The 72,089-nt window shown below is 38.3% G+C and overlaps 2 protein-coding genes across 8 annotated transcripts in view; one reads left to right on the top strand and one right to left on the bottom strand.

The window, feature by feature from the left end:
* Positions 1 to 4,697: 4,697 nt before the first annotated feature.
* On the bottom strand, positions 4,698 to 37,960 carry st6gal1 (ST6 beta-galactosamide alpha-2,6-sialyltranferase 1). The gene is made up of 9 exons (XM_084386645.1): positions 37,636 to 37,960; positions 36,539 to 36,601; positions 27,855 to 28,061; positions 26,600 to 26,968; positions 20,079 to 20,337; positions 12,817 to 12,914; positions 12,630 to 12,731; positions 10,383 to 10,557; positions 4,698 to 5,995 (listed from the first exon to the last, which is right to left on the bottom strand). The coding sequence occupies exons 1-9, from the start codon at positions 37,645 to 37,647 to the stop codon at positions 5,718 to 5,720; spliced, it is 1,563 nt and encodes a 520-aa protein (XP_084242771.1). The 5' UTR covers positions 37,648 to 37,960; the 3' UTR covers positions 4,698 to 5,717.
* Positions 37,961 to 49,714: 11,754 nt separating this feature from the next.
* Positions 49,715 to 72,089, top strand: part of rap1gap2b (RAP1 GTPase activating protein 2b) — a 37,628-nt gene continuing 15,253 nt past the window's right edge. For 3 of the 7 annotated variants that reach the window (XM_084388218.1, XM_084388221.1, XM_084388219.1), the window contains exons 1-2: positions 49,715 to 49,986; positions 54,269 to 54,304. In XM_084388218.1, the coding sequence (XP_084244344.1) occupies positions 49,943 to 49,986; positions 54,269 to 54,304 (80 nt within the window). In that variant the 5' untranslated portion in view covers positions 49,715 to 49,942. Of the gene's footprint in view, positions 49,987 to 54,268; positions 54,305 to 59,033; positions 59,188 to 72,089 lie in introns of those variants that run through there. The other 4 variants (XM_084388220.1, XM_084388223.1, XM_084388222.1 and 1 more) reach the window with 2 other exon arrangements.

Raw genomic sequence — 72,089 nt, forward strand, 5'->3', positions numbered from 1 at the left:
CTTAGATACATTTTGAAAAATAAAACTTGTGATTTGCTTAAATATCTGATTACGAAACACAATTTTGGCTGTTTATAGCATTATCTCTTTTAATGTGATAAAAACGCTAAATAATAATTTTGACTATGTATTGGAATGTAATTTACGGTGGTGTAAGGTGCTGGAAAAAGCTTTAAAATGGACCTTGAAAGTGCTTGAAAGTGCTTAGATTTGACCTTGGAAAAGGTGTACGAACCCTGAAGTAAAAGGGCTGAATGCGCAATCTCACTGGCTGATGATAAATCTTTAAAGCCCGTTTTCTCAAAATGACTTTTCTCTCATACTCCAAGTCTGAAATCTCCACTTCAGTAGCACCTATATACACCAAACTTTCCAGTCTTGTACCTAGTTATATTATGAAGACATTTGCAGAGGGATTTGTAAATATATTATTCCTAGCCTGATTTATATAACATTTTATTCCAAAAAACATGGCGAAAATAATTTTTTTAAGGCTATTGACAGTTTTTTCTGATTTACAGGATAACAAAAGCAGATATCCATAAATCCCTCTGTATTTTTTTTCCCATCTAACATGTGAACACAATGAAAAAATAATTTTTAACATGAATTTATCCAATACTCAGATTTAGCGCATATTTAATTAGATATTGCCTAATTTGCATATTTAAACATTAAATTACAGAAAACTTGTAATACATTTTTTTTCTCATCTTAATGTAGGTAATCAACTGGGAAAGTTTCATGGTGATATCTGCTAGTTAAAATTTTTACCCTATTCACCTGTAGTGTCTCGCCTTAAAGCAGTGCTTGACTACGGTATCAAGCGTTTTTGATACAAATGGCAGAATTGCCTATTTTATAAATTGCTTCTTGTTTTAAGAAACAAGTTTGTCAGTTAATAGGATTTATCACATTACATTAGAGACTTTACCACGTTACTGTACAGTTTTGCATATACAGCATATAATTGAAACAATAACAGTGACAAAGTTATGGTGGCACATTATTTATACATAGGAAGAAAAATACTATGGAAGTCAATGGGATGACAGAATGTACATTTTTAAGTGAACTATTCCTTTAACGTAGAAATATAAGTTTATCCTTGCCTTTTTAGAGCACACAATGTTCCACTTGTTCACCCAGTAATAGCCTAAAGTTGTAAGCCAGATTTATCTAAATCTGTATCTGTTCCAGTAACTTAAAATAGCAAATGAGGTGAAATGGCTCTTTCCAGTCTGCTGTAATTGAAGGACATTATTAGATGTCATCCAAGTAACATAATATCCAAAAAACACAATGATTCTGTTCAGTCATGCTTCATTTTTACAACCATCATCACAGTCCATAAAGTCCCACGGTTCATGTGAATTACTTTTATGTGTACAACAACTTTGGCATTTGAATATTAACAAAGAGTAAATCGATTTAAAGAATTTCTTAATGCCGACAGAATGCTTAAAGGGATGATTCTTGAAAATTAAAATAAATTTGTCATTGCATTAGAGAAATAAAAAAATAAAACATATATACATTTGACAGTTGTTCACATGTGCATAGCCTAGATTAGTTTGATTAATTTGAATTGGTTTACCCATGCAAGACATGACAAAGTAGTTCATTTACGAGAGACACATCTGAATTATACTTGAAGTCTGCAGACATTTTATAAATGAACAATTATTTGTTATCCATTAAAAAATACATTCTATGCTAACTAATTTCATTTCTAAATATATTTATAATACTAATCTGCTGTATGCTACTGTGGTGGCAAATAATTTTACTTCATGTGATGTATGTGCTTGCGTGACAACATACAACTGATCTTAGTGGAACATTACATTATCATGTATGTTACGTGTGCATATTTGGTCTGGAGAATGAGAGATAATTTTTGTCTCCTTATATAGATCTTCTTTCTCAAGTAACTAACATGAAAACAGCAGAGTGAGGTGTGAGTGATGTACAAAAAAGGCAGGCCGCACCTGGCGAGTTTTCCCTTCGCAGCTTTCGCAAAACTCTGATGTCTTTATGTGAATGGCCTTCTTGCAAGGATAAAGTACTTCAAAGACAAGTGGGCTTGGTTTTCGTTGCAGTCTCATCACTAAATAATTAATTTCCATAACACTACAAATTACATATAAAGATTCCTCTATCAGAAAAAAACTAAGAACAATATAAATAAGGTTTAAAAGGAAGAAAAAAAGCATGATTTCACATTTTAACAATTCAATTCACAATACAAGTTTACAATTCAGAAGCGTAGAAAGTTATGATATTTTGATTTTGAAAGCAAATGGGGTCAATTTCATGTTAACTGAAAGGAAAAAATAAAGCCTGTTTAGATAGAAAGTCCGTTTCTAAATTAATAATATATGAATATTACGTCCTGTCCCCACATCATTCAGGATTCATACTAGCATCTATCACTAGATGCAGTATTTATGTTTCGGTATTTACATAATGTAATCTGTGTGTTTGAGTAAATAGAAATGGATGAGATACATTGACACATCCTGGATAAACATTATAAAAACGATACTACTAAAAATAAATGCCCTTTTCCTCCTCAAAATGCAGAAGTATATCTGCTTTTGTGTTTTAAGGGCTTAAATTGAAATTGAATCTGTATAAAACAGGACAAACATGCACGTTCTCTGTTTTCCTTCTCACCAAGTTCATAAATACAACTAAATACAAGTTTATCACAGGTATGATAGTGCAATTTCAGTAAAGCATGCAAGGACATTCTCCACGGCCCTACGGCTGGTTACAGAGTGCCATGAGAGGAAAGGCGTCACAGTGTAAATACTGAATGCATACAGATCTCCAGGCCTTGAAATACAGCTTTCATTAAATACATTGATTAAAAGCATTATTTTGCTAATAGTATGTGTGTATTGGCAAATCATTTTACAATATTGCATGAATGATGTGCTAGGATTGCAGTTGCATAAATCGAAAAGCTGCACATTATGACCGCGGCAGGCTGGCTTTGGACATAGAGCTTTCCGCGCTACACTTTTATGGACAGAATCTTGGATACTTTCTAACAAAGAGCTTTATTTTGTCTAATAATCTGGATGTAGATTTACTGTGTTTGTAAAATGCCTGGATGTTCATCAGCAGTGTTGGGGAAAGTTAATTTTAAAAGTAATGTTACAATATTGCATTACTCCCTATAAAAGTATCTAATTGATTTACTTTGATGAAAAGCAATTGGTTGTGTTAATTTTGCGTTACTTTTTCTCACTTGGGCTGGGCTTGCTTGTTTTTTAACAAATTTTTTTTTTAAAGGCCTTTTCACACCTGTACAGTAGAGGGCACAGCTCCAACAAACCTTTAAGCTGTGCTGCCATTCTGGAGTAGTTCAATGCTTCAGCAATAAAAACAAAGTAAATTAAACACAAATATAATTATCTAAAGTCATTGTATGTCAGCAGCAAAGACACTGGTTAATACATTTATTTGTGTTATTTCACATTTAATTATTGCAGGTTTGTGTAATATTCTGAGTTTGCATTTCACTGTTTTTATTCATTTTGAGGAATAATGAATCTGTTTTTGAGCAAAAACTCACATTAAGTCTAGAACTACAATAACCATTAGGGATGCACCAATACCACTTTTTCAGAACAAGTCCGATGCCGATACTTTCATTTTTGGTACTTGCCGATACCGATACCTGTATTTTCCCTGAATTTGCATATTGGGTAGAGAAACCAAAAGAATATGAATCATATTAGTTGGCTTAATTTTTTAGTAAATATATATTTCCTTTAGTTATTATCATGCTTAAGCATGTAAAAAATGTATGAGCTTATGTTACTTTCACTGTTCTATTGCTCTATCATATTTTATCTATCATTTAATTGTACAGCACATATTTAGAGCAGCTCCAGCAGGGCTCAGTGCTGAGGATTGGGTCAGTGGTACAAATGTTTAGACACCAGTGAAATATCACAATTCTAATTTTTAAAATTACAATTTTGATACTACAGCAAAAACTACTAGCTTAATTAATGTCAATTTGAAACATTATTAAAGACAAGTAAGCAATCAGTAATAAAATTACAACAAATAATCAAATTACAAATAGCACAACTAAATACAGTAGAACAAAGAAAGGCTGCAAATGAAATAAAAGCTGTTTTTTGTTTTGTTTTTCAGGTAGGTCGAACAGTAGTTTACAGGTACATGATTTGAAATAAAGTAATCAAATGTGAAATAATACTGCATATTAATCACTGTATAAATTAAATATAGATGAATCTTTATAAAGTTACAAAAGTAATTCAGTCAATAGCAGTGAGTGATTACTTTGTATTTTGTAGTTTGATTAACAGTAAAAAAAAAAAAAAAACACAGCTGCAAGTTTATTAGGTTTATTGTTCACGTTCATTAAGATAAAACCACCTATGTTAACCAGGATACTCGCCAAGACGGATATCATTTTGTGTGAATTTGTCCGTTCAAGCACAAGATGTGAAAGAAAAGGCAATTCAATTTGTGCGCTGTCTGTGTAAGCTTGAAATTTCTTGACCTGCAAATGTCCTGTAACATAAATCACATAACAGTTCATATTTTACTTGCATTTACGATTTAGTTTTAAGCGAAATTATGCATGTTAATTGAGTGAACGATCAGCAATCAAGAGCATGCAACAGAAGTGCGCTCTCTCTCTCTCGTCAGTTAACAGTAGTAATACATGCCTCGTTTTACCTTTTCCATTTACATATCCGACCGAACTACAAACTTTCCGCTGATGTCTGTGAAAAAGGTATGCGCTCGACAAGCTTGCGTGTCTGTGCTGCTGCACTCTCAATCTACTGTGCGTTTTTCGCTAATCAGCTCGTGCACCCACAGCTATGTAGGCGTTACTATATTTTGTTTAATATTCCACTAATTAGATACATTTACTTCATAGACAGCCTTCTCTTTTATCCCCATTATACTCTCTGTTGTCAGTGTTTCTTTGTCTTGACACAAACACTGTACACACGCTGCATGGTATCGGTTGTTTGTATCGGAGCATTTTTATGAGTACAAGCATGAGTACACAAGTGCAGTATCGGGCCCGATACTGGTATTGGTGCATCCCTAATAACCATCATGTTCACACAGCGCACACAACGCCTCTGCACGTACTCCCAATTTCTCTCAACATGGGGACAGGAAAGGTGGGAAAACGAAGTAACTTCCGTTACTTAATTGAAAATGTAACTCGGATGTTTTGTTGCAATTTTAAAAGTAATTAGTTACTTCACTAGTTACTTGAAAAAAAGTAATCTGATTACGTAACTCCCGCTATTTGTAATACATTTCCCCCAACACTGTTCATCAGTTCTTTTTACATCAGTGCTTTAATGTGTCACATTAGGCAGTGTTTAAGTCAGTGGCAGAGGCAGATATGTGGTGTTAAGATCTTTTTTCTCTTAATTAACACCAAACAGCATGAATTTACCCCTATGGGACTAGTTAGGGATTGATGGACGGTAGTTTACACATACAGAACTTGCTGCTATATTCAGCATTTTGTGTCCATGTGAATTAAGTTCCTAATGTTTAGTGTGTTAGTTTTTCATTCTCCACCAGTAAACCGACTCTTGATCTCAGAGACCAGACTGAATACTTGTTGCAGTTTTAGACTAAATCATGCGCTTTACTGTTACATTCTGAAAGTGTACCGAGAAAATCAGTTCACCCTCAAATTATGTCTTTGACTGAGTGTTGGAAGTGGAGCTATGGGTGCAGTTAAATGTAATGAACCCAGGGAGAGTGACTCTGCCGTATGTATAGATGTCACGGTCAGACCCCTGGTTCATCCTCTTTACCAGGTTCTTCTCGTATAATAATGGGTGGTAGGCACCTAGGGTGCAGGCAGCATCACTGAAGCGCTGGTAGTAGTGGCACAACTCAGTTTTCCGTCGCGAAGGCAGGAACTCGTACACATGTACCACTTCACAGAGGGACATCATTAAAACTGTGCCTATGGAGGTAGAAGGAAAAAATATAGGTACATACAAAATCTAAAAAGAAATATTTCGCAAAACTGCAATGGAAACAGTTTTTGCGCATTTACAGTCACCTGACACAATGACGTATGTTTGGACAGAATACGAGACAGAGTTCTTTATTAAATTCATAAAAGACAAAAGAATTACAGGAATACTGAATTCTAAACCTCAAAGAAATTGCACAACCAAGACCTTGAAGCAGAAATGAGGGAGAAATGCCCAGAAACACCTCATATAGTAGGCTATATGTGCTGCTCACAGTATAAGTGTCTTTCCTTACCATTAATGCTTGGATAGCACGCCTATCTCCTTCGATTAAAGGAACACTCCACCGTTTTTTGAAATAGGGCTTATTCACCTTCTTTCATACATTTAGACAGGTGGGCAAATGCATTTTTGTCTCAGTGCATGCATTGTTTTAGTTTGACAGGGTCGGCGCTAGCTTAGCTTAGCATAATGAATGGAATCCTTTGTTGCCAGCTAGCATGTCCTGAGTAAAAGTGATATAAAAAAAAAACCCCACCTAATTACTTCTTGTGGCCTGCGTATTCACAACAAGTACAAATAGCGATGCAGATTAACACTAGGCGATTTCCTAGGCAGATATTGACTTGGAACTATATTAGGGGGAAGCACAGGCGAAGCACTGCTACTTGGGCGCAGAGATATCACGCCCATGTAGCAGTGCTTCGCCTGTGCTTCCCCCTAATATAGTCCTTAATATATAAGTCAATATCTGCCTAGGAAATCGCCTAGTGTTAATCTGCTTCGCTATTTATACTCGTTGAGAATACGCAGGCCACAAGAAGTAATTAGGTGGGTTTTTTGTTTTTTTTATATCACTTTTACTCAGGACATGCTAGCTGGCAACAAAGGATTCCATTCATTATGCTAAGCTAAGCTAGCGCCGACCCTGTCAAACTAAAACAATGCATGCACTGAGACAAAAATGCATTTGCCCACCTGTCTAAATGTAGGAAAAAAGGTGAATAAGCCCTATTTCAAAAAACGGTGGAGTGTTCCTTTAATAATAATGGCTAGTGTGGCGGCTTCAATATATAAACCTACCAACATTCGTTGCCATGATTTTTGGAATGACTTCTCGCGAGAGGGAAAAATGATGTTTTAGTCGCATAACATCGGTTAATGGAAACGCCGTCATTTCGAAATAGTTTTTTATCGACATTTAGAAAATAATCGCAAAAGTTTTGCGCAAATCTGTAATGGAATGGAATCTGCCTATTGTCTTGCTTTCTTTGAAGTTGCGGTGAAAAAGTTTTTATTTCACTATATTGAATACGTCAGCTATATTCACTGTTAGATTATTAGATCATTACACTAGCTTCACTCAAAACATAGCATGCTGAGGACATCTGCTGGTTAAAGCTATGTAAATGCAACAAGAACAGCAAAAACATGTTCAATGACGTTGTACACACTTTGAAACTGCAGCGCGCGAGCTTAGAATAAACAGACTGTTATCGTTCCTTGGTGTGGATGCAAATATAGTTATAGTTATCTTTTTAGTTATCGTTGGTGTGAACGGCCCTTTAGGAATGAAACAGTTACCAGTTTGACGATAAACCTTGATAAAAAGTATTACCGTTATATATTTTATTTGATTATGGCGATTTGAAAAACTCAGTGTAAATACTTTTCAGCATTAAGAAAAGTTAGCAATAATCTCACGCAGGCGCATCATGTAGCGTAGGTTTCGTTTTGTGTGAAAGCATGATGGAAAACAGCGCTGAGAGAATTTTTTTCTTGAGAATGTATTGATTAATTTTATGTATCTCTGAGGGGAGCCGACTGTCTTTTCATCGTCCCTCCATGTTATGCCTAATAAAGCAGTGTTTTTTTAAGCGTAACGTTGCTTTGTTTACAGAAGCTACCAGAGAAACAGCTCTTTTCTTTCCTATTCCAGAAGCACAACCTACTCAGAGAATTCATTTATATTTCATTCAAATCTAAACCTATGTAGAACTGTTTATGGAGCAGATAATATATATATTAGGGGTGTAATGGTACATGTATTCATCCCGAACCGTCACGGTACGATGCATACAGTCAGACTACGAATAAAGTCAGTCAAAGGCGATCAACACTACAATCCAGAAGGAGGGAGCGCGCTGTTTGCTAACAGTTTGCTCTGTTGTTAATTGTAACCTTTAATATTATAGTAATGTACAAGAAAGAGCTCCGTAATTATAGTTTACAGCATTAGCTGAGATAGATTTTTTTTATCCTTAAGAAAATGTTAATTATAATTGAATTTATTTAAAGAGAGACACAATTTGTTCAATATACCACTTTAATAAAAAATGAAGAAAAAAGCAATTTTCTGTTTAGTTTACTCCCCCCTGCTGAAATGTAAGGTTTATTATTTTATAAAACTTTTTATTTTATTTTATTTTTTTAAACCAGAACAAATCACCAAAACATATTCCTTGTGTGTGCAAACATACTTGGCAATAAATCTTTATCGGACAACATTATTTTAATGTTTATGCAAACAAAAAGTGCATAGTGCTGCTAATTTTTGGTTTTGTTTTGTTATCGACATAAAACTTGAAATTATTTCAGTGTGTGTATCAGTACTTGAACATTTGCAGAACAATACCATGATAATATTGATAACCATTATCATTTTGGTCACTATAATCATGATATGAAACTTTCATATCGTTTCATCTCTACTTGGAAGGCTGCTTCACAGAGCACGCGTTCTTGCTGTGTTGCCATGCTCATATATTATAACACATTTCATTTTGGGGCTTGTTGTTTGAGCTTGGCTCATAAAGTGTTTATGGTTTATGGAGTTATTAAAGTAGGCAGGTGCGGGTTCAAATGGTTTATATTGAAAACAAGACCAAAATATTGCAACATTTTAGTCTTGTTTTCAATATAAAGCATTTGGATTCATTTTGATTTCTAATAGGCTTGCCTCTTTCTTTTTCACATTTTTCTTTTCTTTTTTTTTTAGCAAGATCTGGCAACATGAATGAGTCAAGCTCATAACTCTTTCCCTGTGGATTTCTTGCACCAAGCAGTAGACACAGAAGAGAGGCACATCTCTTATCTGCATTTAAATAGGTCAGTTACAACTAGTTGTTCAGCATGGTTACGTAAACTGCGTAGCATCTTTTTTTTTTATGTGATTGTCACGACCTGCATTTTTGGGGAGTTAAATCAGTTGTAGAATGCGATTGTCGCTTCCATAAATTACTAAACTGTGTGTACAGAACAGGATTAAACACTAAAAGGTGAATTAACAATTAGCTGCAGTGTGTACATGACCATAGTTTGTGGTTTCTTAAAGGGTAACTAAACCCTAAACCAACTTTTTTTATTTAATGATCTGTAAGAATGAGGCTTTATTAGTGCTGTTCATTGATTCGAGTAACTTTTTTGACATTTGGGTATAAAGTGTTTTAATTTTACAATATATGGTGTAAAAACGTCTGAGTGCTGCCCTCTTAAGGTTGAACGGTGGCTACTGCAGTTGAATTTTCCTATTGGATGTTGCGGTGGCAAGTGACGTAAAAGGTGGCAGGTGACGTAAGCAGGTTCCAGCTCTACCACGCCCCTGGTACGAGCTCACCACGCCCTTGGTATGAGCTAGCGTAGATTTATCTGTATTGTACAGTGGGCAGGAGGGTACTAGGTGTAGTGTTGCTGGTTGCAACAGGACTGCTGGACTGCATAGCTTTCCAGCAGACTTGGAAAATAGGCGCCAGTGTTTGCATGCACTTGGCCTGGAAGACCGTGAGTGTGAAACCTGCATTTAACGCGGGATTGCTTCTCCAACGCAATAGAGGTGGAAATGGGCTTCTCCACACAGCTCGCGCTGAAAAGCGACGCAGTGCAAAACGCGGCTTCTCCTGCATGGACTCCACCACCGCAGCGGCGCCTTGATGTGAGTGATCATATTTAATCAAAATTTATGTTTAGCTAAAGTTATTCCTCTGGGGTCGACAAACGCGTCGGCGCATTTTGCTGGATTTTTTCACATAGCGGCAAAATATGAATATGCCTATAGAGAGCGCGCGCTATTGACATCAACTTGATAAAATCAGAGAATGACGGGCTCTGATAAAGCTCATCAGATGCATGTACTTTACGTCGTCTTGCGACCCTGTGAGCAAACTCCATTTTAGAGTCTGACAGCAGGTCTCAGGTGCACGCCCCCCCCGCTCACGGTTCGTCCCCTCTCTCTCCGCTGGGGTCTGCCCACTTTTCTAGCATTTTTCAAATATTGACAGTGGGTGGAGTCAGGCTCTGACCAGGGGTTTAGTTACCCTTTAAGCATTTATGATAAGACTTCTGTTTTATTTAAAAAAAAAAACTAATAAAACTTACCCAGCAGGCCTGATGAGGGAGGGTTTTTTTGTATAGACTCATCCATATTGTCTTGTATTCGCTGCCACAGCTGCCATTCCATCCGTGGGTGTATAATATAAAATGGCTGTTGAGGGTGTAAGCGTCGATATCGCTGATACTGTTTAAATATTGGGTAATCTGTCTTGTTGAACCACTGAAAGCATAACAAAAGGAGGATTATTACATTTCCCCAAATTTCATTAATGAAAACTGGAATGCTTACAAATATTAGTAAAAAAAAAAATATATATACATTTTAGAGTCAACATGAAACCGTTTGTAGCCCATTTTACTTATGTCATTTGTGATGTAGGATATTCAGTGAGAAGAAAATGTAGGTGTAAACTTGATTAGATCACAGGGATTAAAGTTCTCCGTCGCTACGACGGATTTCCGTTAATTGCAGCGAGTCTACGACGGATTTCCCTCAATTGCAGGGTTCCCGCCTGCCCTTAATGTCTTAAATTCACTTTTCATAATTTTAAGGCCGTAAATAGGCTTCCATTTCTTAAATGGTGTAATAAATGTCTTAATTTTAGTTTGAAAAGGTCTTAAATTCAGGAAAGATGAGGTGTATTCACCCTGTAAAGCACGTTCCTCTCTCCACTCTAAGCATTCTGTAATCACTCCGCTCTGGATTTACTCCGGGTTTTCCATTCCCGCTCCGTGTTCACTCCATTTTAAAAGTTATTCTAATATGTTTATTTTTTTATATCATGAACGTCTGAACACAACATTTATAATACTATATGTAACGGTTTGGAAAGTATTCTACACGTTTAATAAATGGAATTGTCCAAATGTAGTGAACGCACCTATAGAGAGAAATGCACATTTTATACGGATTACATAAGAAAGTAGTCTGTTTCTTTTCTTTTCGTTTTGAATTGTTTTGTTTAAAAGTAGACATTTCAAGCTTTCTATAGATATATTTCTCATGCCTGTGAAATAGCCTATATGCTGAGTTTCGGTTCATTTATGAGACAAGCTCCAGTTCACGAGCAATGCAAGTGATCGCGCCGGTGCCTTGCATGTCCTGATAATATTGTCTGCTATATTTGCCTCTCATTTATTAAATCTATGCAATTAGTTGATGAAACATCGATTAAAATTATGATACAATTTATACAAAACAAAATTCACTTTAAAGAACGGTTTTATACAAAACAAAACTTAATGAAGTTGTCAAAATCATGTCTGACCCACTCCAAATGTCTCCCGATATATTGCGCATCTAATGATCCTATCTTACTCATGCTGTTCACTTTTCATATAATCAACATAGATGAAATAACATTATATTATTTAAACATACACATTAAACTAAATGTGTTTTCTTTCATGGCTACAATACATATAGTAGGCCTACAGTACACAGAAATGTAATGTCGGAGCGGAATCTGAGCGACCGTTTTACCGGTGAACATATAGGGGAGGGTTGCGATTTTCGAATAATAATAGAATAATTCCCAGCGATCATCGAATGTTATTTTTGCTTGAAATGCCCATCCCTACCATAAATGCACTTTTTGTTCTGATGCTGGTGCTATCAGTTTCCCTCTTCTGTTCAGTGTTAACAGGTTGAGTTAGAACATGCGTTATAATTTCTTATTATAATGCTCAGGTTAAAACTGAATTTATTATTATTATTATAGCTAGGTTAAAAACAGATATTATATAGTTTATGATATTAGCTCACTTTGCGCAAAAGCTCTGTTGGCTTTTATTATTTGAGAAATAAATAAAGTTAAAGTTATGCAAATGGTTAATTATTTGTATGCCCTTTACAGGGCATTTCTATACAAAATTATTTGTATAGAAATGCAGTTCAAAATGGCCTTTCTTTAAATCCAAATGTTCTTTGAGTAGGCCTATTTCATTTGTGAAGGTAAAGCATGTACTCTTTATACTCCTAATTACAAGAAGAAAAAACTGCTCTTAAGCTGGGTGTGTGACAGGCTGTGTTCCAGCTGTATGGAGAAATTGTATTGTTGACTTGTGCTAGGAAGAAAGAAGAAAAAAGGTATTTTTTCGCCCCCGCGTGACAGGCGGGGATACTTACCACTATACTAACGAGGAGTGGCTTAGTGGTGACGTGCTTCAATATGTACAAAAATTACACTTCATCAAGCTAGGACTTTGTGGTGAAACCTTCTAATTAAGCAAGTTTCCTCGAATTTTGTGAGTTTGCCAAATGCTTGACAGTGAAATATGCTGAATTTTTACCTCCCGTAGATCAGACGAATAAGGGCCAGGATCCCAGCTCACTAAAATCCCTGCACTGTACAAAGAACTGGAGAGGAAATGGTGGTCTTCAGATGCCATTACCTATGCAATAAACAGAAATTATGGTCTTTTAAGAGATCGTTGCTACATGTTATTTTAACCTTTCCCGAGTTAGCAAACAGTTTACCTGGGAATTGATCAGTCGCACTGTTGTTTTAGAGCCCACATCTTTCTCAAAGCCTGTTGTCGGTGCGGCATTGAACCGTATCACTGCATCATGTGTATCTAGATTTCAGGAATTTTTTTAGTAATAATGCCTCATTCATACATAAAATCATCAATTTTTTTATAATATCAAAGAATGACATATTGCATATATATATATATACTGGGGTGCTCATAACTTTTTTGGTCTGGTTCTCAAGGGAGCACCTGGAGATGCTGCTTGGTAGTCACATTTTACGCGGCACACTTATTCTACAAGCTGTCGTCATCACTTTTCTCTTGACTGCTCTCCTCTCTATCTTTTCTCTTGAACATTGTAGGTGATGATGATGGTTTTAAAAAATATACTGTATATTTTTATTAACATGAATGACACAGATAACAGCAGGAATATTAGGCTGCTGTCACTTTAAGACTGGAAGTGCAACTTAATACAGATAAAACAGAGGTGATGATTTTTGCCCCAGACAACATTACCCCTAAGATTAGACAGGCCCTTGGGGGTCTATCATCCTCTGACTGCAGTGACATAAGAAATCTGGGTGTCATTTTTGACAGATCGATGTGTTTTAACAGTCATGTAAGGTCTGTGATTCGCACCTGTTTTTTCTATCTCAGGAACATTGCTAAGATTAGATCTATGGTTTCAAAAAAAGAGATGGAGATGCTTGTTCATGCCTTTATTTCTATACGTTTGGACTATTGCAATGTGCTGTACACTTGTTTGAATAAATCTTCTATAGTTCGACTGCAAGTTGTACAAAATGCAGCTGCTAGGCTTTTGACTAGGACCAGCAGGAGATCACACATTACTCTTGTGCTGAAGGCCCTTCATTGACTTCCTGTTGGCTTTAGAGTACATTTTAAAATTTTGGTAATTACTTTCAGAGCCTTGCATGGTTAAGCACCCTCTTACGTCCAGGATCTATTACATATGCATACTCGATGTCGGTCTCTGAGGTCTTCAGGCCAAGATCTTTTAATTGTTCCCAGAACACGCCTTAAGACAAGAGGTGACCGTGCTTTTTGTGTTGTGGCTCCAAAGCTCTGGAACTCGCTCCCTTTAGCTCTGAGAACTATGAGTTCTGTGGAATCTTTTAAAAAACACTTAAAGACTCATCTTTTTGGACAAGCTTTTAACTAAAAATTTGATTTGTTTGTTATTGAATTTTTATGGAATCTGATGGTAGTACAGTTGTGAAGTTGTACTAGGTTTGTACTTTTACAGTTGCTATTTTATTTTGTTGTTTATTTTTATTACTTTGCAGCACTTTGTGACCCTTCCTTGTCTGTGAAAGGTGCTATACAAATAAACTTTACTTACTTACTTACTGAATGCACAGACCGAATATACTGACACACATCCAGTTTCTTTCTAAACTGTTCACTTATGACATATGTATTTTGACATTTTGTGTGTTTGTGTCCGTTCAAGCGCAAGTAAACGCGAAATAGGAGTCAATTCAGTGTTTGAGCGCTGTCTGAAATGTGCCTCTCTCTCTCTCTGTGTGTGATTCACGATTTTTGCCTCTTCTTCCGCGTTTAAAATCGTTTGAATCAAGGTTATTTTCGTAAACGAATACTGACACTAAACTTTTTCGTAAACTGAAATAAAACTAAAACTAGTAAAAAACGAAACGAAACTAACAACAGTTACTAAGAGACTTTGCGCTTTTTCCCCATTTCACTGCCCAAGTCTTTTTTCCGTTTTTCAAAGCAAAACCGCTTACTGTGTGAACCAACCCTATGAAGCAGAAATGGCCAAATATACGTATTTCCATCATGCAAACCTTATGCAAATACAGCTGTATCTTAATTCCAAGTAGTAAGATAACCATCTAATGTGAAGCTAAAACGGATACCAGACATATTAGAAAAGATACCACACTAAGCAGAAAACGGAAAAAAACAAATAGCATGTCTAGCCCACAAACAGACTTACATTTGTCAGAGTATAAGTAAACTAAATGTCTGGTCTGAATAGAACACATTGTAACACTTCCCCTCTTACATTTATGCTGGGGTGCCAGACAGATATGTACACTGTCAAAATTTCCTTATTCTTGTTTAGGGTCGTTAGTCACGTCAAGAAGGAGAGTGAACACAGGACACATGTACTCAATTCATTAACATGAATCCTTAATGTTGTAAGAGTAAACCCAAAGAAAACCAACTACTACAACTCAATATGCACATATTTCAGTATATTCACCATGACAGTGTACCAATTTCATCACACCTATTCGTTCTCCCCGCCATCACTCTTTTCAGTTTAGCCAATGCGTACGTCATCTTGCATCCGGTGTTCCCAAACCGGACCGACAAAAACGCCATCTTTGTTGTGGCACTCATTTAATTATACGTTGCGTTGTTCAATCTATCCCGTTCCTGTCAATATATAATATTATAATATAACTATGAGTATATGCTATTAAAAGATGCAATAGACAAAAAGCATAAATGGATCAATAAAAGAATCATATTTGAAAGGATTAATCATAGAAATAACCATAAAAGAATAATCATAATAATCATACGCATTTTTCCCCTTATACACCACGTTTAACAATATATTTTTTTTTTTTATATGAATGAGTATGAATGAATAATTTTTACTGTTAAGTTGCATTTTTTTGGTTCTTTGTTCAATCTCAAACAATTATTTTATTTTTATTATTAAAGAGCATCTTGCATGTAAAAAAAATCTAAATGAATATATAACCGTGTATGAAAATACCATATGAAAAGATAATGCAGGATTTAAAATGTTTTAAAACGACATAAGGACACCAATTTAGTAGATAAAGTGAGCGTTTCTTTGCCTGCTCGTACAAACCGCTTTTTTTCAACATCGCGTCATTTTATGTCACACGAGGGAGACGTGTGCTGTGCTCTGCCGCAGCTCATTGCAGAGTAGGTTGGTATTCAGTAAGAGCGGTCGTGAGTTTTCAGTAGCTTTTGTATTTCAATTTATCATCGTCATGGTAAATTTTTGTGTTTGTGGAGCTTGCAAAAACTCCAGCCTGTCAGGACATCGAGTCCACCGGTTTCCTAACAAGAAAAAGGACGGTGCGGTTTGTGCAGGTGAAGAGACGGGATTTCTCTTCCGCGTCGGCTTCGGAAAACGCGGTCGTGTGTAGCGTTCACTTCAGATCGGAGGATTATCGTCCCGGCGATATGATGGAGTTCAACATGGGATACCGAAGTAAGAACCGGGTGAGACTCATACCCCTTTTCCACCAAGGCAGAGCTGGTGCTGGTTCGGAGCCAGAGCCTAGTTTCAAATCGGTTCTTTGTTTTTCCACCGCCAAAGCACCAGCTCCGAACCAGTAAAACTAGTTCTTAAGTAGCACCAAATCATTGCAGGGTCTAGAACGGAGCCAAGAAAGAACCGCTTGCGTCAGAGGCTGGGGGCGGGGTTACCGTGACCAACAAGACTGAAGAGAAACTTGTGACCGCCATTTTCAAATAGCAGCTAATCGAGCTAACAGCAGCTAAACACGATGGACGCGATCTAAAATATAAATCTAAGGCTAAAGTCGGCATCTTATTGTTAAAAATAAATGTTATGTATATGCCGTTACTCTCGCTTGTAATCTCCGTCTGTACAAATAATGGCGAGCCGCGCGAACACTTTGGATCCGCCGTGTTTGGATGCCGATGTAGGTCCGCAAAGCCATGAACATCAATAGCAAAGCAACGTGCGCCATTGTTGATGATGTGTTTGTGTTTGGCGCCGCCGCGCAAACGTTGCTGAGAAAGATGAGACGTAGATGTGACATAAGACCTGGCTCTGCGTTGGCTCTTTTAGCCTGTGGAAAAGCAAACCGGTTCTTTGGAGGCTCGTCAGTAGAACCAACTCCGAACCGGCACTAGCTCTAGCTCCGAACCAGCACCAGCCTAGCAGGCTCATAATTGTATGGCTGTGGTCCGTCAACAATTTCCTCAGCGTCCGAAATGTCATTGCAATCCATTTTTCCCTGTTGTTTGAATCGACCGCTCTCCCTCGTGTTACGTCACGACTCTCGCCCGTCACGCCCATTTTCAGATGCGGAAGTAAAATTTTCTCACAAAAACGACTCCAGAAGCCACTGTAGCATATTTTATAATTTTTTTTTAAAGAAAATCTAGTTCCTACATTATTTTTCTATACATTGACTTGTTGGGTCTTCTAACCTGCAAGATGCTCTTTAAGAGGTTTGCACAAGAGTTAACTGTAAACTGCAAACATTAAACTTTGCTGAAATTAAATGTCTTTAAGTGGAAGTGAAATGAACACACTTATCATCATGATTGCCCTCTTACCAGAGATGGCGAAAAATCCTACTCTAGTAAGTAAACGTGTCCCTGTCCCCAAAAATTATGGTACTCAAAAGCGCTTCCCTCCACGTTTTCTGTTGCACATTGTTTATTTTTACCACGCATGTGCACCAGTTATGTGCACCCCTGTGTATATATATTTATTTATTTATTTATTACATGTCTTGGTTGAATTCTAATGTAGAATGCGGTCTGTTATTTCTTGATAACAGACCGCTGCTAAGTAGAGCCCGACCGATATGGATTTTTGGGGGCCGATGCCGATGCCGATATTAACTCGAAAAGAGCCGATTTATAAGCCGATATTTAGATTTTGAAAATAAACTGGATATTAGACCCATTTCCTATAAACTGCACTTACACAACATTCAAAATATCTGCCTGTTCTATGTATGTGGGCTGTATAAATACAAACTTAAGATATGAAATGTAAAGTCCTTTGAACAAAAAAAAAACAACAACAACCAAATCAAAGTTACCAGTTTTAAAAGACTTGGTTCATAAATATAACTTTGAATAGGACTGGAGACAAATTCTGTTAAGTTCTGATAAATAACAACAACAATCTCTCTCTCTCTCTCTCTCTCTCTCTCTCTCTCTCTCTCTCTCTCTCTCTCTCTCTCTCTGCGTCTCGCGCGTGCACCCCTCTCTCTCTCTCGCTCGTTCTGCGTCTCGCGCGCACCTCTCTCTCTCTCTCTCTCTGCGTCTCGTGCGCGCATCTCTCTCTCTCTCTCTTTCTCTCTCTCTCTGCGTCTCGCGCGCGCACCTCTCTCTCTCTCTCTCTCTCTCTCTGCGTCTCAAATTGTAAAAAAAAAAAAAAAAAAAATCACTGTTGTTACAGTGCGTAAATCAGACCTTTCAGGCTATAGCGAACGCAAATAAGCCTTATGCCAACATTATTATTAGCCTAACTAAATTGTCGTCATTAAATAAGAAAACTAAATAATTGTGTAGATGATTTGCTTTGTGTAACCCGACATCAGACATTAGGCCGAAGTATTTTTTGCACACAGTGCCGCGACCAATTCTGTTTCCTCACTCCTTTATGACTGCCTGCACATTCACTGTCCTCGCGGCGGCTGCAACTTGCGCTCTCTAAAATTAGCTTATCAATGCATATCTAAATTCGCGCCTTTCTGTATCTTTGAAAAAAGAAACAAAAAAGATACTGCAGCCAATGAGCAGCCGGCGGGGGCTGGCTGCAGGACGACTCAATCTCCACGGACAGTTTTTAATATTTTATCAGACAATATCTACTCAATATTTTGCTTAAGTGTAATTTTCGGGACAATTAAGGCCGGATTCGGGACAACAGCTCAGATTTTGGGACTGTCACGAATTTTTCGGGACTTCTGGTCACCCTACCATGAACTCACTTAACCGTTGTTCTCTCTGCCTGACTTTGGCTGGATCAGGAGGCTGCAGGATATGTGGCGCGTTATACACGAGTGTTGTCAACTAGGGCGTTGAAGATCGCCCTCTGGTCGACAAACTATATAACGCAAACACTCATGACATGGTTAAAGGAGAACTCCGGTCAATTTTAACATTGAGCTCATTTTTTTGTACATTTGGAGTGCTGTCAATACAGAGAACAACGACAAAAATCGGTGTTGCCTACACCGAGTTATTCTATTTTTAAAATTTGCACCCTATTGACTTCAATGGGGCAAGTAGTAAGCCTGCTTTTTAGCCTCTTAACATCCTTTAAGTGTCATTACAAGTGCACAGAAAATGTGAGTGATTCCTTCCGAGTGAACACGAGTGGATCTGACTGCAGTAGATGTTAGAGATATTAATAAAAATGAAGTTAATTCAGCCAGCGCTCATACCTTTGTTTACATCCTGTTTTCGGTGGAAGGCCATAGTAATCGATTGTCGAGTTCACGCGCATAGGTTTAGTACCTATGATCACGCGCGTGAACTCGACAATCGATTACCATTGAAGTCAATAGGGTGCAAATTTTAAAAATAGAATAACTCGGTGTAGGCAACACCGATTTTTGTCGTTGTTCTCTGTATTGACAGCACTCCAAATGTACAAAAAAATGAGCTCAATGTTAAAATTGACCGGAGTTCTCCTTTAAAGGCCGTTTCGATCGTGTTTTTTTTTTTTTTTTTTTTTTTTTTTTAAATCGGCCGTTATAAATGCCGATACTGATAGATTGGAAAATGCCTAATATCGGCCGATAATATCGGCCTGCCGATATATCGGTCGGGCTCTACTGCTAAGTATAACACACCGTTGCCATGAAAAACAGAGCGTTGCTATGGACGCAGGATTCTAACCATAGAGACGGAACGGACTATTTTCTTTAGCGGAAGCAATACAATTTTTAAATCAATAAACTCCTTTTTAAATCAATATTTTGTGTCAAATTATTGATTTATTTGGTAGGTAGCTATGTAATAAGCGAGATAATGTAGAGCGAGGCGGTTGTTATAGCGAATACAACCCCTTCAGGCTGATTCAAGACCCCGACGCGAGGTCTTGAATCAGCCTGAAGGGGTTGTATTCGCTGAAGGGGTTGTATTCGCACGACAAGATCAGCCTGTCGGGGTTGTATTCGCTATAACAACCGCCTTGCTCTGCATTATCCCTTACATATATACTATATACACACACATACATGCAATATTTTTTTTTTATATCTGGAAATTCAAGCCAAAATGCTTTATTATATAACTTTAAGGTAATATCTAATGATGTAAATTACTTTGAAAAATATCCAATCTCTTCTTTTTTTTTTTAATTGATGGATGCTAAACAATATTGGATTATTTAAAACAAAACATTATGTCATCAATGCAATGTAAAACAAAGGTGATCATTTATAATAATAAAAACAGATAAAAGAATTAAAGAAAGAAATCCAGATTATGTTATGAATTTTAATGGATTACCTATTTCCTTTCCTAATCCAGAGTTTTTGAGAGAACCTGCAGATGATACCACTGCACAGGTCTTAAACGGGCCAATATCATTGGTTATTTGATGCTGAGGTAACTGAGAGGCCCAGGGCAAACCAGAAAATGGCTCCATATCCGGTGTTAAAGTTGTAATCTGAACCATCTTCTTGATTTGACAAAGAAGTTCAGGGCCACTGAGTTTGGGACGATGTGCTGCGGGTCCAGGGTACTTAACTCCGTATTTATTCATTGCCTAAAATGAAAACAAAAAAGACTATGATAGATAGGTATATCACATTTATTACAAGAAAGTAAGGTAGGTAAGTAAGTAGTAGGTAGGTAAGTAATAGGGTTTTGTATCTCAGAGAGTCTATTTACACCAAGTGGAAATAGCCCACCTTGGTGGCAGAGGCTATTTACACTAATTCCGCCTACCATTGTTTGATTGAGCCAGACAAAATTACAAAAGTAACCCATCTAATGACATCTGATGGTGAGGAGAGTAAGATGGGGGGGCGTAAGCTTTTGACGCAACCAACCTGAGTTGATAACATCTCAGTTACGTATGGTAACCCTCGTTCCCTGAGTGAGGGAACGGAGACGTCACGTTGGTAGGAGTTACCAACGAATTGGGATCACGCTAGGGAGACCAATTGCCTTCGAGTGAAACTAAAACGAGCCAATGGACATTGGCATGCAGGATTTGCATTCCGCGCCCCGCCTGCCAGTGCGGGTATAAAGCAGAAGCGCGAGCATATACAAATCGCTTTACGCTGAGGAGTCGAACGGTGTCCGGTCTTCCACGAAGGTACAGCAACCATGGCGATGGGACGTGAGGTCTCCGTTCCCTCACTCGGAACGAGGGTTAGCATACGTAACCGAGACGTTCCCTTTCGTTCGGTCACTCCTACGTCACGTCGGTAGGAGTTACCAATGAATTGGGATCCCTAACAAAACGCCATGGTGCTGGCCCCTTCCAGCGCCCAGCTTAAGCTTCCTGCCGACAGTTTCTTGTTAATTCTCTTTTCTTTTTTTATGGCGGAAGCTTAGCTAGGAAGAGATCACACAGCTGTTCCGCAAGACCTGCTCAGTGGAAATTGGATAACGCTGGGAAAGCGTGCCCAACCGTAGGAGGGAACGCTGCGGAGCCACAACCTGCCTGAAGCGAATAACGCACATATCTGGCCCATGGGGCGAGAATGGCGTAGCAAGCAGACACTAACCTAATTCCTTGCGCTACTGGCCGTAGCGAGTACACGGGAGGAAACAGGTTCTACACGAAGGCTATAAAACCTAGCGAGCGTGTTAGGTGTCGCCCAGCCCGCAGCTCTGCAGATATCTGTCAGCGAGGTGCCTTGAGCCAGCGCCCAGGAGGAGGCAACACTCCTAGTAGAGTGTGCCCTCAACCTAGGTGGACAAGTCACGTCCTGGGACTCATAAGCCCAGACGATAGCATCCACTAACCAGTGGACGAACCTCTGCTTGGAGACAGCCTTCCCCTTCTGCTGGCCTCCGTAACAGACGAAGAGCTGGTCTGAGGTCCTAAAGCTTTGTGTTCTGTCCACGTAGCAGTGCAGAGCGCGAACGGGACAGAGAAAAGCCAGGGCTGGGTCTGCCTCCTCCGGGGGCAGCGCTTGCAGGCTCACTACCTGATCTCTAAACGGAGTGGTAAGAACCTTGGGCACATATCCGGGCCGGGGTCTCAGGATAACGTGAGAGAAGTCCGGCGCGAACTCTAGGCACGATTCGTCGACCGAAAATGCCTGCAGGTCCCCTACCCTCTTGATAGAGGCCAAAGCCAGCAGGAGAGCTGTCTTCATCGACAGGATATTTAATTAGACTGCAGGCAAGGGCTCAAATGGGGGTCTCTGAAGTGCTCTGAGCACTAGAGTTAAATCCCTAGAGGGTACGGGGTGCGGATTACGAGAGGGATTCAACCTCCTGGCACCCCTGAGGAACCTGATGATCAGGTAGTGCTTTCCCAATGACTTACCTTCTACTGCATTGTGATAAGCGGCTATTGCGGCAACATACACTTTGAGGGTGGAGGAAGACAGCCTTCGGTCCAACCCATCTTGCAGGAAGGAAAGAACGACACTGTAGAGTTCTCAACGGGTCGGGTCGGCCCGACCAACCCGACGGGACCCGCGGGTTCGGGCCGGGTTCGGGTCGAAAATATAATCAAATGACTCGGGTCGGGTCGGACCTCGGGCTTAATCTTTTCCAGTCAGTGAAAAAAAAAAAACATTTATTAATCATCGCTCCTGTTCACCGTAAAGAAAGTCTGGCTGCTGCGTGCAAGCGCATCACGGAGAGGGGCGGGGGCAGACCTGACGCCGCTGCGTGCACGCCTTTAGCCTGGAGAAGAAGATGGAGTTGGTGAAAAGTAAACTTGCCACAGGTGAATTCACCGTCGCTACTACAGCCTATTTATATATTTAAAGTTTATTGTTTCAGTTGTTTGTATTGTTAAAAGGCGTAAACATTAAAGGTTGATTTGAATTTCCGTCTGCTGGTCATGATAATACGTGTATGAGAAAAAAAAAAATCCGACGCGGCGTCGGGCCGCGGGCCGGGTTCGGGCAGATAATTCATGTTGATGTGTCGGGTTACATCGGGTCCGGGCTTTAAAAGCCACGGGCCGGGTCGGGTCGGGTTGTTATTTTCAGGCCCGTTGAGAACTCTACGACACTGATCAGGCAAGTTCGGGGGTCTTCCCGGTGGGAAGAACACCAGACGACGAACAGGTTCCACTTAAACGCATAGAGGCGCCTCGTAGAGGGGGCTTTAGCGGAAGTGATGGTGTCTACCATTGCCTGTGGTAGCCCACCTAGAACCTCCACGTCCCATCCAGGGACCAGACATGGAGTTTCCAGAGGTCTGGACGCGGGTGCCATAGGGTGCCCCGTCTCTAAGAAAGAATGTCCTTCCTCAGAGGGATCGGCCAAGAAGGGGCTGTCGCGAGGAGCATGAGTTCCGCAAACCAAGTCCGGTTGGGCCAATACGGCACAACGAGCAGGACCTGCTCCTCGTCCGCCCTGACCATGCACAGTGTCTGTGCAAGAAGGCTCACTGGAGGAAACGCATATTTGCGGAGGCCCTGGGGCCAGCTGTGTGCCAGTGCATCCGTGCCGAGGGTTCCTTCGGACAGGGAATAGAACAACTGGCAATGGGTCGTGTCCGGAGAGGCAAACAGATCTATCTGAGAGGCTCCGAAGATTCCCCATATCAGCTGGACCGCTTGGGGATGGAGTCGCCATTCTCCCGGAAGAGGCGGCTGCCGTGAGAGCTCGTCGGCTGCACGGTTGAGCACACCAGGGATGTGAATGGCTCGAAGCGACCTCAGATGCTTCTGACTCCATAGGAGGAAATGGCGGGGGCGAGTCGCGACACACAACGGGAGCGTAGACCACCTTGGCGGTTGATGTATGCAACGGTCGCAGTGCTGTCCATACGGACCAGTACGTGCTTGTGCTGAAGTAGCCCTCTGATGCGGCACAAGGCTAAGTGTACTGCTTGCAACTCTAGGCAATTGATGTGCCAATGCAGTTCTGGCCCCGTCCATAGACCCGAAACTGCATGCCCGTTGTACGTGGCCCCCCAGCCGTTGGCAGAGGCATCTGTGAAAACCACAGCATGCCTGGACACCTGGACTAAGGGCACTCCAGCCCGTAGAAACGCAGGGTCTGACCAAGGGCTGAAGGTTTGGCGACAGTGCGGGGTGATGTTCACCTGGAACGTGCCGCTCTGCCACACCCATCTCGGGACTCGATCGTGAAGCCAGTGCTGGAGCGGTCTCATATGGAGCAGACCAAGCGGCATTACTGCGGCTGCCATATGCCCCAGGAGCCTCTGAAACTGTTTCAGTGGGACCACTGATCTGCCTTGAAAGGACTTGCGTGGGGCAGAGTTTGCTCTTGTCCCAGTTGACCTGAAGCCCCAACTGGCTGAGATGCCGAAGCACCATGTCCCTGTGTTCACACAACAGATCCCGCGAGTGAGCTATTATGAGCCAGTCATCGAGATAGTTGAGAAAGCGAATGCCACATTCTCTCATAGGAACAATGGCCAACTCCGCGACTTTCGTGAAGACATGGGGTGACAGGGCCAGCCCGAAGGGTAGGACATTGTACTGATATGCTCGACCCTCGAACGCAAAACGTAGAAACGGTCTGTGTCGAGGAAGAATCGAGACATGAAAGTACGCGTTCTTCAGGTCGATCGCTGCAAACCAATCCCGGGGACGGTTGCATTCGAAGAACGGGAACATTTTGAACGGGAGCTTGTGCAGGGCCCGATTCAAAACTCGCAGGTCCAGGTTTGGCCGTAACCCACCGCATTTCTTGGGTACAATGAAGTATGGGCTGTAAAACTCTGACCTCATCTCGGCTGGATGGACCGGCTCGATCGCGTCCTTCGCCAGCAGGACGTTGATCTCCTTCCTCAGAACAGGGGCATCGCAGCTCTTGAATCGCATGAACTTGGGAGGCCGACGGGCCAATTGAATTGCATAGCCGAGCCGGATGGTATGGGTGAGCTACCGGGACAGCATCGGAAGCGCTAGCCAGGCTTCGAAAGACCATACCAGCGAGCCCACCCGGACCACCGGAGTACCCGCGGTGGGGCAGCGAGGTGGAAGGCAGGGACGTGACTCCAGGGCCATTGTGGCTGAGAGTGGGGTCTGGGTGTGCAGAGCAACACCAACCTGCTTCCACCAGGGGGCAGACAGCAGAGAAGGCCCAGAGGCGTTCAGCCCAGTATGTACGTAGGACATACACGTACAGCCCACTGCCCAGTGGCGAAGGAAGGAGGGGAAACGAGGAGCGAGGCCTGGGGGGGCCTCCATGCCCAGCGGGAGATGAGAGTGACGAGGCCGGGCGTCGCACACTGTCATTCTGGCCCTCTTGGACGGGGGAGACTGGAAGTGGCAAGGCAATAGAGCGTCGTCCTTGACTGCCAGTCTCGACTGTGTGTGACCCAGGGAAACTGGAAACTGCTCTTTTATTGAAGTTTTGGGTACCGCTAGCTGGGTGGAGCAGAAACAAAACGGAATCAAGGATTCTCCACCCGGCCCTCCTCCGGGGGAAGGAGTGGTGCAGACACGCACTCCTGGAGAGCAGTCGTCACATTCTCTGGGTCACCCTTCTCAGGGTTGCTTCCCTCTCCTCTTGCCGGGGGGCTTAGACGAACTCCGAGCGGGCTGGGTACCTCTCTTGCGGCCGGCACCCTGCTGCCTAGGTGGAGGCTGCTGGGCAGGGGTGGCGGCAGGAGGGCGCCCTCGGCGATGAGCAGCCGCGGAAGGCTGGGCAGCAGCAGCCTGTCTCCGGGGCATGATGTGTTTAATCACCTCTGACTGCTTCAGGGTGGTGGAGAACTGTTGGGCGTAGCTCTCCACCACGTCGCCGAAGAGGCCACCCTGGGAAATGGGGGAGTTCAGGAACCTACTCTTGTCCGACTCCCTCACATCGGCCAGGGTGAACCAAAGGTGTCGCTCCTGGACCACAAGTGTGGACATCACCCGGCCCAGGGAACGTGCGGTGACTTTCGTCGCCTGGAGGGCGAGGTCCGTCGCCGTACGTAGCTCTTGGAGCACCCCTGGATCGGTACCACCCTCCTGCATGTCACTGAGTGCTTTGGCCTGGTGAACCTGGAGAAGCGCCATGGCATGCAGGGCAGAAGCAGCTTCTCCACACGCACTGTAAGCCTTACTGGTTAGCCTGGAAAAGAACCTACATGCGCGGGAGGGGAGCGTGGGGTTAACCCGCCAGGTGGACGCGGTCTTAGGACAAAATTGCATCGCAACCAACCGTTCCAAACAACTGGGGGGATGCCCTTGTATCGCTTCAGAAGAACCAAAAGAAGAACTAGATCGGGGAATCTCCAAAGGGACTCCCCCTCGTTTGAGGGTTCTCAGTCTTGATCTCAGCATCGCGATGGTCATGTTCCCGCAGTGGGAACATGACTCATTCACGAATGCTGTCTCAGCGTGCGCGAGGCCCAAACACGAGAGGCAGCGATCATGACCATCAACCGGTGGCAGATATTGACCACATCCAGAAACAGACTCGTTGAGCTTGTAGAATCACTATCCCAAACGCTCATTCACTCAGAGGACACAACTGGTCGGCTCCAAAGCAGAAAGCGATTTGTGTATGCTCGCGCTTCCGCTTTATACCCGCACTGGCAGGCAGGGCGCGGAATGCAAATCCTGCATACCAATGTCCATTGGCTCGTTTTAGTTTCACTCGAAGGCAATTGGTCTCCCTAGCGTGATCCCAATTCATTGGTAACTCCTACCGACGTGACGTAGGAGTGACCGAACGAAAGGGAACCAACGTTTTCCGGATTTTAAGAGATATAATCATATACACTTATAGCAGTAGAGCTTCTTCCTCAGAGGATTATGTAAAATGGATTAACTGAAGAGACTTCATGCCTTGCTGATCAGCAGTCCTTGCAGTTTTTTACTATTTTTATATAGTAAAGGCTTTTAGATGTCTTTCAGTTTCGCTCACCTGGTAGTTCTGCACCACCTTCCTCAGCCTTTTTCCCAGCATGGTGCTTGACATCTCCTCGTTCCAGACTTCTCCGAGTGCTCCATTAGGCCCAAAAACAACAGCATCCCCACTTGCGGCACCCTCTCCTCTTCGTTGGCCTCCAAAAATAGTCTCTAAAGCACGTCTCAGCGGTTGCGCCAAAAGCCAGTAAAATAACCCATGCTCTCTTTTTTTTCCCCTGAGGCTGCGGTCCTTGGAACTGCTCTCCATTGAGTAGTTAGAAGATGACAGGATGGGAATAGGCTTCTGAGGATCTCCAGGAATGACACCTGGGAGCTTTTGAGGGTCAGTATACATGGGTTTTGACCCTCCTGTTCCCCGTAATACCTTTGATAGATCAATGTCACTTTTAGTAATAAAGTATATTAAATTTTTTACTTAATAGAGTGCTGCAGGGATGACGTAATTTTGTAGGCCAACCCGGAAATTAGCATCACTCTGGTTCCCTGGACAAGAAGCCAATAGCGTTTTTTCCAGTAACTTGGATTATTGTCGAAAATTAGCTCTTTTAAACTTTATTTAAAATCTACAAATAGGAATGTTTAAGTTAGAGTAGTTTGCAAGAGCACGATTATAAACACAAGGCTGTAAAAGCCGACTATAGTGTAGAAAACTTTTCCTCTTCGTGATGATGTTTAACTCTTTCCTCGTTTTCTAAAAAAGTTGCCAGCCAGCGCCAGCATTTTTGACCATATTCACAAAACGTTCATGGCCCCCAAGATATTTTGTTGTATGAATATGTAAACAGTCAATATATCAAAAGACGTTGAAAAAGAAGTTTCATTACAACAACATTTTAATAAAAAAGCTGAGAAAATCATGTTTTTGACCAGTCCATCAACACCCTCAAAGCTTGCACAGCCGGAAAAACTCATCAATGGGCGGTAAAGTGTTAATGTCCCCGACAATCTCTGTAGTCCCATTTTAGTCACTTGTTTGCAACCGTCTTTTTAAAGACAAAAGCAATCTTTACAAAATCTCAAGTGATGTACTGTTGATGGTTTTTATGGCATAGAATAAAACACATATATATGTTAAGCTTGTCTTAACCACAGATCTTATTTCAGGTATTTAACAAAAAAAAACACTGACATTGGGATGATGGAACAGGATGTGCAAAAAACCCCCCTAATTTTATTGTTTTAAGTCTCATTCCTACAGCACTCTAGATAGAGCAGAAAGCAGTGTGAGGAAAGTAATCTCTTTGACATACCTTAACAATTGTGTGTGCTCTTGGTTGAGCTCGCGTTCTCGCCTTCACGCCAAAAATTGCATCTGTGACAGGTATGCTGTTTTCAGCGCAAAAGGTGTACAGGAGAGCCATAGTCATACAGAACAGAGCCATGCACAGGGCTCCTCGACGGGCCCGACGTCTCAACCTCCAGAGTAGGCTAACACGATCCATGGCAGCCCCTGGGATCTGGATAATGAATTATAGACAATATCAGAAAATTAAAGGATGACCTCTGAAAATGAAGTTGCCAGCTGCATAGAAGCATATGAATAGACCCCTTCAATGTTTGTAAACATCGAACGCCTAGGTTGGGTGCGCGCGCAGCATGGGGTCAGAAAAATGGTGCGGCTCATAGACCGGCATATTGTGTCAAGGGTATGCACTGTCTTTGCCATCACAGGAACGGGAACAGAACCATAATAAACTTGTTTTAGCTAATGGCGATTGTCTGCCTGATCCCGAGCTCCTAACAGAATGGGTAGACATCGTTAGCAAGTCTATTCAGATAGATACTGCTATCTGCTAAGTCTGTAGCATGACACAGGTCGCAATTAATGCCAGATATCAAACTTCACCAACTGGCGCCCTGTGCTCTTCACAGATGAAAGCAGGTTCACACTGAGCACATGTGACAGACGTGACAGAGTCTGGAGACGCCATGGACAACGTTCTGCTGCCTGCTTTCATCTGTGAAGAGCACGGCGCCAGTGGCGAATTTGCCAATTTTGGTGTTCTCTGGCAAATGCCAAACGTCCTGCACGGTGTTGGGCTGTAAGCACAACCCCCACCTGTGGACGTCGGGCCCTCATACCACCCTCATGGAGTCTGTTTCTGACCGTTTGAGCAGACACATGCACATTTGTGGCCTACTGGAGGTCATTTTGCAGGGCTCTGGCAGTGTTCCTCCTGCTCCTCCTTGCAAAAAGGCGGAGGTAGCGGTCCTGCTGCTGGATTGTTGCCCTCCTACGGCCTCCTCCACGTCTCCTGATGTACTGGCCTGTCTCCTGGTCGTGCCTCCATGCTCTGGACACTATGCTGACAGACACAGCAAACCTTCTTGCCACAGCTCGCATTGATGTGCCATCCTGGATGAGCTGCACTACCTGAGCCACTTGTGTGGGTTGTAGACTCCGTCTCATGCTACCACTAGAGTGAAAGCACCGCCAGCATTCAAAAGTGACCAAAACATCAGCCAGAAAGCATAGGAACTGAGAAGTGGTCTGTGGTCACCACCTGCAGAACCACTCCTTTATTGGGGGTGTCTTGCTAATTGCCTATAATTTCCACCGGTCGTCTATTCCATTCGCACAACAGCATGTGAAATTGATTGTCAATCAGTGTTGCTTCCTAAGTGGACAGTTTAATTTCACAGAAGTGTGATTGACTTGGAGTTACATTGTGTTGTTTAAGTGTTCCCTTAATTTTTTTGAGCAGTGTATCAAATCAGTCTACAGTTTACAGAAAACATTTGTTTACTTACCATGGCTTAACTCTGCCGTTGTCACAATGTTGGCGCTAGCCTGCGGCTAACTCCTACAGCTGGCTAACGTTATGTCTGAAGCATGACACAGGTCCATGACATTTACAAAACTATTAACCTGCATAGCTTAATGTTGTAGGCTAGTGTACATAAAACTGTTCATAGTTTGAACGGGCAGACTGGGACAATGCTGCGATCAAAGATGCTCGTGTTTGTAGTGTTATTGTGTTATTGACAGTTATTGTGACAACAACGGTAGAGTTAAGCCCTGGTAAGTAAACAAATGTTTTCTGCAAACTGTAGACTGGTTTAATAGTTAGGTGAAGTTCGATATCTGGCATTAATTGTGACCTGTGTCATGCTACTTAGCAGATAGCAGCATCTATCTGAACCATAGACTGTAAAAAAATAGATCTGAACAGATGTCGTCTATTTATTTATTTTTTTTACGGATGAGATCCTGCAGGAATCCTGAAAAACTTGACTCCACAACTGATTTTCACAGTCCACGACGCAACAAGTAGGCATTTTTTTCTTGACGAGAAATTCTCTGGTTTACACACAATTAAATGGGATGGAATGAACTTTCTGACCCCGACCTGCGCACTGCGCACTGCGAATTTTCCTGTGACGTCAACCGTGAAGGGGTCTATAGGTTCAGCTGAATTGAAGACATATAAAAACAGTTTAAAAATATTTATTTTGAAGCTCTAGTAAACTCAATCAAGGAACAGGCCATGCTAGAAATTAAATTAGTATGAAGGGAAAAGCATGTTCAATATACTTGTCACCATTATGTTCAGTTCATAGACTTTCAGTTGTTTTCATTCATCACCTGTGTTTCCCTGTCTGTTTCCCGCCACCAATCTGTTACCATGGACACTGATCACCTTCCTCACAGCTGCCTGTCATTTGTGTTCATCACCACTGTGCATTTAGTTCCTGCCTGTATTCAGTTTAGTGTCTGGTATTGTTTGTTCATGTCTCACCTGTTCGCCTGTTCCTGAGTTTATATTATTAAAGAAAGTGTTTGAACTACTTTCATCTCCGTCTTCCTTGCTACGAGCCATGACAATACCAGAGAATTGCTGGTTTTTGTAGATAATATAAATGTTTATATCCTCCTGGGACCCAGAAAAAAAAAGGTTTTTGAATTTAGTTTTTTTCCATGTCATTACACTGTTTAGAGCACAATAAACAAATGGTAAAAAAACATTTTTGAAAAATAATATTTTATTCATACGTTATGCTATGTCCTCTGTAGTGGACGCCAGGACTAAGTTGTTTAAAAAATAAAATGACATGAAATTACATGTATAGGCAAAACCAATGGGATTTTTTTTCAATCACCAATAAATTTGGGGGTTTCAGGATTTTTTCAACCAAAATTTGTATAAAGATGATTCTCAACTATGTTATGAAAGAAATAACGGAATGAATCGATACACCATTTTACTTTATGCAATATGTGGGTAAAATGTCCATAAATTAATATTCCCATTCAATGCAATGTATATATAAACTGTATCTAATTTGCACCTTAATGTGTTCTTGGAGCAACATTTAATGAAAAAAGAAGTGTAATAATTGGAGTAATAATTGGCAACATTTTAATAATAATATCTAATATTTCATAGGAATATTGATGTATAATTTATTTCCATATTCACTTGTTGTGTCTCACAAAATGCCTGATAAACATGATTTAAGTCCTGGTGTCCTCTACAGTGGACACGTATGAAATCAATGCCCTGTTCTGTAACAGAAAGTCATTTTTTTATTTGAAACCCCTTAACATTTTCCTGAGATGTTGTTTTATGAAATACAATTTGAAAAGTAGTCCAATTTAAATTATAATTACAATATATTATCATATTTCCATAAGAAGGCTACATTTGATCACTAAATTAATGTCAGACATTTTTAAAGACCAAGGAGAAGTTGTTTTCATGGTGAAACCTCCAAACATTTGGTATCTCTGAAAAGTCCTGAATGTGCTCTTTACAGGACACCCAGGTTGTGTCATGTGACATGTATGATGTCAGAGAAATTCACTAAAATATAATGTCCACTACAGTGGACAAAAGTCTATTATTGGGTCCCAGGAGGATATACAGGGCCTAGAACTAACTTTTTGCCAGTCTGACTGACAGCTTTTCTGGGTTCCGTTTTGGAAGTTTGCACACTTCCTACATAGTGCTTGAGTAACACGCTTAAATATTTAAATTGGCAAGGCTTAAACTTTAGTGACGATGCAGCGGATAACAACAGCTTTAAAACCATGTCAGTGGGCAGTAGAGTACATTATTTGTCAAGCAGATAACATATTTAAACAAAAGAATCAGGTTGAATGTTGCAATGAATGATCCACAAACTGGAAATACAGAAGAGGCTATGTCTAACATGGTGCTGTGCTGTGCTGTGATGAACAACAAAGCGAATGCAAAAATCTGAATGGCTGTTTGAAATATTTGAATGCTTTATTTATGGTTACTGGAGTAACGGGTGCATTTCTGTTGTTCCATAAGCGCCGTCACTACTCGATCCGTACCGGAAACACGATCTGTACTGTGCATGTGCAAGACCGCAAGTTTTGCTGTCACTTCCTGTCATTGCCAACGTTTTTACTACATTGACGTCACTGTCACTACTTGATCCGTACTGTACTGTACTGTATGTGCGAAAAAAACGTCTCGGTTACGTTCGGCTAGTTGTCCTGTCAGAGGAAAACAAGAGAACTGATCATTTTATGTTCAGCATACAGAACTGATAATTTAATGACATATTATGTATTTTGTGTTTTCTTTGAAATGCCAGATGGATGGAGGGATGGATGGAGGGAGGGAGGGATGGATGGATGGATGGTGGGAGAGATGGATGGATGGATATCGAGTAGTGACAAGCGCCATCTACTGTCAGAGAGTGAATGTGTATTTTCATTCAGTGCGCCTCCTTCACTCGTTTCATCATGCTGCTCTTGCATGTTGTGCTCGTTTACATCAGTGTGCGCATGCACATTCATTATTAATCTTATGCCTGCTTTGTTAATGTTTCTTGTCTCACATTGTTACGAATTACAATGAATCACGTAAATTATATATTTAAAAAATAGCTAAATTAAACAAAAGTTTATTAGTTTGCGTAACTAATTGTATTTCTGTCGGTCGTTTAACATTTCTATTGTAAAACAGCTGTCAAATATTATATATTGAGTTTAGCTACTTGCATATTATCTCACACTTTATGACCATTTACTGAAGCGTTGCGATGGAATTCGTGATCAGCATTCAGCAGCTTCTGTAAACATAAAGCCCGCCTACTTTGATTTGATTGGTTATCTCAAACATTTTGACATTGATGATCGGTGTTTGACCACTGGCGGCAGCTCGGATGAGTAGGTTGGTTATCTTGGCTGTGTGCAATATTCGTGCAGCACCAAAGCAGAGTTAGTATTAGGTGATTATCACTACCTTTATTATATACACCTCAGAAAAAATTCTGGACCTTGGGGACCTCAATGGTGGGTACGGCCCTGGTTGGGTTAACTGTTGTGTTAAATATGTAACATGCTGTAATAAGCTTGCTTCAGTTGACCTAAATTTAAGCTGGCAGAGTTTAGTAATGCAGTTCAGCTCTCTGGAGTACATTTGAAACCTGCCAATGCCTTAAAGGGAGCAGACAAATTGGTTTAAGAAATTGTGGTAGTTCCATTGGTGTTGGCCTAGAAAAGACCATTTTAACTAAAGTAATATTTTTACACAGAATTTGATCATTTTAATAATTATGCCCAGAATAAAAGGGTCCATAAAATAATTGTAGTTACGCAGAACATCCGTTTCATGACAGTAACCAAAACTTCATACATGATGTGTAAAGAGTGCTTATCAATTAATACATACTGGTGCTCTCTAGATAAGGGATATTCAGCTCAATACAAAAATGGTAGTGCAAGGTACTAAAAGTAGGATTTAAATAGCAAAAAGCTTTTATGAAATCATGGCTTGCAACCTTACCAAATTAAAACTAACACATACCGTTATGTTATAACTAAGAAACTTTGGTCAGAGTATGGTGAGTCTTATAAGGTGTCGTTAATAAATATCATATGACAGTATCACATGACAAAAACACCAGATTCAAAAGGTTTGTTTAGGTGTGTTCGACTTTATGTGGCACTCCAATCCAATCGAGTTGCCACTTGCAGTCAGGGGCGGAATTGAAAACGGAGCCGCCAAGTTGGACACTTGCGTGGTCTTTGCATACTTTATCACAGACAAATTGGATTAGATGCAATATTTGTCAAATACACAGTTTGTTTAGATGTTTAACTTCATGCGGCATCGCGCAGACCAATCAGCAAGAGTTGTTGCTTGCAGTCGGGGGTGGAATTGAAAACTGGTCCTCAACCAGCCGAGATGCTCTCATTCGCCCTCAGCAGCGAGAGCTCTCCGACAACGTGTCTCTCCTTCATCCCATGCAGGTTTCGGCACCAATGTTGAGAGGTTTTTGTTCAGTGAAGGAGGAGGCGGGAACTGGCGAACGTTCAAACACTTCAATAAATAAACACAAAACGAAAGTAAAGCGGCAGCTAGGGCTGCAGCTATCGATTATTTTAGTGATTGAGTATTCTACCGATTATTCCATCGATTAATCGGATTAAAAAATTTTTTTTTACAAATTTAAAATTACTTAAAATACAAATATATAATAATTGGTTAAAATAAAGGATCAAAGTAATTATATGGGTTTTATTGAACAACACTGTTAAAATACACTATGTTAAATATATATAAACTAATATAAACATAACATATACATTACGTATGCACTACAAATGCCTGCAGAGGGCGCCAACGGCCTGGTGTTAGTTGTTGTTACACTACGGCATTATCAAATCCTTTAATATTGGCCAAACAAGATTTTGTTCAAATGTCCACTTAATCTTTAATATTTGATCTCTTCTGTATGATAGAAATGCAACAGCCACTGTAATTTCTTGAACAAGAACATGTGCACATCAAAACATACAAACTCAGAGCGAGAGTTTAAACATTTATTTTGAAACGATGAACAACAATTCGCATATTTAGAAACATATTTATGTATTCTCCTGTGTTGGCGTGTATGGTTGGCGTAGATTTACTAATGAGGTACGTTACAAATCTTGTGAAATGGCACACACCGCGTTCCCAGATGAACGTTATAAGCAACCCAAACTCGAAGCATGCAGAGATGGAGTTTGAGAAACCCGAGGTAAATTTATATGCGTTTGCGTAAATATATAAAACACTTATTTTTGTGAGTGAATGCAGCACAATCGCGAACATAAATGGATAAATTTAAAGGCGATTTTCTCAATGTTTCGATTTTTCTGCACCCTCAGATTCCAGATTTTAAAATATTGTCCTATCCTAACAAACCATACATCAATTGAAAGCTTATTTATTCAGCTTTTATATGATTTTTTTATGTGACTAGTTTTGTGGTCCAGGGTCACATATATCGGTTATCGGCTTTCAAATAAAAAGAATTATCGGTTATCGTATCAGCCAAAATGTTCATATCGGTGCATCCCAAATATATAATTATAATTAATATTGTGGAAATCCAGAGTATATCCCTTAATGAAAATGAATATCATCCTCCTAATCTAAATTAAAAAACATATTAAATTATAGAATATATTATATTTTTATAAATAATTTACTATTAAAGAAATATCTAATTGAAGGCCAACTTTGATATTACAATGCATTTAGAAGTTTAATTTGTTACTCTCAAAAGTAATGGAACATTTTGATCCTGCATTGGTTATTAATGAAATACACATAATTCTGAAATCGTCATATTTGGAATATGTCTCAATACTTTTTACGCCTTTCCCCGGACAAATGAAGAAAAAAGCGGCATCGCAATGTTTTTTTTTTTTTTTTTTTTTTTTTTTTTTTTTTTGATGATGCTTCCATTTTTAAGGATGTATGGTATTTGTTTCATTCCTCTGCTTCTTTTCATTGCAGCCATCATCTTGTTAACATTTTTCAATTAAAACATGGAATAAGCTCACACCAGCTATAATACCCTGTAAAAGATCCTGATCTTAGTCCTTTGTTGTCGGGTATTGCAGCTTTAAATCCCTTTGGTTGCTAAGTAGCAAGTGCCCCTGTGCTCTAATGGGCTGATTTGGTATTCAGCTCAATGCCGGGTCTTATTTTTGTATGCGAGACAAAGTGTTTGATGGAGGGTGATTGCAGCAGCGTCTGGAGGCTGTTTGGGAGTTTTATGGGCTGTACAGTACACCGTGTGCGCTCCACGCATATAAATTATATCAGTGCAACTATGAAACACAAACCGAGTCTGACTTTTTGCATTCCCAAATGCATGTTATTGGAAACCTAAACAAACAGCACATGCAGAAACTGAGTTTGAATGGAGCAGCGTTTACTGTGCACGGAGCTGAGGTACTTTTAACAGGCAAGCAGTGCAGGGCCGAGAGCCTTGAGCAGAGAGGCACGGCGCTTTAATTATTTACATGCGTGCAGATTACCACAGTTATCACCCACCAAACATACTTTGTCACAACGACCTAAAAAAAAACACTAACAGCAAGTTGTAACAGTCATGTTTCATTTTCATTGTCATTGTTTTCTTGTTTCTGTCTCCCTGAGTTCATGTTCATTGTTTGTTACTATGGTTTCTGATTAGAAACGCCTCTTCCTGGTTCTGTTTATTGTCATTCCATGTGTATTTAAGCTCTCAGTTTTTTGTTCAGTGTTGTTAATATCATTCTGCATCACACATTTTTATTGTTGGATTGCACTACACAGTGACAGAACACCAGACTGAGGAATATTTCAAAACAAAACCTTATGGCTGTGTTACATCTTCATCACACCTTTTAATAATCCATTGGATATATATTATTCATAGGTTTCAGTCATGTGACTGCCACAGAGACCTGCAATCCATAGAACTGCATACATGCGAGCAGATGAGCCCAGAATATGAACAAATGTAACACGCTAAATAGTTAGGCTTTTTTAATTATAGTTTTCTATGGAAAAATGCTTAACAAGAAACTGTGCGTTGTGTTTATATTCTGGGTTCATCTGCTTGCCTGTACATAGTATGCATCATCAATAAGGTGAATAATTGTCTTTTAATATCACTAGTAATTAGTACAAACCTGGTAAAAAATAACTGGCGAGCGATGGTGGAAAGCCTTGTTTTGCCCTCCAGGTTGGTGTTCCTGTAAGGGTGTGACATCACATGAAAACTATGAATTACAAACATGGATTTTATGTCAATTACATAAATTAGTGTTTTTTATTGTGTGGCAACTGTGGCCTGTGCTGTAACATGTCTAATTGAGGAACAAGGGTGATTTGAAACATGTATTTTTTCAAACATTGTTTGCTATAGCTTTGACCAAGTTGAAAAAATTAATTATTATTATTATTAATAATAATTAAAAATTAAGATTTTGTAACCATAATTAAAGCACATGATCACATTTTTAAAGAATGACTAGCTGTGTTTCAAGTGTGATGAGTTTGGAGTTTTGTACTAATAATTTTGAAAATGTCGCACTCCGCTCATATGCAAATTGCAGTCTGCAGTTCCTGAATTTGAGGTATAAAAATATCTAATTTGAATTGAATATTTTTGCCTCGCTGATATGCAAATTGCATTCTGCAGTTTCTGGATTTGAGGTAGGCCTATAAAAGATCAAATTTGATTTAAATGAAAGAAATTGAAAGAAAATTTGTAAAATTTGGGGGGGGGGGATAGATAGATAGATAGATAGATAGATAGATAGATAGATAGATAGATAGATAGATAGATAGCAAGGAAGTGACCTAAGCTTGTGTCCTCTTTAATCGTAAATACATACAAATTTAACTTATTAAAGATAGAGGCAAAACTGGCTACAAAAAAATGATATGGCTATCAGACACTCTGGCCTTCATAAGTTTGAATGGGACATGAGGGTGTCCATATAAAATAAGCTATGCATAGGCCTGATTAATGCACCCGCATTCTGCTTTACATAACACACGGAGTAAATATAGGCTATAAAAACTGAATAATAATATAATTTCAGGCATCTCCTTTGTGCGTGATGGTCAATTCAGATTCGGGTTTGCTGATTTTTAAATGCACGCACCAAACATTTAAGGATTAAACAACACCAATGTTATTTTAAATTCTAAATGACTTGAGACATTGAAGTGGAGCGAAATGATGCTGCGTGAATGAGACAAATATGATTTGCACGCCTACCTTGTATCCCATATTTTTTCCGATGCTATTCTTTTTGGTTAGTTCAATCCGTTTTCTCCAGTGCCCGGTCTTTGCATTTTGGTTGCTTTTTTTATGGATACAGATTATGCATAGAGGAAACCTATATTGTATAATCCCTTAGTATAATAACCTAAATCACGACAAGACTTTTTCCCTTTTACCTTTCGAAGAGATGCTCTACAACATGCCATCTAAATATAGATCTTTTCGAGCTGAGGCATGTTGATAAACCGCCATGTTTATATACTGCATAATAATATGGACAGACTCTGAGCTGGTGCGTTGATGGTTCATTGATGTCTCTAGCGGAAGAGAGCGGTCTGTGCCCCTATTATCGCATGCGACTGCGGCTGTGGATGCAGAGGATTCTGCGTCTTTTTCTCCTATTGCTAATTATTTATGTACTTCTGACGTGAAACTGTCACAAATGCACACATTGCATTGGGTGCTAAAATAAATCAATTAAATGCAAAAATATATATTTCAGACGTGTTCTACATTTAACGTGAAACCCTTTCTCCGTCTTCACTGATCCGTTTGAATGAGCAAAGCAGTCAGGCGCAATGTTTTGCAATGTTAATAGTTTTGTTGAAAATACTGCAATAAATATTAGCCTACATGTTGTTCGTGTTATATCGTGATTTGATTACATATTCATGTATACAATACAATGTACATGTGAAGTTCATATGCAACGTGGTAATGGTTGCGTTTCATACGGGTTCCATAGTGTAGCGGTTATCACGTCTGCTTTACACGCAGAAGGTCCTGGGTTCGAGCCCCAGTGGAACCATGATTTTTAACCAACGATCAGCATTATTATGTAAATACCTTTAAAGTCATTGTAAAATGCTCAGTTCAAATCCTGCTTTCTAAAGTCTCAATGGTTTTTTGGTCCACTTATGTGTCTTTTTATGAACAAATGTAAACTCTTGTTTAATTGATGCTGAATTCTGGTGATGTAAAATAGACGGGCAATTTTCACCAAATCAGAACCCCCAAGGCATTTTGTGATTATTTATATTTTACAACATTTCTAGGGGTATTAAGGGGTGCTGAATCCAAATCTGCTGTATATCAAGCTCAAAAATGTCCCAAAATGCCTCAAAATTGAGAAATTCAAAATGGCCGCCACCGCCAGGCTGAAATCTATTTTTCAGTATATCTTTTTAACTAAACAAGGTACAACAAACATGAAATAAATGTGCTTTTGTAAGTTTTCCTACATGGGCAATTCAATGCCATATTCAGATTTGAGCAGTAATTTGAAGAACAGCTTAGATATTGCAAATATAGTTGTTTTTAACTATGAATAATTACTCAGTTATTATTATTATTATTATTATTACTATTATTGTTGATATTATCAGGCTATTTACTTACTTTGTATTTTTTTGTTAGGTCGAATGTACAAACAAATACAAAAAGTTACAAACTTTAACTTATGTTCACAGGTTTTCACACATGGGGAATTCAACATCTTGTCCTGATTTAGATCAAGTGTCAATAATCAGCTTGAAAATCTACAAACATTGATGATATGCTGCATGTTGCTTTATTTAACAGGCGGTGACTGTGTAGTTGCTGGTCCAGTAGAAATCGTTTTATGTTCAATAGTGTTTTTAGTGTTCTCAAATGAAAGAAGTTCACAGTAATACTTTGCTCACATTATTTATGCATTATAAATTTTAGTTAATACATTTAAATGACAGTTGGTCAATTTAAGGCAGTCGGTTTCTGCAAGTGAAATTAGTTAACTCGAGTAATTTAGTGCATTTTTACAGTAACATACAGTATGTTACAGTAAATAACTGTATAATGAACAGTATTGCCAGTATTTTACTGTAAAAAAACGGATAAGGTCTAACAGTGTGGTAGAGTATTCCAATGTACCTGTAAGTATTCCAATTAATGCTATAATGCATACCCAGAAAGGGCAAAGATTAATGTAATAATAATAAAACCCAGAAGGGTTCAAACAAAAGTCGACTAAGAGAAATTTAGCCAGAAAGTAATAATCTAGAAAAGATTATTTAAAAGAAAATCCCAGAAAGGGTTGAACAGAGATTATTTATAGACAGCCCAAAGGGTTGAACACGCGTAGAACAAATAACTTTATGAGCGAGAGAGCCGTAAAGATTGAGAAAGCTGTGAAAAAGGAGAGACAGAAAGTCTCAAACGGCTAGCCTCAGACAGTAAGAGGCAGAGACTGGCTAAAAAGATAAGACCTGTTAGTGGAGGACGCTTCGCTTATGACAGGGCAAGCAGTAAAATCCAGCAATGTAGATATTTAACATGAGGAGATTCTCATGTATTAAAATGAAAACTAGCCTTCCATGCAGACACACAACGGTTCTAGAAAATGGAACGAGGCTTCTCTATAGAAATAGACCAAAATGGTTAAAACTTAAAGACTGAGGTAGGTCTAACATGAAGCGGAAAAATGTGTACATGTAATAACATTACAGAATAAGACTTCTAGACAAGGAATAATGGTTAATAATGATTAATGACGGTTAACAAACAGCTAAGAAATGTTTTTCTAAATATTACGAATGATAGAGTGCTAAAAAGAATTTAAACCACCAGACCTGGATAGACAGGCTATATCAGATTGATGATAATATCTTTAAACAAACAGGAAATGCACCTAACATTGTCAGAAGACAGTTTTATGAAGTGGAAATATGTGTTGGGAAAAATGGGATGTTATCTGGCATATTAAAATAAAAATAAAAAGTGTAATGAAAGTATAATTATTGGTCCTGGAACAGCCAGGATGATTTTATTGTAAAATAGGTGTACCGGTTAAAGAGACAGAGTCTGTGAGTATAGCTCAGACTCGAAAAGCCAACAGTGGTGCGTGCCAGATCGTCTCCCACACTATTACAGAGAAGAGCTCGTACTTCAGAACGCTAGAGGCTGAAAGACCTGTAAAACGATAGTTATGAAAACTTAAGGGAGGCACTGACAACAAAATAAGTCAGGTAAACTTTATTTGAATATAAAGTAAAGTTAAATAATAGTTTATGATGGAGTAAAAATGGTAATTGAAGGAATATGATTACAAATAACAGACAATGAAGAAAATGGGAGATAAACTATTAACAATAAACTTGTTAAGTAACAATGCAAAGAGTAACAACTTTAGAAACGGGAAAAGATGTCCCGCAAGGACTCTCTCGGCCGTCCACGCCTCCGTATGAGCGTTTTACAACAGAGTCAGGGTGGGTTAGAGGGTTCAGAGAACTCCAATACCTCTGATACACAACACAGAAAGTGAAAGCAGGAAATCAAATAATATTATGTTAAATGTTGCTAGTATATAGGCTACTTTTAATATTGAATGATTAGTCAGAGGTTAATGTAGTAAAAACAGAGGACTAAATACAAATATTCTGATAGAAAGAAATGAAGTAGGATGCTATTAAGAGGAAAACAATAAAAATAATAATAAATAAAAATAAAAACTTGTGCCTATAGAAATTTTACTTACAGAGATATAAAGACAGCCAGTCTACAGTGGGAGCCCATTTACTGAGGGTTTAATTAGAAAAGTGACTAAAATTTTAGAACAAGTAATAGTGTCATTAAAAACAAAAATTAGTTTCTGAAGTGAGACTTAGGTACCGTAAGAAGTCAGTAAGAACTTCAAAAGACAAGAGAGCGTTAATATTGGTAAAGAGAAGTTTCAGAGTCCAGAAGAAGACATGGAAAAAGACACTGGGACTTTGAATGTGCTAGTCTGACTTTTAACCCAAAATTCAATGAAGAATAGTTTATAAGCAGGAATATTAGACTTAAATCATGTCAGGTCATACTGCAAACATAAGTAAACAGGTAGGAGTTAAAAATTACATAACCATATAGTGACTATGCTGGCAGGAGGTTAAAGCATTAGAAAATGCATATAGGTGAGCCGAGATTTCGCTACAAGACAAACGTGCATCTGTCTTAGATATAAAGACAAATATAATGACCGATTACTAGAGAGATATTCCTAGGTCAAAAAATGAAAAGATAGTAATACCTAAATAATATGTATGATACAAAGTAATAAATAAATATGTAAATTACATACGTGGACAAACAAACAAACATAAATAGAATATTTCATATTTTATAGGCTACTTTAGTTTTGAACAAAATTTTAAATAATGTCTACAGCAGAGAAAATGCTAAATGCTTCAGTAACAGGGCTTGGTACGCTGATAAAGGTTCAGAAATGGAGATGTGACTGAGACTGAACTATAACAGGGTTTTTACAGGAAAACTTTGCTACTCTAAGATAATAAAATATAATTTATTTAAAAAATATGGAATTAAGGGCTAGCAGCAAGAAATTGTTAATTCATTTATTAAAATAACAAGATAAGGCAAGGCAAAGCAAGTGTATTTATATAGCACATTTCATACACAATGGTAATTCAAAGTGCTTTACATAGAAGAAAATAAAATAATCAAAAGAAATAAGAATAAATATTACAGTTTAGACAAAAATTAAATTAAATTAAATACTGTACAAACAGTCGGACGAACAGATAAGCAAGAAGGATGAGCTATTAGTAAAAAGTGAATTATAACTATACATGAAGTATGGATTTTTATACAGAAATTTATACAAAAACTTATATTGTAAACTTCTTAGATTAGGAGGAGAATAGTACATTTAAAGAGTATTATTAAATGGAATGTTTAAGTTAGCGACAAGATACAATGTTTTGGACTGGAGGAAAAAGTCTGATAGATGTTTTATTAACATCTGAGAAACTAAGAATAACAGATTGAAAATTGATCTAATAAATACGTTTAGATAAGAGAGGTCTATACCAATTGAAGAAGTTGTGAAAGAAGGAAAAGCTGTTTTTAGGTATATATAGGCTATATATATATATATATATATATATATTTATTTTTAATACTATTATACTAATGGCAGAAGGTTTTAAAGGAGTTGAAATGCCTATCATTTCAGCTGCTCAAGATAGCTAAGGAAACACCCTGGACAGTGAAATTTAGATTTAATAATTTAATTGAGGACTCAGTAAAGCAAAAACTGTTTAAAAGCTGTAGAAGTTGTGTTAAAATTGCCTAGGAAGTCAAGTTTGAGGATTTAATAAGTATATATACAAAAGATTATTAATGTTTAACGAGTTTGAGTTTAAGAGTTTTAGATTTTGGAATCTGAAGTGGTTTATACGCATAAAATACATAGCTTAATGGGTTACATTAAAGCATGTTATTGCTAGCAAATGATGAAGCATATTTACATATTAGAAAAAATATATAATTGATTAAACTAAACAGGAATAAGCTGAAATGTTAGTGCAATTAAAGCAGCCATGTGAAAGACGTCGAGTTCTATAGAAAAAATAAACAAAAAATAAAATGTGTTGTAGTTTGTGCCGAATGTGTGAATATAAAACCAGCTTTACCCAAGTATTAATAATAATACATTTATTTTATATAGCACCTTTATAAGTTGCTTTCTCAAAGTGCTTAACAGGCAAACACAAGAGGGAAAACTACACATTTTAAATACAAATATAAACAAATAAAATAGAAAATCAAGTAAATCCTAAAATAAAATGTTTTAAGAAGAGATTTAAGTCACAAAAGTGTTGCTTCACTGTATTGTCAGTAACTTTACTCTAAGTATCTAGTGCAATTATAACTAGACTAATGAGATAAAAACATTAGGACATATTGATAAATATGATATCAATTAATAAAATAAAATAAAAAATAAAAACATACCTTGCTTCTGAGAAAAAGTTCTGTGCAAAAGATATTCCAAGTTGGAATTTTTGACCGAGGTCAAAAGATATGCTTCATTTGACAAACAACTACAGTTAGAGAGGCTCAAATGTGGAAACATTGCAGTGAGAAAGAAAAAAACATTATAATAAAAGCACGACTGATATATTATGTTGTTTAAAGGAGAACTCCGGTCAATTTTAACATTGAGCTCATTTTTTTGTACATTTGGAGTGCTGTCAGTACAGAGAACAACGACAAAAATCGGTGTTGCCTACACCGTGTTATTCTCTTTTTAAAATTTGCACCCTGTTGACTTCAATGGGGCAAGTTTTAAACCTGCTTTTAGGCTCTTAACATCCTTGATGTGTCATTACAAGTGCACAGGTCATGTGAGTGATTCCTTCGGAGTGAACGCGGGTGAATCTGACTGCAGTAGATGTGAAAGATAGGGATAAAAATGATGTTTATTCAGCCAGCGCACATACCTGTATTTACATCCTGTTTTCGGTCGAAGTCCACAGTAGTCGATTGTCGAGTTCTAAATTTTAAAATGAGGATAACACGATGTAGGCAACACTGATTTTTGTCGTTGTTCTCTGTACTGACAGCACTCCAAATGTACAAAAAAATGAGCTCAATGTTAAAATTGACCGGAGTTCTCCTTCAACTATTAATAGCCAGATAAAAAGTCATAAAAAATGAAAGAGGTTTCTTAAAAAAGTACAATTGTTTATAAAACTATATGCTCTGAAGACTGAAGATTTCAGTTTGAAGTCCGAAAAAGAAGCATGTTAGGGGAAGTCATTTTTCTCCTGGTACAGCCTAGCACGCAGAGCTCATGGGAGTATCTCAAGGTCGCTCAACAGGAGTTTTACCAGACATCCCAGCAATACATGGAGAAACAGGGTTTGATTTAAACTGTTTTGAAAAACGGGAAAATAGACTGCCAGGTAAACTAACTGATTTAGCTCTAAAGCTTTAAAAAATGTTGGGGGGACTTACCCTCTTGTATAGACAATTTTTTTTTTTTTTTACCTTTTAGTCCAACTAGACAATTTTAAAGAAAACACAGTGATATGATATTAATACAGCTGATAACTAGCTTGACTTAAAGAAAAGTAGAGAAATGGAAACAGAATGTATAATATATAACAGATATTGGACCAAATTTGACACCTTAGTGAGAATTTAATCTTTGAAGTTTTGACTGGTAACAAGATACATGTTCCTAAATGGGGACAGACATTATATTATTACTATTGCATATGTTCAAGATATGCAACAATTATAATGGAGTTATTTAAAAGTCAAATATGGAGGTTAAATATAGTAAACAAGAAATAAGATACTGAAATAATTAAGTGGGTTACATATTATAGTAGTTCATGGATTTTTAGGAAGTCATAGCGACTGGCTTTGCAACCCCAATGCCAAACATGTGGATGGATCCACTGTGGTGACGCCTATAACGGGAGAAGCCGGAAGAAACATAGAGAGAGAAAGTGGATGGATCGTAGGAATGAATTTAGAAAAAAATAATAATCATGATAAAATAATAATGTATACATAACAAAAGTAAATGTTTACTACGGTGGAAGAGATGGTGACTGCTTTAGACTGAGCAAATAGTTTTAGGATATTTAGAACAAAGACAAGGTTTGAATATTGATTAACTGAAATTAGTTCTAATATAAATATTAAGATATGCAGCAGAGTGATCAAAATACAAGAACAGCTGTGAATAGCCTACTAATAAAAGTTACAGGCAAGATGTGATAAATGAAATTAAAATTTTTCATTTTACAGCCATTTTACAAACTGAAAATCAACAAGTACTGCATACAAAGTGACTGTAAGAAATGTCTGAATAAGCTTACATGGAGATTAGCCATTTACAGATGTAAAAATAATAATGAAAGTGAGGATAGTTGACTAAGAAACTTGGAGTTATTAGAACATTTCCTCTGATTTAAAAGGAATTTGATCCTTGCTATAAAAAACAAGGTGACAAATGAAATTGAAATTAACAATAAAAGTATGATTAAGATAAAGAAAAGCTTCTTAAGTTAGAGATAACTAGAGAGGTATTACCAGGACTGAGGTTAATTTAATGATAAATTGAAAAATCTCCCAAAAAGGGGGAATGTGATTAAATGCATAATATATTTAAAAAAAAAAAAAAAAAATACATGATTGAAACGCAGTGCTGATCCTGTGTGCCAGTGAACTTCTGGAAGGGGGAGAGCCTGCTAGCAGAGGTTCACTCAGCACGACAGGCTGGTCTTCAAGGAAATACTGAACAGGACCACCAGCAAAGCAGCTCGATTGCCTGTGCCAAGAGAAAGAGCTGGCACAAGATTAACAAAACAGTCAAATATTAAAAGTTTTTGATGTGGGTAGAGTGATACTTTGGAATTTACTTATCAAAAACAATTAAAGTAAATAGTCCAAAAAGAGGGAAGAATAATGCTGAAATATAGAAAAATCCTGCTAATATAAATCAATTGCTGTGGGTAAATGATAATTATTGATTGTTTAAATTATTATGAATGTAGCAGCAATTTGGAATTTTGTTGATTTTATTGTAGCCTAACAGTAAAAGCGATTTAAGTGAACTAAAGCTTTTTGTGAGCAAAAGAAAGCAGGAAGTTGTGCTATAAAGCTAATGTGGAAAATCTACAAGTATAAAATATAGAAAGTGGAAAAATATATTTAATAGTACATAAAGGAAGAACATTTGAATAGTGCACTATGGAACTACTGAAATTATGGGATTCTTATGTCTGCATAATCTTGCCTGATGAATCCACCATATAAAGCACTAGAATATAGGTGAAGTAGGGTCAAAAATTGGAGGAAAAAACCCAATGATATTAGTATTACAAACGGAAAGAACAAGATGTTTAAAGTGAATGTCCTGATATAAATATTTAATAGGAAGGTAAACGGAGATTATTCACTGTAAGGTGAATCTACCCTAAAGGAACATTACAGGAAATTAAGATTTTGTCGATGAGAGAGAAAAGTATACATGTGGTTAGAACTGGGATATTTGGGGAAAATGGAAAGACATCAGTAAACACTGCAACAGTATTAAAGGTTTGCAGCAGTCTGATAGTTGTTTTGCCTTTGCTAGAGTGACTTATATTTTTGGAAGTAGTTACGTGGTCACAGTTGGTTGAAAATGATAAATGTTGTAAAAAAAAATAATAATAATCTGGTAGTATTGAAAAAATAATATATTTTCTTTGTGCGTGTAATAAAAGATTAATCTCAATGCTACCGAAATATGATATAATATAAAAATAAAAATGTATTATTGTATTGCCGAAAAAGTGGAGATGCCGGGGATTGAACCCGGGACCTCATACATGCGAAGCATGCGCTCTACCACTGAGCTACATCCCCACGTGACGTAATGAGTCTAGTAGTTGTTCTAAACTGCTCGACATAGTCAGTATGGAAGGCATTTTCTGCCAAATTTAAATAAATAAATTAAATGATTAAAATGAAAACCAGATTAACGATTTCATTACAGAAATCTGTACGCAAAATATGTGACAAAATTGAGAATTAAAATTAAATGATTTCATTTTCACGGTGACAGTGCATCATCCCTGTCAAATTGAAAAATAAAATGCAATTGGTGATTTTACATTTCATTTTCACTACAGTCTCGAGGCAAGACTGCCAATATTGCCTTCCAAAATGCCTTTCATTCGTCTAGTAGTTGTTCTAAACTGCTCGACATAGTCAGAGTGCTGTCACCCAAAAGTAAAATTTGTGTCATCATTCACTCCTCCTCATGTTATTCCAAACCTGCATGAGTTTCTTTATTCTGTTGAACACAAAATAAGATATTTTGAAGAATGTGTTAGTAACCAAACAGTTGACGGCACTCATTGACTTCCATAGTATTTTTTTCTACTATGGAAGTCAATGGGTGCCGTCAACTGTCTTGATACTGGTATCTTCGTTTGTGTTCAACAGAAGAAAGAAACACATACAGGTTTGGATCAACTTGATGGCGAGTGAGTAATGACAAAACCATTCCTTTAGGGAATTCCCGTAGGGCATTTATTGCAAAATGTATTTTATGCAGCACTTAAAAAGAACAACAAAACGGAACTTTTGCCGGGAAGCATTTCTACTTTAAAAGCACGTGATTGGTCTTCTTATGCTGGGTACACACCAAAAGATTTTTTACATCTTATAAGATTTTCAAAATGTGATAGACCACAAACATGAGGACAAAAAATCCTAGATTCAAGCATTTTGCTCCTATAGTGTGTGGGGTGCCATGATGTGACAAAGACAGCACACCACACACAAACAGATTTTCAACCAGATTCTCGACTGTGAACACAGGAAATCTCGCAAAACTTCGGGAGACTTCAGAATAAGCATGTCGGATGATATGCATGAAGAAATTATGATGATAGTGTTTGGAATGATTTTCACAGAAAATTCACATTAAAAAAAACAACAAAAAAAACATTGTACCCACCATTATATATAACCTTTTATACAGAAATATATTCATTCTTTATTGTCTTTATTTATTCTTTATTGTATTTATTGTCTCTTTAGAAAAAGTTAGCCTATTTAATCCCTCACTGAATCCTTATAACACTCAGCTTCCTGCATGTGTGCGTGTGCGTGTGTGTGTGTGAGAATGACCGTCTTCCATCATCTCACTTTCTGATTGGATATTGTTTCGTTTCACGTGATAATCTCCAGAACGTGCGCGCGTTTGTCCTCGGGGTTCCCCCCACACATCAGGATTTCTGATCGTAAATATTAAACATGTTGAATATTTACGATTCGCGATCGGGGCGGCTCCGACGTTCTTCCGAGCAGGTTCGGACACTCTTAACACACCTCACACCAAGGGAAAATCTGATAAGATAATCTGTTGAACCATCAAGATAATCGGGACATAGCTAGGATTGTCGGAAGGGGGAAATCGGCCCAAAATCAGCCCGATTATCTTTTGGTGTGTACCCAGCATTAGATAGTCTTGATTAGACTAAAGCAACAAGAGTAGACTATTACAAAACAAACTGCAAAATGCTGTTTTTTAAGGCATATAGTGGCGCCATCTAGCGGCATTTTTGGGTCATAATTATTTTGTAAATTTATCTAAAAGCCTATGAAAAAAATCGTTTTTTGTGGAGGAAGCCAGAGTGATGCTTACTTCCGGGTTTATTAAAAGTGCATCTCGTTCAACATTAAGATTATCTATGTTTGTTAATTTGCAGTATTTTTTTTTACGAACGCATGAATAAAGGAACACATTTAAAAAGAGAGCCACCAAGTAAATAAAGTGAGGCTGTGCTACATTTAAATGGAGAGCTACCAAGTAAATAAACTGAGGCCGCGCTACCATCTAAGGTTCTACACCATACGATTGTGGCTTGGCGGTAAGCTGCGATGGCCGAGTGGTTAAGGCGTTGGACTTGAAATCCAATGGGGTCTCCCCGCGCAGGTTCGAACCCTGCTCGCAGCGGAAATTGCATTTCTTGTTTCCAATGGATCCACACATCTATTAAACCCTTTTGTGTATATTATTTTAAAAGACACAATTAATGCACGACAAAAGACCATTTAAAATGCCCATATTCTTTAACAATGCTGGAAAAATAATTTCCAGAATGTCATTTGGGGTTTTTTAGGGAAAGCCTGACGTCTTAAATGATCTCCTCTGAAAAAGCCTCAACATTTCAGTGGCTGGCCGATTTAGTGAACTGCAAGATGTGTAAAATCCGTTGATCTTAATTAATCTTGCCAGGAGAGGGCGTATTAGTGCAAAACTAGACACAATTGCTGCTTTCTTAATGGCCACTTATTACATCACTGCTAGTCTTTTTATGATAATCTTGTATTGTGAGAACAAATGCAGAATAGATCTATCAAAATTCATAATCCGTTTAATTTAATACACCCTTCAGTATTCGCAGTCCTTCTCTATGCAATCTTCTATCCTATTATTCATTTAGAACAAGATGTATAATTGAGTTTGCTGGGTTGCAGCAGGCATAAAAAATTTAAAGACAGCTAACAGATTAAAAAGCAAGAAGTTGTAATATAGGTCTATTGTATTATTTTTAAAATCACTTTCACTTCCAAGGCTTTATCAGGCAGCCATATCTCATATTTTATATTCCAGCAGACATAAGGCCCAGAGGGTCTCTAGAGAATGAGATTTAAAAAAAAAATTGCTTTCAGCCACTCCTTCCTTCCCCCTCCTCTCTTCAACTCTTAGCGTGTGAAGTTGTGTGCTGAAGTGAGAGGGAGTGACACAGCAGGTGCGAGAAGAGAACCCTAAACTGTCACATAAAGGGTGAGAAAGAGGGTGGGGAATGAAATCATTTCAGAGAGAGAGAGAGAGAGAGATTCACACGAGAGAGTGAGGAAACAAAGAGTGATTGTGAGATACTGAAACACAAGCACAGAGGGACGATACAAGAGAGAGAGTGTGGAGGGAGAAGAAGACGAATTGGAGTCAGGCGAATAAAGAGGGACCATGCTGAGGAGGAAGAGGAGCGTATCCTTCGGTGGATTTGGATGGTACGTTGCTCATGTGGAACAGCATCAGCTGTCAGCTGTGTGGAAATGTCTGCCAGATGCCCTGTGTGTGAGAGGGTCCGTGATGTGCTCACTGGTGTTTATTTATGGTCGTCAGCATGCTTGCATGGGCTGTTTTTAATCTGCATTCATTTGCACTCTCACATGATGGATTTATAAGTTGAATGTGCTGTAATTTACAGTCACAATATTGATTTGTAATAGTTCTATGTGACATAACAAATCTAAGTAGATATTAGGAGTGTCGTAATAGTTGATAGTAATAGCTGCATGTATGCAGATGTATCAGAGGGCATTGCCCATTGTTCAAATTCTCATTCAAGTGTTGGTTTTCTTCACTGTTCACTCATACAGACTTTTCAAAAGTTGCAATAGAGACACATTAGTCTGAAATTTCACCTCTATTTTTTTGTTCATACAATGAAAGTCAATGGGGTCCAAAACTTGGACCCCATTGACTTATATTGTATGGACAAAAATAAAAATACATGGACCAACTGTGCTTCTATCTATATGCCGCTCTGATTGAGATGCTGAATATTTTCCATAATGCTAAATCATTTATAAGCATTCATGTATTAGAGTGGATTGTTTCTCACTGTTGTCCTGATTGAAAGCTATTCACGTTTCCTTTCTGGTTTCCCTCTTGAAACCTTGATCTCACACATGCTGGGTACGGGTGGGGTAGTTTGAGTGTGAGTTTGTGATTTTTGTTTTGTAGGTGGATGTTTATCATTACAGGCTGTTGCGCATGCTTTCTTTGTTTGTGTATGAATGTCACCATACAGGGAAGCGGTGAATATGAAGGCAGTGGTTATGAGGGGTCAGAGCAAGTGAATGCTTTATTTATGATGCTACAGCTTCAGCTCTCCACTGACGCTTTTACAGCTTTCAGCACTCTTGTTTTACTTTCTCTCTTGCTCCTCTATATGACTTCATCTCTATCTGAAATTTCCTTTCAAGGCTATTTTTAAGGCCTTTTGTGACCATTTTTGTGGTTTGATATGTTCACTACAGTGTGATAACATACAAAAGGATTTAGGATTGGGTCTACATCTAGATTTAAACATAGCTTTATGTTGATTGTTATGTTTTGGCTTAGCCTTAGGCTGAGGCTTATGTGTTCAGCTTTGCATTAGGCTGAGGACTGAGTTTGTTTACCCTTAGCGTTAGGCTGAGAGTTAGGATTAGCCTTAGAGTTGAGCCGAAAGTTAGGCTTAGACTTTGTGTTAGGCTGAAGGTTAGATTTCGGCTTAGTGTTAGGCTGAGAATGAGACATTCCCAAGGTTTCACAGACTAGGCCTACTCTTACGGAACAAAAATATATGGGAATATACTGCAAATTGCAAAATATAATGCGATATATTACACAATACATTTCTATATATGGGAAACTAGTGCTTATATTTTTCAATATACTGCAATATATGCTTTGACCATGTATGGCTATATATTAATGAATATAAAATATTTATAAATGAATACAAAAATAGCATTACATGTAATATTCACAAAGTTTTATCCTTTATTGTGCACATATATTGCACATACATGTTCCCATATAAATGTGAATGTATGTTATATAGGATTTATATGTATATATAAACACACACACACACATTCAAGGAATGAGTTACAACAGATTTCTAGTTCCCATTTTCTGTTATGTCTGAGTTTTTGGGGTCACCATTGTGCTGAAGAGTGATACGACTATAATTACCATATTTTAAAAGTAATGACTGTGCACTCCTTAGCACAGTGATATTCTCTTGGCTAAATATTTAAGTAGTCTACATGCAGGTGTTCTTGTGCTATTGCCAACTAGCTTGAAAATATGAAACATTTATAATGTAGATAATTAAAAAATATAAGAAATATATCACATTATATATTTCTCTATATATTTGTGATTATGTTGCATGAGTACATATATCTGCATTATATTACACATGCAGTACCATATCTGACCACACATACATCGATATATTATGAAGTGTATTACTGAATATAAAATGCTGTACTAATGGACTAGTGTTGCAAACAAATGAGAACTTAATATGTGTCAGCTTTTTGCTGTGGGAAATTTTGTTGCATGTGCGCACACACACATGTCCACACCCTTCCTCTCTCACAATTACCCACATCTCCACCACACCCAGTCACCATATAGCCACACGTTTAATAGTGACACCTCAACAGTAACCTCTCACGGTCACACACACACACACACACACACACACACACACACAAACATAAATCTTAAGAGATGCTGACTCCCTACTGAGTAAACCGTGTACGAGATACACTTAGGCTACACTACATTTAATCAGATTTTTACACATTTAAGCTCTGAATGTTCCCTCACTGTAGTGGACAGTGAAATGATGGATTTTCTGCTCTGCTTCACGGCACCAGTAAGACACCATGCTCATGCAGCTGTGTGTTTTCCATCTGTTACACACTTTGACTCATTGACATTCATTTATTATAACCTATCTGAGTCTGACGCTCCAAGGCGTGCACTTCATCGGTTGGAAATGTCTCTTTTTTTCTTTATAGCATTGACATTTGAACCACATAATGAGGGTCTGTTGGCTACCATAGTCTCAATTTGCTTGTATTTGGACACTTTGGACATTTAAGTTCTCCCTAAAAATGTATGAATGTCTTTGCAAAATGTCATACCAAGTGGCAAACAAATTGTTTCACTAAATCATCTCACTGAATGGGATGTTTCATTCCCTGTCATTGTGTGTTTTAGGGAATCAGTCTGATATAATAAAGAAAATAAGACACAATAACTGCAGTTACTTGCAGTAATGGGAGTTGACAGCAGCGCCCTCACAGACTGGTGCACACAACCGATCACATGGTTAGAAATGTCACAGATAGCCTCTATTAGAGGTTCAGCACAATAAAATAGTCATTTCAACTCTCTCAACTTACTAATTTTGAAATCAAGGTTACAGCGAGACTCTTACAATGGAAGTAAATGGGGTTAGTATTGAAAAGCAGAAACCTAAGTCACTTAAATTAATTGTTCTGGTAAAACTTGTAGCATTTTTACAATAATTTCAGGGTTTACAATGTTAGATTGTAATGGCAAGGAAATTGTAAAACTGGATTGTTACACGTAAACGATTTCTTCACACTAAAATCATCTTAACACACATATTGTTAATGTCGTGTGGCTTTACTGTTGAAACAGTGAGTATTTAAATATTTATGGATTGGCCGTTATAAATGCATCACTGTAAATGTAACTGCATGCTTTTTTTACTTAAAATTTACTTATGAAAAAGAACTTGTGTTAAAGGCACAGTTCACCCAAAAATCAGTTGTGGTAAACAGAGGTTCAACCAGGTTCGCTTGATTATGCGAGAACCAATGAGTTTCATTCTCGTGTTACACAGCACGTTTGAGCTTCAGCAAGAACCAATGAGGTTTGTTCTTGCGCATCAAACAGGTTTGATTGAGCTTCTGTTTATGTTGACTGATCAATGTTTAAATGTGAATAAAAGCCTAAATTAAATCTGTATATCAAATAAAGCGATCAAGTCTCTTCAGAAAATGTGGACTAAGCTGATTGATTCATATGAGTTAGTTTTACGATCTCTTTATGAACTTTTTGAAGCGTCAAAGTGGTAGTTGCGTAGCTGTCAATGGAGGGACAGAAAGCTCTCATATTTCATTTAGAAGATCTTCATTTGTGTTCCAAAGATGAACGAAAGTCTTATGGGTTTTGGAACAACATGAGGGTGAGTAATTAATAATGACAATTTTAAACCTGATATATTCTGATATATATTAGATAATGGATGTCTTTGTGAATCAGAAAATGCTTCAAAGATAATAAAAAAAGTCTAATATAATACTATAACTTGACCCTAATGCTACAAGGAAAAGGTGTGTGTGACACACGAATGTGTGAAATTCAAAAACAAGCTGGATAAAAATAAATGGCCACACCCTTCCACACAGTCTGAGTCAACCCTGTTATGTTTTGATGTGATATTGTGGGCTGTCAGTGCTGGTGGGTGACCTTTCCTGCATGTCAACATTAATTGGGCATTAAGCTCACCTAGCTGTGTCAAGAAATAAAAACACACAGGGATGATACATTACATTTGACCCCTCTTTTTTGACCCCTTTTGTTTCTTCTATCCTGCCAGGTCAGCTGACGGGTTTAGCTGAGCAAATTACAGCCATCAACGTTTGTTCCTTGATACTAAATTGCTTTCTTGTCTTTTCTCTTCAAATGCAGGGTTGACAAGTCTACCATTAGCGCCCTTCGAGCTCGGTGAGTACTGTCTCTACCGCTGTCTCTTCTCCATCTCCCACAAAACCTGACAGCCCTGTGCCCATACACAAAAGAAATATATTTGAAATATATTTTCAGTATATATTTTGGAATATATGCAAGTATTTGAAATTGGCCCAATAAATATATTTCACACTTAACATCATATATTTTTGTTATATTTCAGAATATATTTCAATGTATTTTTTTCTGTATGGGTCCCCAAAAGTGTCAAAATATATGTGGCATATATTCCAAATACAGTGAAATATAAAATTCCAAAATATATACTGAAAATATATTTATTTTGTGTATGGGTGTCCTCCTATCTGTTTCATGAAAAGAGGTAAATGAGAGACCCGAAGTGAACTGCAGGCAGTGCTGCTTGTATAGGTTCGCGTGACCAAATGGTTAGTTCCTGTGCGAAAAGCAGCATCTGTTTGTGGCTTTTTACCCCTTTGTCTTTCAGCAGACATAAACTATGCATCTTTTGGCCTCTTTTGGGATTTAGATCAACCTTTTTTGTTTCACAAAGTGGCCCATTTATTTACGGGGTCTCTCCTTGCAATGTTTTCCAATATCTCAACAAAACTCTTAAGCGAATGTGTATGTTAAACACTTTATCATGTGAACCACCAGTCATGGATTATAAAGTATTAGTTCTCAGTTCTTTTCGAGTTGAAGTTGACCAAAAGTAATGACTCTGGGTTTAGTGAGTAAATCAGATGTTAATTATTAACCAATTCAGTTTGGTTGATTCATTAAAAAATCTGATTAAAACTAGTCATTTGAATCGGACAATGAAAAAAAAAAAAACACAATCAAGTGAACTTTTCAAATAAATAAAAATATTTAATTTAAAAAATCTCTTATTAGTTTTATTGAAGAACACAGTTTATTCCCAAAGTTTCAAGATTTTGGTTAACTATTGATCAAATCAGATTGTATCAACTCGTAGCACAATTTCATATTTCAAGATGCATCACAATCATAAAGAATCATAAGTAGTTTTTTTACGCCATTACTTTTAACCTGTTTTTCCCTTTAACACAGATTTAATTCAATTTAAATCAACTTTTCATCCTGAAATTTATGACATCCTCCTTAGGCCTCCATAAAATACTTTCCGTCTTATCATGTCTCTCATATACACTCATTTTTTGTCATGTCATTAGGGTCAATTTGCCCCAGTAACACCAGGATCTTCATTAGAAACAGCATGGAAGGGTTAATCTGTCCTGTCTTGCCATATTTTCAAATTTGTCCTCCACTTGCTTACCATCCATCCGCTCATTTGCAGGGTTTGGCATATTATTCATGGGTGCACGCACATGCAACTCTAGTATTATCATCCTCACACACATACGCACACAAACAAACAAACAGAGCTTTAAGATCCTGAAAGGCCCTGATGAAGTGGTTTTGCTAAGTGTTCAGAGCATCAGAGTGGAAAGAAGCTTCGCTCTTTTTGAGAGTAACCCTGAATAGGGTCGTGACTGCAGATCACAAACATGGAAATTATCCAGTTCTGCCTGATATCGGCCTTCACAGGGCCAATTCATGGTTTGCTTTGAGGTGAATTGATGAAAGGCGAGGGTCATTAATATTTCCATTGTATTTGTAAGTGTTTGAAGGATGTTGTGGACCACGGATCTATTTTTAGATATCCCACTGGCAAGGAGAAAACTAGGGTCCTTTAATGTCTGTAGACCATCTAGTATTATATAATTTATCTGAATTCGCAAACCCTAAAGGACAATTTTTTTAAAACATAATGAAGAATGACACAAATTACTGCAAGTTCATTATTGTAATTTTAGTATTTTCTACCACAGTCTATGTTGCAAAGGCCAGAATGGAAGGGAAAAGTTAACAAATCTGAATATTTCAGTATGATTCTTTCCTTTGTGAATTTATTAGTAATTATGACCATCGAAAGAATCAGATCATCAGTGACAACGAAAATCACACCATAAACACATTATTCAAGACAAACAAGAAAATATTGCTTAATTTCAAAGAATGTTAATTTTATACAGTTATATTTTTTCACCAATATTAATTTCTGGCCAATACTGACAAGCCAATGATTATCTTCATGTTATGGCAGATAACAGATAAAAAGCCAATATTTAAATTCTATACTATTTTGTATAAATAAATATAATTAGAACATTAAAAACTACAATGAATTGTTTGAATTGTAAAAATAATGGGGGGAAAATGCATGAACAATTACATTTCCAAAATCGACGATACTAATTCGTTTAAAATATATTAGCCGTAGACTTGCTGGTTTATACTGGTTAGACTGGAAGACCATCATATCCATTCTGCTCAACATCAAAAGCTTTGTGTTTGACACGGGTCAATCAACATGGTGTTTCTTGTGAAACTGGTTGACTGCAGAGGTCTTTTAGGAAGCTTGTTAAAGGTAGGGTAGGCAATTTCGGAGCGGCTAGCAATAGCAAGCTAGCATTGAAAGCATGAGATCCCACCCTCCCTTCAGAGTGCTCTCCAAAACCACGCCTCCTTTTGCAGCAGAGTCTGCAAAGCATCACAAGACGAGAGACGGCGTTAAATTGCCTCATGTCTCAAAGCACATAACATTACAATAATAATGAATGAAAACAAATTACAGAACTCTTGTAGCACCTGACTGCTGCATATTAATTTAGGCATTGATAGTGTTGACATGACGTGAAAAGCTCTGGGTAGAACGTCACAGGTGTCTGTATCTTTATTACGGTTACGATATGGCGTGAACGCAGCATAAGCTCGCTGTTTTGGTTCAGGAAGAACTCTAAAAGGTGGCTGCTGGTCATTTATGGCGCACAGTGACTGTCTGTCTACAACTCTCGACTTGTGATGTCTGCACGTGGAGGTATGGAAATACATATGTTGACAGGCAGGTAGGACATCGTATCATTGCATTCGGACCGTATTCAATGATTGGACAGAGAGTTTTTGGTCCTGAGACCTCCACAGAAGATAAATGTATTTTTTAAAATATATGTAGACCATTGCTATTATTGATTTCTATCAAGATGAGAATACAGTTTCAACCAGTATAACAAAAATTATTTATTTAAAAAAAAAACTAGAAGCCTACACTAGCTTTAAGAGGCCTTGTGGAAAACCATGAGTATCCTATGCAAAAGACCACCACTGAAAATATTGGATGGAGGTTTGTTATGTGCTGGTATTTTTAGAAATGCTGACTAACTTTGAAAGCCACAATCTAATGTGATGGATCATGCTAGCAACCAGATGGAGAGGTAACAGGTGGGATCTCCACATCTAACCAATCACCCAATGTTCAGTTCTGCTTGGAAGGGTGTGGACGAGCGTTTGTCTGTGCATACACACACATATGTTTCACGCATCAAGACTTGGCAGGATGGGGAGGTTTGTGCTTACGCAATGCAGACCACATGTGTTAGCTTGTTTGCAAGTGTCATTTAAGCATGATAAGCTAACAAGAGAACCAGTATGTATTTCTTCGTCATGAAAAACAAAAATGTGCATGCTCTGAGGCGTTAATTAATAGATTTTATGTACAATGTGATATCAGGAAATCATTTACAAGCTGTTCGCTACATTTGCTCTGATTTGGAACATGCATGGCAACATGTGAAGGTCACACATGGCGTCAAGATCATTTGCTTTTACCACCTTAAGCACGTCTTCAAGGGATGATCTGTATTTTTGAACCTCTGTGTTGACGTGCCTGTCAGTCACATTATATTGTTCTGATGGCATGCATTTGACAATATGTATTTTTGTATTTTTAGTAAAGCAGATTTGTTTGATATTTTAATTTTAATTAATAATAATAATAATAATATTAATTTGCTATTATGATTTTTTTTTTATAAAAATACAAAAAGCAAAAGGAAAAAGGACATATTTGGGAACTGTGGAAAAAGAAAACAGTCATAAAAAATCATAATAGATAAATAATATAATTAAACAATATAATTTAAAAATAATAATAATCTTTATAGCTGTTTGTTGTTTTTTTAATTATTTTTTTATTATTTAAAACTGATAAACCTGTTTTCCCCAAAGTATTTTCTTTTTTCTTTTTCTTTCTATTAATTATCCATATATATATAATGCACCATAAAGATATGCTATTCATAATGCCCTTTAATACACACTCAGCAATACTAAGATGTTTAATTTTTTTCAGTGTTGAAATGCTTTCTCCTTTCCTATTTTTGAACCTCCGTATTGACATGCCTGTCAGTCAAGTTATATTAATACAGACACACATAAGTGAATTTGACACATGAAGTAAGTCTTAAGAGCGCTTGACGTGCATGTCAGACATGTCAGATCTGCTCTCTGATAGGAGGTTTTGGTGTTATTGTGTCTGTGTGTCTTGATGTTAGTTTTGCTAAAAATTTATTGACACGAGTCACATATTAAATATTGAAGTATGTTAAATTCAACCTTTGATGCCATATTATTTATTCAGAAGCTCACGTCAGTTTGTGTAATGTGTGTTACATCAGTCTATTCATTTCCTTCTTCCCCAAACCTGCTGACATATCTCTCTGTGTGTGTGTGTGTGTGTGTGTGTGTGTGGCGCATAATCAAAATGAGTGAACAAAGCAGACAGGGATACTAGGGTGTCTGGGAGGATTTCAACCCCCCCTTCCCTACCTCCATCTCACTCACTTTCTCTTTCTCTCTCCCTCTCTCTCTCTCATGATAAAGTGTAGTGCTTTGTACTTGTGGAGCATCTAAACCCTAAGAGTGCGGTTGTGCAATCTGTAGCCAGTGTGTGCTTCTCGTTCTGTCTATTATTTCAACTGTTGGTAAGAACTGGAGACTCATTAACTTCACGTTACCTTCAAAATGCCTCGGAGACTCTGGTGAGTTCAGTTCTCATTTGACTGTAATTCAGAATATTTGTGTTTGTGATGTATTTTGATGCATGTTGCAAAATTGCGTACAATTAAGTGTTTCTGTATGGTGTTTCTTGTTAGTTAGCAACATAAAATTTATTTTATGGCTAGATGAATATAATGCATAAAACTCTGGCGTCTTGTTTTAAATAGAATCTATGGTGGTCCATTCAACATGTGATTTTAAAATACATGCAGAGCGCTGTAGGTGATGTTTATATTGTGTGGCTTCGCTTTGGTTGCACGAGAGGAGGTTGGGAAGTCTTCTATGCAAGTCATTTTCGAAGGATTATGGAAGTATTATATAAGCTGACCGCACATCCTGACAGTTTCAGTAAGTGGCTCAGTGCTGCTGGTGTTTCTTTGGGAGTCATTCATCTCAGTTTCCAGTGATGAAAGTATAATCCGTTACTCACTATAAAGCTTGTCACACGCTATGCTCTGCAAATCCAAACTGGGAATAACTTACTCACTCTAGCCATGAGGAAGAGATCATGTAGTATGTGTATTTTTTTATTTTTTAGATTTAGCATGATTTAAAATGTTGCTCAAGATAACCACTTATTCTGATAGTATGCATTTGAGAAGACAATTTTTAGTAAAGCAGTTTTTTTGTTTGCTATTTTTATATATTAATCATATAATATGACAATAAAATATAAAATAATATAAGAAAATTGTGATAAGGAAAGGAAAAGGGATTTTGGGGACAACTCTGGAAAAAGAAAACACAAAATAATAATAAAAATAATAATTAATAAAAATATTAATAATAATTAAACAGTATAAATAAAATAATTATAATTATAATTATTATATCATTTGTTTTTACAGTGTTTTTTCATGTGAAAATATGTATATGTAGTACAATATAAAGGTAGGTGTAGTGTCACAAATGGTAGCAGGAGGAAGCATGACGATGAAGAATAAGATGCAAACAGTCTTTAATGGTATCCCCGGGTAATATAAACTCAAGGCTGGCAAGGAAACACCACCGTAGTATAGACGAGACCAGACAAAACTCAAATGAAACACAAGGACATAAATACATAGATCAAACAAGGTGATTAATGACAAATAGCTGAACAGAATGCCGAAATCAAATTAGTAACTATGGTGACAAACAACACAGAACCGTGACAGTACGCCCCCTACCGAATAGGCATGACCTCGCACTGACAAGTGGAGGACGGGAATTCAGGAGGGCTGACGACTGATAAAACCAAGGTGGTGTACATGGTGGGAGAAGCCCGGAGCAGGGGAAGCCAGGTGTAATCCCAGAGTCCAGCCAGGATGGAAACCCATGGCATCGTCGAAAGAGCGCGGAGCCATGGCAGGGATTCCCTTGACATGGCCATGGCGATGATCAATGGCAACAGAGCCGATGGTAGTGGAGCCCTAGGCACAGACGGAGAGCCAATGTTCCAGAACGACACCGGAGGCCACGACGAAGCTGTAAGCATTTACCTCCCAGGGTGGAACCGGGGTACCAGAGGGCTGAGGTGGAACCAGAGCGACTGAGGGCTGAGGCGAGGCTGGAGGTAGGGCGGAACCAGACAGAGCCATAGGGGTGGAGATTCGGAGCCCAGCAGACGCCTCGTAGGTTCGTGCTGTAGGCATGTTGATGCCTGACCGAGGCGGAGTCGGTAGGCAAAGGGATCACGGTGGAGCCGAGGGAGGGAGGAGCGAAGGCGAAGGATTCAGGGCGATGGGCCGAGTTGGAGTGACGGGATCAGCGGTCGAAGGCGGAGTAGCTGGCTCACGGAAGGCCTGAGGTGGATCAATGGCACTTTGGATGAGGAGGAACAGAGGGGCTGACGGGAGACAGCGGAGACTGGGTCGAAGGACTGGTTGAGGTATGGAGAGGAGGCTGGGCGGGTTCCGTAGATCTGAATATGAAGAATCTGATTCGGGTGGGATCGGGGGGGGGGGGGGAATCATTCTCTCCAAAATCAAAACAATAGTTCATAGAGTCCAGCTACAACTCACTCACAGTGGTGGGAGTGTGGGCGGGGCTCATATCCATTCCACAAAAACTCCCACAGCGATGGGCGATGTGGCTGGCTCACACACCTGATCAGACGTGCACTCGGGCTCAGTCACACCTCGCGCTGGCTCTCCGTCTGAGGACAAACAGACAGAACAGCTGAACAGAGTTACAAAATCAAATTAGTAACTATGGTGACAAACTAAGGCGGAAAAACGGCAAACAAAGTTCAAACAACACAGAACCGTGACACCATTAATACACACTGTAGTTGAATAAAATAAACGATAATACTAAAATAAAGTGTTTAATTTATTGTAATGATTCTTATTTTCCCAGTAGCAACTACACTTTAATAATATGTAGATAAATACCCTCACCATAGTGACCTATGGCGCTTTCAAAACAAAACTCTGCTGTTGGTTATTGCTGCTGCAGAGCAAGTACGGGACTTACTACTGCGAATAAATACACAACACGCTGCTGTGAGCAAGTAAGACATGCTACTGCTGTACAATGTAGCGTACATGAATTAGCCGTAGCAGATCTATACAGGTGGAGCTGGGGAAGGTGGAGGGTTTCTGAAAGTGCGCTGCACTGCTACAGCAAATGCTGACCAAGTATTTAAAGGTTGAGCAGCGAGCTCATTGGCCACTGATACAGCAGGAACCAATCAGCTGTGCCCTATAGAGAATGATGTGACTGCAAGCAGATTGAGTTAAGGACCAATTAGCCTGTGCCATTAGCCTGTGAGTTTCATGACAGCACTTTGTATTTCATGATTACACCTTTAAAACGTATAATGCATTAGCCTATATACTAACTTAAAAGGCGTACATTTTGATTTTGATCTTGATTGCACATTTTAATACATTAAACTAAACTAACTTGTACTTTCTAAAGATATAACTAGGTATAGGTAAATATGATGCTGCAATGTGAATGCAGTGATTACAGGAACTAAATGATTATCAGGGGTATTTTAGTATTTTAAAATACATTATATATAAAGGTTTCAAAAAAAAAAGAAACTTTTTTTTCCATTTCTTTGTATTTTAGTTTGTTCTCTACTTTAAGTGCTTTCACTAAGCTTCTGGTATTCAAGCAGAGTTCATCCTCACTTTTAGTGCACTTGACACTTTGTATTTATCCTTTGACTGCTGGTCCTCAGTAGACAGAGCCTCTTCCACATCACTGCTCATTCCTCCACTTCCTCTCTCTATCCCTCCATCTCCTACAGGAGCCGTGCTTGTCTGATAAAAAATAAATGTGTAGCTGGAAGATTGAGATCCTTTCATAGGAAAAAAAAAAAACAGTTACACAACTGCACCACTTATAGCGAAGACAAGACCTTGATTTTCTACTGAAATAAATTGTTGAGATTTGTTTCACATTTTGTTCTTTTTCATAACCTATAAAAAAATCATGCAACACTAAGTGTGCCTGTATGTTTGCCAGCATATTGTGTGTGTGATTGTGATCTAGTTAAATGTAATTCCCTTTACACCTCAGTTTCACATGGCCCTATTATGATTGAAGCTAATTTCTGATGGAGGCAGTTAGGCTAAAGACAGCAACAATTCAAAATCAGTATGTGAAAGAGGAACAGTCGTAATGACAGCTGCTGCTGCTGCTGAGAAATCTCATTGTCATGTTGCAAAACTGTTATTTAAAAAAAGCAATTAGACTTATCACAAACTGAACCCTGCTCTGACTGCAAACTAATGCAACTTTTCACTTTCATTACTTGTATGAGACTTTAGACTGTTTTGTTTTGAAGCTGAATTTGTGAAGACTCAAGTAGAGGGACTGCACATAACCAAAGACTTAAGATGATGCACTCCTATTACTTATGAATGAGAGAAAGAGCATTTATTGGACAGTTTATGTCAGATTTTGTTTATGATTTGAAACATGTCAGTGTGTAAGCATTTTTTAGATTTCAGGATATCTCCATTCAAGTAGATAGATGTTGGTCTTGGATGCCTGAAATAGCTACCATGAGGTGTTGCAAATTTGGTCTTCAAGTGAACAGACTTTCCTTGAAAGGGATGTTGACCCTGCAGTGCTCTTTATTTCATAGCAGTCAAATGTGAACCCCGGCGGATTGCATGATATTAGCGGTTATAAATCCCAGTCAGCGAAATATTGTGCGCACGTGCATCTCCCTCGCGAAATAACCATATATGGAGCTTACAACGCCTAGTTTTACTATGCATATCCTCATCTGCATATAATTTGCATATGCATATACATCCACGTGATACCACATTTAACGGTACAAGACATTAGGAAAATATGAGATCCGTACGGATGTGCCGTCACATTACATTGATAAAAATCATTTAGTAGCCTTGTTTTTGAATAAATTAATTAAATAGTGTAAAATACATTTCAGATAAAGTTTTTCTCAATCTTTTCCACTGGCCATATAGTATTTTTAATTGATTTATATTTTTAATGGAAACAGATAGGCCTTGTTGTGCACTATTTGCACGAAAATATTTTCTCAATCTGCTGTTATCATGAAGCAATTCTCTCTGTAGTTAAAACATTAAAACACAGCATGCCACAGGAAAAGTGTTCAAAAGCATTGCATGCACTACAAATATTTATATTTATTAAATATACATTTTTTTTGTAACTTCTCAGTAATGATTTCATGTAGCCTAATTTAAGTGTTTAACGTTGAGGATGGCATATTATATCAGAAGTAAAACATAGTTTAAATCATTCTTTTATTTATTTAAACTGTTATTGTGAACATGCATTGTATTTATGATTAGGACTCATAATGAAGATTTACGGTTTTCCTTCATCTGCCGTTAGAAAAATATGCGTCAGTTTCACTAAACGGCCCAACGCGCTCGCTGGCGCGGACATTTAAGAATGGATGGATGTTTGATTCATGTGATAGGCTTGGTGAGTGAAATTATATTTGCATTATCTTTCTGTATGTATAATTTTCTTAAAATGTTCTGTCTAAAAGTGACCAAAAAGACATTTAACCCCAGTTCACCATCGGTGTCGCCAAACTGCTCCGTCTCCAAAATGTTTGTACGCATGGGTTAGAGTTTGCGTGCAGGTGCGAACATTTTCCTGTCAAGTTTGTTTTTATAAGTCACAACTTATGCGTCGGAAGTGGTGTACGCCTCTTTCAGGGCCTGTTTTGTGCGTACGCAAAGGTTATAACCCAGGTAGCAACACAGTGTCGGCCCAGATCTGGCCCACATCTGGTACTTGTTGAATCCACATGTACCAGATGTGGTCTGGGTCTGGGCGATACTATGTTGCTGTCTGGGAAATAAGGCCCCAGATCTAAAGTAACATTAATGGATTTGCGCTCAGCACATTGCCTATTTTAAACCTCTTATTTGTTTATTTTTCCTGGTCATGTAAATACCTGTTGGCTACAATGATTATGGTCTGTCTATATAGTATGCAAATAAATACTACAAAATAATTTTTGCATCATATTTTTTACAGCACCTTTTATCATTGAAATATAACCACTAGAGGGCCTTACATTCAAATTAATACTGTACTGTAGGCAGGACCCGATCTCACCAAGTACAACATGTTCCTGGATCAACTTCTTTGTTGATCCTGTGACAACATTCCAATCAACCAATCAGATTTGAGGGACAAGTTTTGGCTCACAAGCAGGGTTAGCTGCTTCTACATCAGTGTTATTCACCTATCATTTCCCCCTGATTTCAGGGATGACTTATGGGTAGGGTTAGGTTTTGGGAGGTTAGGGCAGGATAGGAATTTTGTTCCAAGATCAACAAAATATCTTGATCCAGGAAAGGCTCTTACTCTGCAAATCAGGACGTGCGTACTGTATCCTGGGTTTAGTGCAATTTTATCAGAACAAATTTAAATATTTCATTAGGATAAGACCTGTAAAAATACGAATACTCAAGATTTGCTACATCTAAAAGATTTCCTCCATTTGTATTCATAAACAAGTCTTCAGTATTTGTACATGTGCAGACAGTGGCTTGCATTGGCCTGAGCTTCTGAAGGCATTTCAACAGCTGTCTACAATTAGATTCTAACTCTTTGTGTGTCATAGTACCATTAAGTCGAGTGGCGTGTTAATCAGGACGCTCATTGTGCGCTTCCTGACAGAAGGATGTGCAGTGTAGCATCCCAGCCTCTCTGGCACAGACAGCTGATGAAAATGAACAGGATTTCAATTAGAAGCTATTATGTTCACTGCAGTACTGTGGCGGTGGATATTGGCGCATATCATTTTTCTTTCTTATTTTACCTCTTGATTTTCTGTCCTCTGTTTTTATGCCTTCTTGTTGCACTCTTTCCATCTCTCTCTCTCTCTCTCGTCCTTCCACTTCTCGCAGTTGAAATGACTGCCACTCATTTTTGACAGAAGTCAACAGATGCACCTTATTTTGAAATGTTTCAGATCAAAGCAGGACAGTGTACATCAGAGCAGTAGGGGACATACACGGTCCAACAGAGACGGAAAGAGCGGATAAAAAGACAGGTAAAGTCCAGTGAAAAGGTCAGGAGGAGAGTGAGTGAACAGATGGAGGAGTGGTGGAACAGCACGTACCAAAGGGGTTGTGCTTTCCAAAAAGCCTGCAACAACCCACTAGTCAGTTATATTACTAATTTTTGTCTTTAAAGCATGCAGACAATGTTAGAGGAGGCTGACAGCATAAAGTCTTGTTACTAAACAGAATAGATATTCAATCTTGGCTGCCACGTCATTCAGCTCTGTTGAAGGCTGTCTCTATTTGTAGGATCCTTGGAAGTCAGCCTTCCTTTCGCATCCTTCACTCGGCTTATTTTGAAGGATGCATTATCAGTATCCTTCGCGTCCTCCAATCACTTACAATCCTTTGCACAAATTCCCAGTAATGATTGATGAATGATAAAAAAAAAAAAACATTGACAGCTAATCAGAATCTTGGTGTGGACCCCGGTATTAATAAAATAGTTATATTCTTTGTCCATTAATAATCGTCATGAAGGGACAAAGAGATGCATTAAGCTTTATCTGATGTGATGTATGAAATATCAGACTTCATCTGGCCTCTGGGAACACAAGCTGCCGGCTGCTACCAAGCTGATAAAATGAATGTGTTTAGGTACACAGTGTCATAATAGAGGGCACATGCTTACAAAACACTTCAAAGGCAACACAGAGAGAGACTTCTGGACCAACCTGATACATTCAGCTTTTGTGCTTGTGCTTGTGCTTGTGCTAGAGCAGTATGTTCCGGGGTTTTAATGGGGGAAAAAACGTGAAAAGGAAAGGGGGGGCATGCATGAATACATAGGAAGCCAATGCCAGTCTGTGTGGCATCCCTGCTGAGAAGAGAAGGGCAGACAGAAACCTGCAGACATCAGATATTTACCCACTGAAATCTCAGTTGCTGTTGTCACGTTTTAGGATAAAGTGCTCTTGTACTCTGTCTGTGTCAGGGAACTAAGAAATATCTTTAATAAAAACCAGGAACGAAAACTACACAAACGAACGCAATGTCAATGAGAGACAATGAACAGAAGGCTTAAATACACTGATTGACGGGATCAGGGGACAGGTGTGAACGAGAAACCTTGACAACTAATGATGAACTGAACACAGGAAAATCAGACATGGGCTGCAGCCGAAATCACATACTTCCCTACTGTGTTGTAGGCGAAAAACAGTATGTGACAAAAAAAGTATGTCTGAATTCACAGTATAATAGGCATTACCCTCGGCTTATTCACCATGGTAAAATGAATAATTTTAATGAATGTAATGCATGTATAAATATATCCACACAAATTTTTTTTTTTAACCCTCAATACATTTCAAATAAAAACATTCTGTAGTAGATTTTATAGAGCTAATCAACATAAATATTGATTTAATAATTAAAAAATAAAAAATAATTAATAACCACCAAAATAGTGTTTACAGAATAACGTTAAAGTGTTAAAATATTGGTAATTCTAACATATATTACAACTACAAATATTAGTATATATACTAATATAAAAGTTGTCCACATTATATTTCTTCTGCAACAGCATTGTGAACTTTTGTAATGATACGTTTGGTCATTAACTTTTAAATGCATTATTATGCAAATTGCAAACACATGAGGAGAGTCTCCGCATGAGAGATCCACGACTGGTAGATCAAAGTGCTACTACATACGGTAGGAAATTAAATGAAATTGAATGTGGAGGAATTTAACTGTGACTGGATGATTGACAGGGCAGTTTAAACTGTGACATGATGCATGTAACTAACCGACAGAGCTGTCTGTTAAAGACGCAATTATGCACAAGTATGTCCCAAAGCTTCTGCTACATTCTCAAAATGTGCTTTTTCTTCATAAAAACAGTCCATACTTTTAGGGCATAGTATAAGTAGGCGAAATGGGACGCAGCACATGGCTAGAAACTAAACAAGAGAGTGACAGTCTGCAGGGTCTTATCTGTGATTGCATGTGTGTATCAGACATGAAGGCAGCAGGGTGCCAGTTCTCCCAACACGTGTCCGCCCGGGCAGATCTGTGGACTTGAATACTAAGCACACGGCTCTGGTTGTGCATCTTCATGTCCATTTAGCTGTCAGTTATCATGGCACATCTTTCGTATTTTTAATTGTGGTAACAGCTCTGATGATGGAAAGACACAGCCCACTTCCTCACACATTTCCTATTACAAAAATATTACAAAATAATTCACTTTTAACATTTTGTAAACATTTGAAAAGTGCAGGCTAATGTTTATCTGATGCAGTTGTGAATGTGCCTAGTTTCTAATATGTATCTGGCGCTTTCTGCAAATGTGGTATACTTTGGTGTTACATTACATTTTTAAACGTTCAAGACGAATCCCTTTTTTGGATGTGTGAAATATAATTATCTGACATAAAATGAACTTAGTATGACAATAACAAAACATGATCATTTTGATATTTAATACATTTTAGTAAAAATATCTAATTTGATGCCCAAAAGCATGATTTAAAAGCATATTTGTCCATCATTTTGCTAACAACCCTGTTAGTGCATTATTTTCCCCGTTGCAAAAACTAAAAAATCAAATTGTTTTTTAATGTCATAACGTCAGTCAATTATAAACAGCAGAGTGTGTCATTCTTGTTTTGTAAAGAAATTTTACAAAAGCAAACATTGCATAATGCGGCCTGTTGTTAGTGTTTTTAGGCCATTGTTTTAGTGACAAAGTGAGTTTGTTGGTTGACAACCTTTGCTGGTGTTATGGAAGAAAAAGTTGATTTGAGACATGAATGAAGTGTTTAGTAGTTGTAGTCCATGTTAGCAAAACTGAAAGTTGGTTTGGAGAACTGTGTGAAGAGATTTGAAAAAGTGATCTAAGTATTGAGAAATGTGTCCTAGCAATTGTAAAAAAAACAAAAAAGAAAAATCATATTTTGCTTAAAATCATAGTTGTTTAATGTAACTGCAATCGGATACATCCTGATGACATCCACACCTTAAAATTGCCGCATTTTATGATTTGCTCACGTGAAAATATCATTTCCACTCCCACCTAACATTCCTTATCTCGCACATTACAGTGTGTTACAGTGCGTAACTCCTGTGAGAACCGCTCTTTATCACGTCTGGTGGCTTACATGATACAACTGAAATCTCCTGTTTTTTATCGAATAGCACCTTCAGTGTGATTCAGTATCATTTCACCACATCTCATGAGCCAAAGAGCTCAAATCATCCGGTGCACATCAAGAATCAGTTGTGTTTCATGACTGTTTTTGGAATGAGCCTATATTGCTCATCATATTGCACACTATATATTTTTACACTTGTTGTACTGAAATATTTGTCTGGCAGCCATTAATCTGTGACACACAGCTCTTGATGAGTCTGAATGTCTCATCATAGAGCGATTTCCTTCAGCTATAGCAAATCCCCCAAAGCATTTAATGCTCTTTGTGTTACGGAAATGTTTCGCTCACACGCACACGCTCTCTTGTTGCTCGAAGTTGTAACAAGTAGGAGCGGATTTGCACAGCAGGTGACATTAAATGATGAAAAATTGGCTTATAATTGCAGTGAGTATAAACAGCCCTCAAAAATCCTTCTGTAGAGTTTAAGACATCACAGCTTCAAAATATAATAGAAACATATATCAAACATCACTCTTTTATGAATTATAATAGAGATTACTTAACTGTAGTCAATAATTGTATCCCTTAAAACTCATATTTCCTGTGAAAAAAAAAATCTTCATGCCTTAGCTTGAATGCAACTCTACATTTAGTATAGGTGGATCTATGAATATGCTAATTAGCCCCGCCTCCCTCAGCCAACTTACTGAGGTAAACGCTGCACAATGGTATAGTATGGCTCTTCACAACGTCAGACACATAACGGTAATTAATATGAGTAGCCTTTTGGTTGATTATGTTATCAAACAGCTAATAATTAATGTTACGCAAACTATTTATCCGTTCGCCATCTCAGTCTGCCTTCTAACAATCATCAGAAATGCTTTGAACAACTCAGAACGTCATTGGAGAAAGGCATAGTTTATCATAACATCGTAATATATATCATACACCCTCTATATTGCTAAATCTGCCCCATGTTTCATATTAACAGAAAAATATACCTGGATAACCTGGCATGTCTCGAGACTCCCCTGCTAGTTCGCTGTAATTGATATGCTAAAGCCCGCCCACTCGTGACGTGATTGGCTACAAGGTAGTTTGTGACGTCAGAAACACCAGTGATTTCAAACTGCGTTTTTTTTAGACTGTTCACCGCCGCTTTAAAGATAAAATACTCAGCAATGGTGTTGACTTATGAATTTGCACATGGTTTGTCTTAAAGCACATTAAAAACACCACATAGACATATAAACAACATATAAAAACTTGATTTTCACCACAGGGGGACTTTAAGTTAGAATTCTTATCTAGAACAACATGAATGTAATTGGTATTTTGTTCAGGATTTGGAGTCTTTTGAGATATTGAGAAAGGTTAACTCAACATTAAAGAGATTGAAAGTCTTGTCACAGATAAAAATGTGCCTACAGGGCAGTAACAAAATACACACACACACACACACACACACACCATGTAATCGGTGTATCGAATGAAGGAAAAGAGCTGGAATAGCAATAATTCCATACTGTTCTTTTGAGCTTTCAAGACATAAAACACAAGGTGACAAACAGAATAAAAGGAAAAAACAGTTATACAAGTATAGTATATAGATATATATATGTGTGTGCGTGTGTGTGTGTGTGTGTGTCTGTGTGTGTGTGGTGAGAAAAAGAGTGGTAAATAGTGGAAATGTCTTCATAGAAAAGCAGAGGTTAAGCAATCAAAGCTCCTTAATCGAGAATAAAGTGTCAAAGTGAAATGCCATTTGAGAGGGCGGGTGAGAGAGAGAGAGAGCGAGAGAGAGAGAGAATGAGAGGTATTCACAGTGAAGGATGCACACATACAGTCTGTGCTGGCGAGGACAGCACCTCATCTTTGGTGATTGTGACGATGCAGATTCAGCCGTAGCTGGTGTCGGTGTGATGTGACAGGAGACTGAGACTGAACCTGAGGTTTGGCCATGTCTGAGTTCAGGTCCAGAGTGCGCTGTCGGAGAGCAGGTGTCCGTGCTGCTGTTGCTCTTATCGGACTTCTCCACCGCTCCCGCAAACGGTGTGAGAGACAGAGACTGACGGAGACGGACAGCCAGTGGTGGGTGAATATCATTTGAGGTTGTATTTATCTGTAGCATATGTGGTGGAGAGGGTCCAACGCGTGTGTGTGTGTGTGTGTGTGTGTGTGTGTGTGTGTGTGGGAGAGAGAGGTCAGAACATTCATATGCATTCTTTAAGTTTGTAGTCGAATCAACACTACGGTTCACAGATCAGTTTTAGGATTCTGTAACAGTAAAGTTTGGCTGTAAATTGAAATTGAATGTTTTGGAGAACTTGAGCTCAATTAATTCTAGGCCTACATGTCCTGCACACTTTATAAGCTAATTGTGCTTAGTGATTTGTAATGCATTCTGACCAGAAACAAGGGAATTTTGAATAGCTTTATGATTTTATAAATAATATAACTAATAGTAATAATTGTTAATGGTGATTAATGTAAGCAAATTGTTCAGCGTTGTATGGAAGTCATATTTTGCTCCAGTACTGTACATGATTGATTTAAAAATATTGACTTATAACTTTATATTTCAACATAACTTTTAACATAAATTTCCCAGCAGATTGATTAATGAATATTTATGAGAGGAAATGTGCCCTTCTGTGATGGAGAGATAAAGACTGTCAAATAGATAGACAGACAGACAGAAAGAAAGACAGATTTGTATAGTGTATCATTTGTATCATATAGTGCTAAACGTGATATTGCACTGATTATTTTATTCTACAAAAGTATCTTTTGTGAAATTATGAAATTACCCAGTCACTCTTGCTGAGTGCAGGAAAGGTGTTTTCATGTTGACTAAAATGACAGACAATGTGACAATAAGCTGTCACATCCTTCCAGAGGTGTGAAGATAATTATCCTGATCAAGATGTGTGTGGAACAAACATGAGCTAAACTAGACATTTTTATATAAGCAGACTGGATTTATTTGGCTAGTTTTGGGAGTGTTGAGTATGTGAGAGAAATACCTTGTCAAGCATAATGAACGATATGTCACTTTCAGTCTATTACGAATATATTGATGGATTTATGGGATCTATTTACAGAGAGCTTATGAAGGATTGGTTGGGTATTTTTAGAGCCTTGTTCATTTCTCTCTCCAACCTCCCCTTGCTCCCCCTTTCTGTCTGCTTCTCTATCCGTACCTCACTTATGAAGAGGAAGGTGGAAAGCGAAGGAAAATTAATCTTAAGCAGGAGC

The sequence above is a fragment of the Rutilus rutilus genome, assembly GCF_951802725.1.
Source record: "Rutilus rutilus genome assembly, chromosome: 18".
NCBI classification, from domain to species: Eukaryota; Metazoa; Chordata; class Actinopteri; order Cypriniformes; family Leuciscidae; genus Rutilus; species Rutilus rutilus.

Excerpts from the sequence above, each read along its gene's own strand:
- st6gal1 (XM_084386645.1), bottom strand. Across the intron at positions 12,732-12,816 it reads TGCGACTGATCAATTCCCAG|GTAATGGCATCTGAAGACCA; the intron begins GTAAACTGTTTG and ends TTTATTGCATAG. Across the intron at positions 5,996-10,382 it reads TCCCTCATCAGGCCTGCTGG|GCACAGTTTTAATGATGTCC; the intron begins GTAAGTTTTATT and ends CTACCTCCATAG.